Genomic DNA, 72,089 nt, shown 5'->3' with positions numbered 1-72,089 from the left:
ATCATTTTCTGCATCTTGAAAAAAATAGTTCATCAAAAGCATCTTTACAAATTGGTTACCAATATCTTCCATGTCCTGTTTTTTGGTTGAATTTTGAAGGTAACCTTGTGCCATCCATAACTGAATCAACTCATTCTTTGAAATTTTTGAATCTTTGGGATATAAAGAGCAATAAGCAAAACATTGTCTCATTTCTGGCGACAAGTTGTGGTAACTGAGTTTTAGAATTGGCATAATACTATCTTGCTCTTCACATAATTTCCAGAAGTGACCACTTAAAACATCTTCCCATTCACTTACTTCAGTTTGTCCTCGTAACAGGCCTCCCAGCGTTTTAACCGCTAGTGGAATCCCTTTACATTTTTTTGCTATTTCTTTCCCCATTGATTCTAGATTTTGATTCACTCCTTTGGAATCATCCTCAAATGCAATGTTCTTCAACAAACTCCAAGATTGTTCATCAGTCAAACTTTTCAAAGAATAGGAAGTGCTAGCGGTCATTGCATTTGCTACATTTTCACTTCGAGTTGTCACTAAAATCTTGCTATCTTGAGCGCCACACATCAAGTACTTTCTCAATTCAGCCCATCTGTCATATCTCTTATTCCAAATGTCATCCAGGACCAACAAATATTTCTTACCACTTAAATTTCTATGAAGCTCTTTTTGCAGCTTCTCTAATGGCTGGTCTTTTCTTTGGCCATCAGTAATTGATTCTAATATTTTCTTCAGAATAGTTTTCACATCAAAGTTATCAGAGACACACACCCAGATCTGCATTTCAAAAAAATTCTTCACTTCCAAGTCATTATACACCAATTGTGCAAGAGCTGTCTTTCCTAAACCACCAATGCCAACACAGAAACCTTTTGCTTTTCATGTGGTTGTCTCAGTAAACTAATAATCTCCTTTTTACTATCATTTCTTCCAATGATATCTGATTCTAACACAAAAGAACATGTTTCCCTCCATTCACTGTTAGTTTGCTTAACCACCTCTGATCTTGGGCTCAACTTCAAATCCTTCATTTCTTTTAATAAACCATTAAAACTTTCTCGTATTTCTTTAATTTTGTCAGGCATTTCATTGTATAAAGGAATTTGATTTGAAGATGAAATGGAAAGAAGTACCTTGTTTACTTCTTTTCCTTCTACTGTACCCAACTTGTCTCTCCTAAATTCGATAGCAAGGTCATCTAAGAAGTCATCTGCATTATGAAGTACTTTTTTGAACCTTCTGATCCAAACTCTCACACCACCGTTTTGATCTTGTTTATCGTCGGCATCAAGGAGCTTATCATTGAAGGATTCAACAGTGTTCTTAAGCTCTTCTAACTCTTCCATCACACCATACTCTTGTCCAAATTCAAGAAAATCTGGGGAAGCTAACTTGTGAATAAGATTTGATGCAATAGCAAATGGAACTGACTCAAACGTACCCATAGTGAAAGAGAATGATGAAGAAGGGTTGACACTGATATTCAAAGAGAGGACTGCAATGTGTAAAAAGAGGGAGGAAAGGAGCACAAATGCACAAAATGAATATGAATGATGTAGCAATCTCATCCACTCGTACCACATGTCCTTAGCTGGGCATGCTCACAAACTAGACATAACTATTTCCAACTGTCACCAACATTTCAAAACTTTAATATAACCATGTCATATTTTTTCTTTTATTTTTTGGACCACACAATATCTATCTTTACACGTTCAATTCATTTGAATTAGATAAGATATCAATTTTTTATTTGACTTTTAGAACATTTATGTCAATCATAGTTACTAAAACACACCCAACTCGACTATAAATATTCAATATAAACACATAATTATAATCACTTATTTCGACCTATCGATTACTGGTGGAATCACTAGAAATTGAATAAAAAAAATTCAATATAAACACAAAATTATAATCTCGAATATAAATTTATATAATTTCTTAGTTTTATATATAAAATAATCTAAATTAAACATATAGTAGACTCAAAATATTAGTATGTCACCTAATTTTTATATATAACAACGACTTTTTAAAGTACTGATCTAGTTTTAAGCATTTTAATTTTTTTAAATTTATTAATGGATGAAATTTAGAATTTTTTTTTAAAATATTGTGAATATCGTTTATTAATCAAAGTTGAATATTTATTTTAATAACTTATAATAACCTTAAATACAAAATTTTCATTATAATTAAATTATAATTTTAATTGATAAATAGTATTAATAAATCTCAAAGAATAATAAATAAGTTTTGTTCATTAATAATACTCTTTTTTGTTAAACAAAACTTAATAGTGATTTATTAAGTGTTATTAATACTATTATTAATTAAAATTTTATTATAAATAATCTATTGTAATATAATTAATTATAAATACTAATATTATAAAATTTGATTAAATATAAAGAATTTACTAAAATAATTTATTTTTATTTTCGTGTTCCTATTTACCAGGGCCAATGGCATGATATTTATATACTTAGTATAATGAGATATAGGTGGTGTAATAGCAAGCAATAATTGACTGGGTTGAAAAAAATATGTCCTCAGAAATAACAGTGACAGCATAAACAAGAACACAGAGCCATGACAGAAAACATAAGAGAGGTTCAACAACTCCTAGTTCTAGATCTTTCATTCATCTTTACCTTAGACTCGCCAAATTTTTATATAGAGTTAAACGTGAAATTAGTTTTTGTATTTTATATTTTAGTTTCTTTTAATTTCATTTTTATATTTCTAAAATTTTAGGTTTCAACTAAACTCGTGTGTAAATTTAGCAATGCCACCACCAAGTTTAGGTTTCAAACCTCGCACATGGTTTGGGAACGTGCTAGATTTGAATCCAGGAACAGTTTTCGCTTTTCAGCATCGCTAATTGAAACGGTGTCAAGCTTCGAGACTACATTGATGATCGAGTTAAAGTTGGGATTCGAAATCGTAGAAACTCAAACCTGCATTTGGGTTATGTCATTCCGTCAAAGCTTGTCACTGGAGGAACCAATAACTTTTAAAAATTTAATTTATTTCAAATAATTTATTATTTTAAAATTAGAATAATTAAATCTTTTATTTTATTCTAATTTTTAAATATTGTTATTGAATAAAATGAAAATATAAAGAGAATTATATTGTGATTTTGACGATTTCATGTCGTAAGAAAATTAAAAATAATTTGACAGATAGCGTTTGTATAAGGGTTTGTGAAATATAAAAAAAAAAGATTGAGAGGATAAAAAAACATAGAAGTTTAGAAATTATAAACTAAGAAAGCATCATTTCCAAAATCCGCTACTGACTACTAAAATAAATTTATTTACTAAACAAGTTTAATATAATCAATCAAACTTTAAAACTACTTAAATAAGCAAGACTAGCTTATTTAGAAGATTGTGTAATATTTAGAAGTTTAATTTATTATTTTACTATTTGGAGGAATTTTATATGCAAATCGTTTTCCATTTATGAGAATTATATTTCGATTGGAATCAAGATTTCTACAAATATTACAGATGCACTTAATATACTAAAAAATATTTCTAGAAGTATGTTAAACATTATTTCATTAGTATACCTAAAACTTTTCCACCTTATTGTTAATCTTAAAGTCTCATATTATACTATGGTAATATTTTATTGAGAAATTTCAAGAAAAAAAATCTTAAAAAATTCATACTAAATGTAACAATCTAACATTTCTAATTTAAAATTTTTATAAGAGATAAAAATAATGATCCTCATCTAATACTCCTTAGAATTAAGATAAAAAAAGTCCTAACAAATTTACTTTTGTTATTAAATAGAAAACGAACCATGCAATGCATTGGAAATATTATATATATATATATTAACATTTCTTCTTTCTTTATTTTTTGGACCACACAACATCTTGATTTTTAGAACATTTACGTCAATCATAGTTTCTAAACCAGACCTAACTCAACTAGAATATTAAGTTAGGATCACTTATTCAACCTATCAATGAAATTAAAAAAAAAAATCAATATAAACACATAATTATAATCTGTGATGCAAATATATATAGTTTTCCTAGTTTTATATATAAAATCATATAAATTTAAATTACAGTAGACTCACAATATTAGTATGTCACCAAATTTTTATATATAACGAATATTTATTATAATAATTAAATATTATAATGAATGTTTTATTAACAAGCAATATTGCTAATATTGCTTCTTAATCAAAATTGAATATTTTTTAATAATTTATAATAACCTTAAATACAAAAATTCATCATCATACAATTATAATTTTAATTGATAAATAGTACTAATAACTCTCAAAGAAAAATACATAAATTTTGTTCGTCAACAATAATACTTTTTTTTTATTAAACAAAACTTAATAGTAATTTGTTAAGTATTATTGATACTATTTATTAATTAAAATTTTATTATAAATGATTTATTATAACATTAAATATAAATATTTTATTAAAATATTTTTTTTTTCTTTTCCTATTACTATTTACCGGGACAATGGCCACATATTGATATACTCTTGTGTAACGACATACAGGTGCAGTAATAGAAAGCAATATTTATTTATTTCTAACAAGGACAATATTCTATATGAATATATATATGTAGATGAGTTTAGTGGAATGAGTCTTGTCCTTCTTTTAATTGTTCGGTTCAATTTTCATGTTTTGACAGAGTTTTATTTATATATGAATAAGTATCTTCTTAAAGTAAGTTTAAAATTTTTTACATTTGATTTAAATTATTTATTTAATTTATATTTAATTGGCTAATAAAATAATAAATTATAACACATTTAATATAAGTTAAATAAAAAATTTAAATGGAGTATAAGAATTTTTAAATTTATATTAGTTAAAATATTGTTAAACATATTTAATATTTTTACTGAGTTTTTAAACTTATATTAGTTAAAATATTGTTAAACACATATTTAATAATTTTTACTGAAATACTCTTTGTTATCAAATTTTTAAAAACTTGAACCACCTTAATATATTTTTCATTAATAATAAAAGTTTCTGTACCTTTCAAATTAGCGAGTGTTTTGTACCTTTCGAGCACAGTTCGACACGCATCTAACCTCTCTCATAGAATAAAATACATGATTAAAGATATGAATTATTTTGGTTATATTTTTATTATTCGATGTCAAGAAGAGTTTTTGATTATTTTTTTAAAATTTATTAAAAATGTATTTTAGTAACAAAAAAGTCAAGTAAGTATTTAATAGTGTTTTAATGAAAAATTTAAAATAAATTAAATTTTGATGTTTTTAAATTTTTAGGGAAGGTTATATAATTCACTCTAATATTTAAGAAAAGTTATATAGAAAAAATTATGATACTTTGGCAGAATACTTATTTTGTATTAATTTACTTTATTAAAATAAATTGATAAAATTAGTGTGTATAATACTTGTATATATTTATAGAGAGAGATTAATAAATTATACAATTCTAATACTTTGATTTTAAAATTAAAATTAAAAATTAATTAAATCAATAATTTTATAAATTTATTGGTTTATATTAAAAAATTATAATTGGTAATTACTAAAATTTTAAGGAAAATGTTAATCTTGAATTCAATCCTAAGAGCAGGAATTAAGTAACTAAAAATAAAAAATATTTATTAAAAAATATACTTAACATTTTAAAATATAAAAGTGTAATAAATGTTTATTTTAATAAAATTATTAATTTTAGATGCTTAAACAATTAAGTCTTAAGGAAGGTTAACAAAATTCAATTTTTAAATATTCAATGATAAAAAATTGTTATTTCATATTAAAAAAAATAGAGTATCATACATATCATAATATCTTAAAGATGGTGTTTTAGTATTCTGAATTCTGATCATGTATTTATTTGAAAATTTTATTTATATCAATTGAAAAGTTTAAATTAAATATGGAGAATTTAAATTCTGAATGACGAGTTTTAATTTCACTCTTCTAAGAAATTGAGTTCTATTCATTTGTGTTTTGGCTAAATTGTTTCTAATCTCTAAATAGCATATTTTGTCTTTTTTATTGTTATTTTAATATAACTTGATCAATTGTGTCAACAAGCATTGTGCTCATGTAGGAATTGCTTTAATCTAATTAATTTGTGTTAGGCTTAGTTTAGTATTAAGTTTCTAAGAAGCAATGTGTTTCAAGGATTCAAGTTCAAGTGACCACAGATGTCAATGTCAAAACAAAAAGGGAAGCTTATGTAGACAATAGTGATAAAGGAGAAGACTTAGTTTTAGCTACTCTCGTTGTCAATGAAGATCATATTAGTCCTCTTGTCATGCATGCTGTTATTTATATTTATGGTTAAATATAATTAAGTTATATGTATTAAATAAATATTTTAATTATTAATTTGAAAAAGTACTTCAAACAAAAGAAGAAATATTTATTAAATATAGCTGCGTAATATAATGATGACCAAGTAGTCTATCGACTTGGTTATTCTTGAAAAAGATATCTTTTAGGAATTATATTTTGAATAAGTTATTTTGATTTTTATATTAAAAATATGTTATTCAAATCACCTCTAAAATATATAGGTGATCACTATAATGTCTTTTTAATTTATAAGGTTTTGATGCCTTAATTATTGAAAACTAAACATACAGTAGAAACTCTTTAAATTAATAATGTCAGGACCGGATAAATTTATTAATTTAGAGAGTTATTAATTTATCGATAAATTAATAATTATTAATTTAAAGAGTTTTTAAGTAATTATACTGTACATACCAAACAAAAAGGCAAATTAATCTATGTCTCTTAGAATTACATTGCAGCGAACCTTGGGACTCAACGTACAGTAAATTAGTAACTACACTACATATGCATTGGAAATCAATAATGACTTTTGAAGTACAGTAAATGTAAACAAGAGGAACAAATGTGTTCAATGTATTCTTAAGCAAGTTTGGCATATATAAATTACATGAATGTGTTAGAGTATTCAAACCATATCTCACAAGATGACTTCTCATCTAAAAGGTGTTGCAAAATCAACTATGTCAGATCAAATACGTAAGGAATTGTGTGAGTATAAGAGAGATAATCCTGCAAGCACACAAAAAGACTTGCAGAGATGGCTTGAGGAAAAATTTCAGTTGAAAGTTAGTCAAGGAACAATATCAAACACACTTAAGCGGTCAGATGACTATCTCTCTGCTAAAATAGAAAAGGGAAGAGCAGAGATCAAAAGACACAAACCAGCAAAATATCCTGACATGGAGAAGGTTGTTTATGAGTGGTTTCTCCAGCATCAAGAACGTGTGAATATCACAGGAGAATTAATTTTGCAGAAGGCAAGAGATACAATGAAACTCGTGTACCCTCATGATGATTCAGATTTTAACTTCTCTATAGGATTGCTTGGGAAATTCAAGCACTGACATAGCATAAAGTCATTTCGTCGTTTTGGCGAGAGTGGGTCTGTTGACATACAAGACATGGAGCATAAATTGGTATCGATTCGGGAGAAAATTGATTAGTTCTCTATGAAAGATGTTTTCAATATGGATGAAACTGGGTTATTTTATAGGCTACAAGCTGATCATTCACTGGCAACAAAACAACTTGAAGGAAGAAAATAAGATAAAGAAAGGCTGACAGTAGTTATTTGTTGCAATGAAGATGGCTCTGAAAAAATCCCTCTATGGATTATTGGGAAATATGCAAAGCCTCGTTGCTTCAAGATTGTCAACATGAATAGCTTGAATTGTCAGTATCGAGCTAACAAAAAAGCATGGATGACTAGTGTGCTTTTTGATGAATATGTTCGTTCATTTGACCAAATGATGCATGATAGAAGAGTTCTACTTGTGGTGGATAATTGTCCAGCACATCCAAGAAATATTGAAGGGCTAAGAAAAGTTGAGTTGTTCTTCTTGCCACCCAACATGACATCAAAGATTCAACCTTGCGATGTTGGGATAATAAGAGCTTTCAAGATGCATTACCGTAGAAGGTTTTACCGCAAAATATTGGAAGGTTATGAGGTGGGACAATCTGATCCAGGGAAGATAAATGTCCTTGATGCTATCAATTTGGCAATCCCAGCTTGGACGATAGATGTTCGAAAAGAAACAATAGCGAATTGCTTCTGACACTGTAAAATTCGTTCAGATAGTGACGTTGCAAGAAATTTGGATGAATCCACTTTTGATGAAGAAACTCAAGACCTCGAGACTATGATCAATCAATGTGGCTATCGTAATAAGATGGATATCGATAATCTAATGAACTACCTAGGTGAAAATGAAGCATGTTCGGAGGTTCAGAGTTTAGAAGATATTGTGGGTACTATCATTGAGAACAATGCAGAAGATGACGACGAAGATGATACAGTGTCTTTGGAGCCTGTTACGCGAAAGGAAGCACTTATGGCATCGAACACTCTTCAACTCTTTATGATACAATACAAAAATACAATACCTGAGCTATTGGATGCAATAAGAAAAGTTAGAGATGAGCTCCAAATAGACTTGAACTTTAAAGGAAAACAGACAACTATTGAATCATATTTCAGTAGTGTAATATATGTTTTTTTAGTTTCTATGAATTATTAATTTATGATTTTCTTGGGACCGAAAATTATAAAGGAATCTCCCGAAAAATTATTATCTTATTATTTTATCGAGTTTTTCAATTTTTTATATTGGCCCAAGTCAGGACTGGATAAATTTATTATTTTAGAGAGTTTATTAATTTATCGAGTATTAATTTAAAGAGTTTCTACTGTACATTAAATATTTTTATACTTTAATTATGGGCCAATTTTATATTCTTTTTCTTTTTAAATAAATACTTTAATTTTTGTAGTTTTAATAGAAACCCTTAAAAGCCATTTACATAAAATCAACTCTTGCTATTTTTTTACAAATATAAATTGCAATATAAAATATTTATGAATAATATTTTTATCAGGCCAACATATTTTTAAATGAATTATTCCTATTAAGTTATGCTGAATATACTTGGACTATATGAAATTTCATATGCTGGAATGTAGAGGGGGTAAGCTGTACAGTTATTGGATAGAAGTTGTGAGTTGCAATGTCGTTTGATTATTCGTTGAGTAAGACTAGTAGTGATGGTTTTGATTAGATACTAAGCATTTTATATAAGCATTACTCCTTTTAGATGGTATTGTTGAAAGTGATTAGTAGTGTGGGTTAGAGATCGACTGTTAAGTGTGTTGTGCATGTGGTAACCTAAGAATTATAGTCGAGGACTTGTATTGCCTCATTCTAGAGAGAATTAAGAGTTCTGGATGCAGAGTGTCTCACTCAAGCAAGGTAATTCTTGCTCAAGCAAGACTGAGTTGCGCTGAATTAGGCATTCTGGAGCGTTCTCTCTCAAGCGAGATAAGATAAGACCTTTTCAACTGTCCCCTCGCCCAAGTGAGAGGTGACCTCGCTCAGGCGAGGAGTCACAGGTGTAACACCCTAAAATTTTAATTTCAAAAAATATATTCTTATTCCTAGTAATTTGGAATAAAATACCAATCATTGTATATAATGAACTTTATTATAGTAAATTGATAAAGTTTTCTTTTAAGATAGATTTGTGTATATGAGAATTTCAAACTTTGCAATACTAATAGAACAACAATAATAATTTAAGAAAAAAAATAAATAAATATCACAACTAAAATTTAGTATTCTTAAGAAGAAACCTTAATGTGCATTACATATATAAGATATAAGAAATTACAAACTATTTGTCAAAACATATGGGACTTAAAATAATATTTACGTAACTAAAATAATTACATCATATATGCAAATTTATGTTTCAGAGCAATCTCAAATATAACACAACACTGAAGACCGATCCTATTCATCAACTTCATACTAGCTCTCTATCTCGGTCAAATCCTCCGAATCCAGATCATCATCTGATCCAAGGTAACGATTGCCTGAATCAGCTGTGACCTCTATGCCATTCACTTGCCCGAAGGTCCATCTGGACGATCTTCCGAGATGATTGTGGTCATGGTATGTGAATAGGTATGTGAGGGCTGCTGGAGTTCTAACAATACCGCTATAGATATAGATACATTGGGTCTGGTCTATTCTATTTCTAGGATAATCAAAAGAGATACTACAGAAGAAATCCATTTCTAACATAAAAAAAAAGTCCTAGGTTCATTTTCAACAAGAACAGCAAACTTAAAATAACAGAGTCTTTGATATTCATTAAATATATAACTAAGCCTATTATGTACTGAGCTATCTAATAATCTAATTCTTCCCTGAGGCTCTGTCATTGTAACGCCCTAAATTTTGTAATATTGATTATTATTATTATTATTATTATTATTATAATATGTGTGTGTGTGTGTGTGTGAATGGAGGTTAGAATGTGCACTTGAGTGCGTGATGAGTATTGAATGGTGATATATATGTGTGTGTATATGATAAATGTGGATGCTGATTATGCATTGAGATTGATTATACTGGACTGTTTGAAATAGGTTAAGTGTATGGTACAGGGTGTTCTCGCTGCAGCGAGAGATGTCTCGCTGTACAAAAAGGCCCTGAGAGGAAGGCGTGAAACTGTTTCCTTCTTGCTGTAGCGAGAGAGCGATAGTGAGGGGTGCATTTCTGGATGCATTCTCGCTGTAGCGAGATTCTGCAAAAATCAGGATGCAGTTTCCTCTGAGATTTTTGCTGTAGCGACAAGGGGCATCACTGCAGCGAGAAGGTTTCACTGTAGCGAGAGTGTCGTGACCAGAAGGGCTATTTGAAGGGTTAGGATTTAGGAAATTTATTTCTCATTCCTCTCTTCAAAATCTCTTCGATTCTCTCAAACCAAAACCTTATTTCACCTATTAAATTTCCTCCAAAGCTGTTTGGGAGCTAGATTGAAGGTTGAAATCGTGTTGGAAATGCTTGGAGGTAAGTTGTAATGGTTAGAGTTTCATTTTCTCATCCTCATTCTCTGTTTTCTCGGTTTCCCGTGGTTCTCATGAGATTCTTGCGTGTATTTAGGATGAAATTCATGTGGGGAGCGCCTTCCTTGTTGATTTGGTGTGTGGGTCTTCGATTTGAGGTAAGGGGGGACTTTACCCTATCGTGTCTCTAAATCCGCTATTTTGCTATGTATTGTAATGTGGATGGTTTTGAATGCGAGTGTTTAATGGAATTGATTGATTGTAATGAGATTGTGGTGGAAAGATTGATTAGAGTATAGTGTAATGGATTATGTTGAAAATGTTGTGTATGAAATTATTGTGCGTTAAATGTAACGCGAATAAATGTGGGCATATGTGCTGTGTGATGTGAATGAATGTGGGCATGTGTGCTGTGTATGAACATGAATACTGTATGTGGCTGAAAATGTGTGTGAAATGGTATGTTAAATACGGTTATGAATATGCTACGAATAGTTCAGCGATACACTAGAGGTGTGGAAGATGGGGCGGTAGAAATACCTTGGGAAAAAGAGTGTGGTGGTGACACCAACAGTAAGTGTGGGTGCATCACAGGTTACACACTCTCCCCCTGACTAGACCTCTGACTAACACCTTTGTCGAATGACTCGTGACAGCACACGTTGTGTCCGTGAGGTAGGGGTAACTAGCGACCATCTATGATGTGAAACTGTGATCACAGTGCCACAGTGAGTGTGGCTATGTGCAGTGAGCGCACATGTGTGTGAAATGTTGCTGGTGCAGTGAGCGCACCAGTTGTGAATTGAAATGAAACACTTGAAAGTGTTGCGTGTGATTGACTATAATTACGTAGAATATCTGAGAATACATGTGGAGTGTGCAAGGTGAGTCTCTATGTTTGTGTGTGTTGGATAATGTAGAGTACTCACCCTTACATTTATATTTCAATCAGCACCGGGCTCAGTGAAGGGATGGATGGAACTGCTATATGACTTAAATTTTATTTTGAAATTACGATGTAATTGAATTGGTTCTGTAGCAGTTATTGATATAAACTTGTAATCCCTTATTATTTTGAAATACTTTGATGAAATTCTATATTAGGAAATTATATTTAAATGAAAATTTTATTATTCCCATTTTGTGAAATTTATTATTTTGAATTTAAATTAAGGTGTTACAATTTTGGTATCACAGCAGTTCATCCAAATCGGACTAGGGTATCGGGCTGAAGCGTCCAAGTTGAGTGTTGATGTGTTTTGATTACCTAAAATTTAAATGTTGTTATTAACCCGACGAGTTTAGTGTGGTTTGTTACATTGTTTGCTAGCTTAGATTAGAATGGCTGGTAGAGGTAGAGGAGCTGGAGCCACTAACAACCTCATGGAGCGTATGACTCAAATTCTAGAAACCTTGGTGCACAACCAAGGCGGAGAGCCAGCTGAATACCGAGGCTTGTCTGCCTTCACTAGGCACAATCCTCCAAAGTTTGAGGGAGGGTTTGACCCTGAGGGAGCTCAGAGGTGGTTGGCTAATGTGGAGAAGATCTTTCACACAATGGGGTGCTAGAGGAGCACAAGGCGAACTACGCCACCTACATGCTATGTGGGGAGGCAGAAGATTGGTGGAGGTTTGCCCGTCAGACGTTGCCACAGGAAGGTGGCTACATTCAGTGGGAAACCTTTAAGGCAATCTTCCTAGGGAATTACTTTCCTCGGGATCTGAAGAAGAAGAAGGCCAGAGAGTTTCTCGAGCTGAAGCAAGGAAGCATGACAGTAGGGGAGTATGCAGCAAAGTTCCAAGAGCTGATGAAGTACTGGTCTCACTATCAGCATGAAGATGGGGAGGAGGACTTGTATGCTCAATTTGAGCATGGATTAAGGCTAGACATCTGAGCTGCAGTCAGCGTGTTCTAGCTAATAGACTTGCCCCATTTGGCAAGCAAGAGCAAAATATTTGAAGTCAATTCAAAGGGAAAAACAGTGGACACTAGGGGGACCGGTCTAGTGAGGCAAGATAGAAGACATCCTAGATTCTCTAAGGGGCCATATTCAGGCTTGAGTAATTCACGGTCTAAAGGGACTTCATCTCAAGAGAAGAGTAGTTGGAGTGACTCAAGATCAAGCTCTTTTAGAGGGTCGATCAAATGCTTCAGGTGTGGAGGGCCACACATGGTAAGGGACTGCCGCAGCCAAGTACGAATTGTAGTAACTCTGGAAAGTCGGGACACACTGCCAATGTGTGTTGGGCTGCTAAGAGGATTGGAAGTGTGAGTGCGGCTCAGAGACCTGAGTTGAGAGGAAGCACAGGGCTGAAGTCGAGTATCCCTGGGAAAGTCTTTGCCATAAGTAGAGCAGAGGCTTCACAGTCTGAGGAGCTGATCAGAGATAAACATGTTATTAAGGGAAAATTACTGGATGTATTGTTTGACTTGGGTGCTACACACTCTTTTATTTCTGTGGACTGTGTGAAGAGTATGGGTTTAGGCAAGTGAAGAAATGATTGAAGCTGGGGTCGAGTAATATTGCATCAAAGTCCTTTTTCTTTATATTTTGAGACCTCATGTAGAGGGAGCTACGTAGTATAATTTTGGGTATTTTGAATATTATGAACTAAATGTAATATTATGTTGTTCTGTTGGATATTTGTTGTAAGAAACTTTGTTTTATTTTAATTGAGAAGGGAATTTCATACTTATATTATCTATTATTTATTTATCTTAAATAAGTATGTGATGTACAAACAATGTTCTCGGTTCCTTACAAAAAGGGGTCGTGAGAACTGTCGTGCAACGTTGTGGTGACTACCTCTACGGGTAAGTCGGTTGTGACATCATGGGTGTGTTTATAATGCTTTATAATGATGCATGGTAGGGAATTTGAGGTGGACTTAATATGTTTGCCTCTATCCCAATTGGATGTGATTTTGGGGATGGATTGGCTAGCTGCCAACCATGTGCTATTGGACTGTAGAGAGAAGACTTTGATCTTCTGTGCAACAATGACGGAAATCCTGAGACTAATGAGCCAAAGTGCGTGGGAGAACACAGTGAACGCCAAGGCCTTTATGGTGATCTATTCAATGGAGGCCGAAAGCGTGGTGGAGCTAGAGTACATCACGATGGTGAGGGATTTTTTGAGCTACCACTTGAGAGGGAGATAGAGTTTGCTATTGACCTCATTCAGGGGGTGAGCCCGATTTCTTTGGCACCTTATAGGATGTCACCGGTGGAGTTGGCGAAGGTCAAAAAGCAAGTGGAGGACTTATTACAAAAGAAGTTTGTAACACCGAGTGTGTCACCGAGGGAAGCACAAGTGCTCTTGGTGAAGAAGAAGGATGAGAGCATGAGGATGTGTGTGGATTACTGGCAGCTGAACAAGGTAACGATAAAGAACAAGTATCCACTCCCGAAGATTGACGATTTGATGGACCAGTTGAGAAGAGCTGCAGTGTTTTCTAAGTTTGACCTGAGGTTGGGGTACCATCAGATCAGGGTGAAGGATGAGGATGTACCTAAGACAACATTGAGGATGCGGTATGGTCACTATGAGTATTTGGTGATGCTGTTTGGAGTGACCAATGCGCCTGCAGTGTTCATAGACTACATGAATAGGATCTTCCACGAGTTTTTGGATAAGTTTGTGGTGGTGTTCATTAACGACATCCTGATTTATTCAAAGACTCAGGAAGAGTACGCCAAGCACTTGAGGATTGTTTTGCAAATTTTGAGGGAGAGGCAGTTGTATGCAAAATTTTCCAAGTGTGAGTTTTGGCTGTCAGAGATCCAGTTTCTAGGGCATGTAATGTGGATCCTGCAAAAGTGGAAGCAATAGTGGATCCTGCAAAAGTGGTGGATCCTGCAAAAGTGGAAGCAATAGCTGGTTGGCCGAGGCCAAAAATATGATTGAGGTTCACAATTTTCTGGGATTAGCGGGCTATTATAGCTTTGCCCTTAACGAAGCTGACCCACAAGGGATGGGAGTTTAAATGGACCAAAGGGTGTGAAGCTACTTTCTTAGAGCTGAAAATAAAGTTGACTTCAGTGCCTATGTTAGTTTTGTCCGACCTGGAGCAGAAGTTTGATGTGTATTTCGATGCGTCTGAGCATGGACTCAGGTGTGTTTTGATGTAAGATGGACGAGTGGTTGCTTATGTCTTAAGCCAATTTGCGCCTGCATGAAGTCAACTATCCGACGCATGACTTGGAATTAGCCGCGGTGGGTTTTGCTCTTAAGGTATAGAGGCATTACCTATATGGAGCAAGGTGTAAAGTGTTCAGTGATCACAAAAGCTTGAAATACCTACTTGATCAGAGGGAAGTGAACATGCGGCAGAGCAGATGGATGGAATTCCTTAAGGATTATTATTTCACATTGTCTTACCATCTTGGTAAGGCAAATGTGGTGGCCGATGCATTGAGCAGGAAGTCATTGCACATGGCAGCAATGATGGTAAAAGAGATGGAGCTGATTAAGGAATTTCGGCACATGAACTTGGCCATGGAGGTGAGAACGGAGAGTTTGTATCTCAGAGCAACGACAATTCATAACGACTTCTTAGTGTACGTCTTAGATGCTCAACAGAGAGATGCCTTCCTGCAAGACATGATGAGGCAGAAGGGTGAGGGAAAGGATTTGGAGTTTCACTGTGATGAGAACGGGGTGATTAAGTTTCAGAACCAAGTATGCGTTCTTCAAGTGGATGAGTTGAAGCAAATGATACTTGAGAAAGCACATAAGAGTAGGATGAGCTTCCACCCCGGTGTGACCAAAATGTATCAGAATCTCTGAAAGAGCTTTTGGTGGCATTAGATGAAGAGGGATGTGGCTGAATATATGGCTAGATGCCTAACCTACCAGAAGGCAAAGGTAGAGCACCAGCGTGGAGAAATAGGAAAATGATTTTCTCCAAGCCCTAACCCCTCAAATACCCTTCTGGTCGCGACACTCTCGCTGCAGCAACACTCCCTCTCGCTACAACAAAAATCTTAGAGGAAACTGCACTCTAGTTTCTGTAGAATTTTGCTACAGCGAGACCTTCTGGCTACAGCGAGACTGCACCCAGAAATGCACCCCAAACTGTCGTTCTGTCGCTATAGCGAGGGACCTCTCGCTACAACGAGAAGGTGATAGTTTCACCTTTCATGCCCAGTGCCTTCTCGCTACAGTGAGAATGTCCTACAGCAACATCCACAATTAGCCTGCAATCACACACACACACACACACACACACACACACACACACATATATATATATATATATATATATATATATATACATATAATCTATTCCAGTCCAGTCACAATTCACATTCACATTTTTATACATGTCCACATCATCCTTATGTCAATCAACACACCCTATATGGCTATCCACACATATAAATACGTATATTAATAATCACACAATATTGCAAAATTCAGGGCGTTACAGCGAGGAGCCTCTCGCTACAGTGAGAACGCAACAGAATCACCCCTTTCTCCTAGAACCTTCTTGCTACAGCGAGAACACCACAGATCCATGCTCTACGCCTAAGGCCTTCTCGCTACAACGAGAATCCACTCACTGCAGTGAGAACGCCCCTGCATCACACACTTAGCCTATTTTTCAATCATTCTAGCACATCCCATCTCAATGCATAATTAGCATCCACATTTATCACATGTATACACATATATCCACATCAGCATGTACATCAAATACACATTCAAATAGCAACCCATACATTTATATTAATAGTCAAACAATATTACACATTTATATTGATCACCTTGCCTGGGCGAGGTGAAAGTTGGGCTGATTCTATCCTATCTCGCTCTCAAGCGATAGCCCTACAACATCATATTTCTGGGCACTCAATCTTACCTGAGCGAGATTTGCCTCGCTTGAGTGAGATCTCCTGCACCAAAATCCTTCTAAAATCCTCTATACTCACTTCTAAAAGTATTCTAATACTATTTAATATTAAACAAAACATAATTTACTGAATAATGAAAAAGAGGGTGTTACACTACTCTTACCTTTTTAGGAATTTCAACTTTGAAATTCACTGATTCAAGAAGAGATGAGGGTATGCTTCCTTCATTTTGTCCTCAGACTCCCAAGTGGCATCTCCTTCATCACTTGCATTCCAGATTACCTTTACCAATGAAATATCTTTACCCCTTACTTGCTTGACTCGATGATCCACAATCTCTACAAGGAAAATATCATATGACAAATTCTCTTGAACTTGGATAGGATCAAGTTCAATCACATGAGAAGGATTCGAAATGTATTTCCTTAGTTGCGACACATGAAAACAGGAAAAATGGGTAGCTCTTTGGACCCAATCTTGCTCAAGCAAGATGCAGCTAGCTCAAGCGAGATGTCCCTCACTCAAGCACGAATAGCAGAAATCTCAGAGGTTCTATTGTCTAGTCTGCTCGTCCAGGCAAGAGCAGGGCCCGCTTAGGCAAGAGTTAGCTCACTTAAACGAGAGCACGAGGGCTTGAAAGGGTATTTAAGGAACCCTAGAGCAGGGAAACACTCATTTCTCACCAGACAACCTTTCTCTCTCATTTTCTCTCTGTTCTCTCACCTATTGCCCTTAGCGAAAGCCTTCTCGAAGCCGAATTCCTTCTCGATCAAAGTGAGAACATGTACCTCATCAAGATCCAGGTGAGTTTCCAGAGTCCAGTTCTCTGTCTTTACAATTGTTCTTTGTTTTCTCTTTCTCAAGAGTTTCATACTATGTCGTAAGGAATAGATCTAAATCGTTCGAGTCATATTCCGTATCTGAACGTTGGATCTATGTCCTTGGACTCATGAGAAGTATGATCTTAGAAACTCATTCCAGGTAAGGGGAGTTTATCCTAGAAAATCCTTATTACCTATTTGGGTATTATGATATCGTTCATAATCTTGCTTTAGTTAAGAATGATTGATGTATGAACAAACCTTAGGGTCGAACCTAGAGCATGTTTGACTGGGTGGGATCTTAGTTGTTCTGTGAATGGTAGAAAATGATTCCATGCTTGAGATGAATGTTTGAAATGTTGTGGTAGAACATAACATGCTGAGAAGATGTGATAAATGTGCCAAAAATGTGTAATATGTACTAAAATGCTTAATTAATATTGCGAGATGCTTGATTTTGCTGTGAAAATATATATATGGTGGTGTTGTTAAGGTTGAGAATAGATTTAGTTGTGCTAGATCACATATATTTTCATCATTCTAGAGCTGGGTAACATGTTCATGTGTTAGACATGTAACGGTAGGACGCTGAGCTATACTTTGTCTGAATCCAGATACTGGGATAGGTCTCTCCCAGACCAGAAACAGTTCCACTGGATTACTTAGGCTATGAAAATAGTTGGAACTGAATCGTTGCATTTGCATTAGATGGGCTAGGAATGAGCCGAACATATTGCATCAATTGTTTGAGACTGTTGTGCTGATTGCTATGAACTATATGAGTTGTACAAATAATTTTAATATTTTCATACTCTATAGTTATGATTCTTATTTACATAAGCTCACCCTTGCACTTGTTTTTGTTGTCCTATGTGTGTGATGCGATGATCGTACAGTGGTACGTGAACAGGAGTGATAGGTGGAGTGTTCACTTTCCATGCTGGAGAGTCTGGCTAAGGAGTGGTCTGGACCGAAGATTTTGAGATCTATAGCTTAGTTTCTATTAGTCTAGGTTTTAGTGTGAACTTAGGCTATTTGGCTACAAAATTTATGTTATGATGTAATTATTATTTATAACTTGTATTTTGAGCTCCATGTATAGCATCTGTTGTAAACATATATATAATTTTTAAAATTTTTTCAATCATATGAAAATGCCATTGGGCTTAGTTATTCTGTTGCGGTTAAATTTTTGAAAAATATATTTTTTGCTCTCTCTCTCTCTCTATATATATATATATATAATATTATTTGGCAAATAAATTTATATTAGGAGCACTGACATATGATGTCATTGATCCTTTATAAAAAGGGGTTGTGACAATTTTTCATCAGTAAAATAATTTTATTTGAAAGATAGTTTAATTTCAAAATCAAAGAAAAACCTAGACTTTAGAAACATGGTCAAATATTTTATTCTCCTATTTAAAATAATTTAATAATTTTTAATCATATTATTATATCATCTATATTTAGAAAAATATAAAATCAAAATAAAATAACTTTTTATAGTATAAAATTTTGAAAGTAATAAATTAATATTATTTTTTTAATAAAATAATATTATTATATAGCTATAAAACAAACGATAAAATTACAAAATATTAGTAACATGTTACTGTTATAATTAAAAACCTCAAAAGCAAAATAAAAATTTAAACTTATAAGTTATAATAAAGGCTTAAATACAGTTTTAAACTCATCAGCGAAATATGTAAATTAATACTAATAGATTTCATTATTGCAGACAAATTTATAAACAAGTTAAACACGTCTTCTATGGATTTTTTAAAGAGTACGAATTAATTTCATTATTATAGACAAGTTAATCTCGTTCGTAATTTCTTTATTTGTAAATCAATACAAACAAATTTTTAAATTCGTTTGTAAATTATAGATAAATTTTTCTACTTTATTGTTTTTGGGATGTCTAACTCAACCTCATACTTAATGACCATTCAGCCGGACGAACAGGAGGATCTTTATTTTCAATAGTTATTTTCTTTAATTTGTTGGCAAGACACCTATAAGGATGTTTCATATTTAAAAATCTCCTATGACAATCAAATCACAATATTTTTTCTGTTACACTTCAAAATAAATGACTTTGTATCTTACATACAAATTAGACATGCTGATTTTCCTCGAATCATCTATGTAGACAACCTTCCATAAGCATACATGGGTACATAACTGTTAAAAAATAGAGAACAAACGTTTGCGCTGTGATTCAAACCATTGTCTTGAAAACAAAAGTTTGGCAAAACCTTTAGTGTAATTTGATGGTCAATTTTGCTCTTCAAGACACTCTACATGCTTGATTTTGTGCACTCAAAGTCAAATATGACGGAGTCTCACAACTAGTGCTTAGAAGGACAACATAAAAAAGAATGGTGCATCCAAAGTAAATATGAAACTACATTATATATATATTAGAAAATTAAAAATCAAATTCAATTAATACAATCATAAAAGAAGATTAATGACCACTAGAGTAGATCCTTTAATGATGAAGAATGTAATAAACAGCAATAGATTGTTAATGAAATTTGTTTCTAATAGCTTTAAGCACTACTAGAAAAGCGCTTAATATAGATGAATTTTACAGACGGGAAAAAATCCGTCTGTAATACAGACGGATTTTCCCCCGTCTGTACAATTCGTCTGTATTTTGCCCGCCTTTTGGCGCCAAACGTTATAGACAGTAATTACAGACGGATTTTTCCGTCTGTAATTTGAAAATAGGACGAAATATTATAGCGGGAAATTACAGACGAATTTTCCCGTCTGTAAATATGGCGGTTTTAGCCGACCTTTCAGGTGGCACATTACAGACGGATTTTTCCGTCTGTAAATGGGATTGACGCATTTACAGACGGAAAAATCCGCCTGTAATGTGCCTCCTGAAACGCACCGTTTCATTAAACCTATAACAGACGGATTTTCCCGTCTGTAATGACTGAAACCCATTAAAACCGCGTCTCCTGTTCCCCTCCCCCATCAGAACCCTCTCTCTCTCTCTCGCTCCCCCCTCTCTCTCTCTCTAAGAGCTCAGTGTTTTGGCCATTGCGAGTTATTGGAGCAACCATTTGAAAGTTTTTTTACATCATTGTATTCCTGGTACGATACTCTAACTTTTAATCGGTTTAGTTTTTTAATTTTTTATGTTTTTTAGAGACTTAAAATTTCTAAGATAGAGTTGTAGGATTGGAGATTGTATGACTGGGGGGAAGGGCGTAGAGGTCCTTCTCCGAACCTGATTATTGTGTGCTGTGGGATTGTTTGTGTTTGTGGAGTTTGTAGAATATGCATGTTGTGGAATTACAAGGGGATGTGCTCTAGAACGGTTTAGGATTGTGATGTGTTTGTGTTTGATGTATCGAATAATTTATTGTTATATAATTTATTAGTTGATTTTACGTGAAATTTTCATTTTTGTAAAAAAATAGTAAACAAATGTAAGGAAATTAACATGTATTAGGGGAGATTCTGCCAAAATTTATATTAAAATTTTCTGTAATGTATTTTAGAAGGTTGATACCACATTGTATATTTGTATTAGATTTATATAGTTCTTGAGGAAGATGTTTCTCAGAAATCGTCAGTGGATGTATGATAGGTTGCACCTAAGTCGGGGGGGAATAAAACCTGAATTCTTTGAGGGTGTAGAGGAATTTATACGCGTCTGTTGTAATTCGCAGCAATTCATCACCAATCAGGTCGTTAGGTGTCCATGTTCTAAGTGCAAGTGTAGAAAGTTTTTGGATATTGATTCAATTAGATATGATTTGTATAAGTTTGGATTTAAACATGATTATTGGATATGGACTGAGCATGGGGAAGAAGTTAATTTAGAAAATCAAGTAGGTAATTCAAATATATTACAATCAGGTGGTCATGTAGGTAATGTAAGTTGGGAAGAAAGCAATAGTCGTTATCAAGAAATGGTTTATGATGCTGTTGGTCCTCAATTTGGAATTTTTCATGATTTTGAAGCTGAACAAGAACCTAATGGAGAGGCTGCAAAGTTTTATAATGTTTTAGAAGCAGCAAACAAGCCTTTATGGGATGGGTGTGTGCATTCAGAGTTATCTTTAGCAATAAGAATGTTAAGCATAAAGTCAGAAGGCAATCAAAGTCAGAGTTCATTTGATCAATGGGCTACATTAATTAGTGAGCTTAGTCCCGAACCTGACTCCATCCCAAAGGACTTTTACCAAGCCAAAAAATTAGTTTCCAAACTTGGATTAAAAGAAGTGAAAATTGATTGTTGTTTGAAAGGCTGCATGCTGTATTACAAAGATGATGCTGTTTTGACCAATTGCAAATTCTGTGGAGAGCCTAGGTTTAAACCAAGAAGAGGTGGTAGAAGTGGTAAACATAACCATTACAATATAATTGAGATTAACCATACCAAAAGATATAGAGGCTTTGACCCCTTCATCATTGCACAAAATGCGAGACAAGTATATTTCTTATCTTACCCTGGAAAATGTAATAAAAGTTGGAGGATTGTAATTAAAACTAAACCAAGGGGTCGAATTGAAAGTGATGAAGTAGATGATGAAGATGCATATCAAATTGATGACTCAATTCCTTCACGTGTAGTAATAGACACTGTTGTCTCTCCAATTTTATCTTCTCCTTTGAATGACATTGAAATAATTGACCCTCCTACCCAAGTTATGAGATATAATGAAATGGATGACATCATAGAAGACGAGGATGAAGGAATTATGGATGAACTTTCATCAAATGATGATGAAGGTAGTCTTGAACTATCAGAGTAAATGAGGTAAAGTAAGTAGGTTTGTCAATTTACTATGTTGCCATGATTATTTAATTTGAGTTATCACCAATATTATTCATATTTTAAACAAATTATAGTATTTGTGTCTAAACATATATATGGTTTGATTCAGATATGGCAGGTAAAGGTAAAGGTAAGAAGGGTATTACTCAGCAAACTGATCGTGGCAACACTTCTTCACCTACCGCTCCGACTTCGACGTCCACACCAGCAACAGTGCAGACCTCCCAGGTTAGGGGACAGGAGCAATTTATCATGGTGCCGAATCCTGGGTATATTGCTCCTCCCCCTCCAGTACAGCGAGTTTCACACTCTGCACCCCCTACTACACAGGCCACACAGTCACCTGCTACACAGGGCACTGGAGATGGATCCACTGCTGTCCCATCTGTAAGCGGGCAGCAGTCATCACAGACCCAGGCATCATCGAGATCGTTAGAAACTTTGAGATGGGATGGGTCCACTTGGTAAGTAATTCAATCAAATATGCCTAACATTGCGTATTTTATGTGAATGTTAGTAGTTATGTTTTATTTTATTGTGTTATCAGTTGGATACCACCACAGAAAGGTCTTCATCAGGTCACAGATACGATTAAGAAGATGTTTGATGCGCCTTATAGAAGTTTTGCAAAGGTGCCAAATGATACAAAGATAGAATGGTTCAAAGATTGGAAGGTAATAATAGTGTATTAATTTTAACTAAGTGTAATTACATATGACTGTTTGTACCTCTTCTAATGAAATTGTGTTTCTGTAGAGCAACTTCTCCATTCCCCCCCAGGACGAAAAGATGATTTTCAAGGCCTGGAAGAGTCGCACTGCAAAGCGACTAAGACAGATGTACACTGAGGCTCGCCAGGACCCTTCTACTGCTGATTGGATAGCACCCAACTTTCTTCATGCCTTGCAGGAGTATTGGGGTACAGATGAGTTTAAAAATCTCTCTGTAAAGAACAAGACAAACAGGGCATCTAATAAAGGGGGGTCACTGCATACTGGTGGGTCTACGACTTTGGCTGGCAGTAAGGCAAACTTGGTATGTGATTTTAAAATTCAGTTTACTCTATCTATAATTTCATATTTGAGATTGTGATTTATTTCTAATTGCAGGAGAAGTCGTTGAAGAGGCCACCTACTACTGGAGAGTTGTTTAAAGAGACACACATTCGCAGGCAGGACAAAAACCTGTGGGTTGATACACGATCTCAGGCCACATATGTAAGTCATAGTTATTGATAATATATGTTATTATTAGCGACTTATTAAATAGTTCTCCAAACTAATATCTAATTATCTGAACTGAACTGTAGGATGACTATATTCAAAGGCTTGAGGAAGTATCTTCTCAGAATCCAGAGTCAGTAGATGAGGATGCTATGTGGTCACAGACAGTGGGTGGCCTTTATAAAGGTCGCATTTATGGCATGGGGGGCCGCTTTGCAGACTCCATGTCCCCTGCATCTGTCACTGGAGATGCCCCTTCTCTTGCACCTGAGGATGTGGAGGACATGGTCCGCACTCAGGTCCATGCCCTCAATGAAGAACTCCAGAAGCAGAATGAGGAGATGTGGAAGAGCAAAGAAAGTGCATGGAAGAAGAAGTGGGCAAAGAAAATGGAGAAGAAGATAGAGAAGAAGGTGGCGTCGAGAATGCAAAGGGAGGTCCAGCAGCAGATGACGCAGCAGCATATGCAAATGCAGCAGATGCATGCTTATTTTGAGCTAGTTGATATGTTGTGCTATGGTGCTGATAAGTAGGAGATGTAAAATGAGTTTTGAGTAGGCTGAAAGTCTGAGCAATTATGATAATATGGTTCCGAAGTGGTGTAATATCATCCAAGAGGGAAATTTTAGAGTTTGGATGTAGGGGAATCTCGCTCAGGCGAGATTAGGCTCGCCCAAGCAAGAGGTCACAGGTGAATGGCAGAGCTCTCTGGATCCAATCTCGCCCAGGCGAGATGTATCTCGCTCAAGCAACAATATTCTCGCTCAAGCGGGATTATCAGAAAAATGAGGAGTTTACTGTCTGGTGTGCTCGCTCAAGCGAGGAGCAGCTTGCTTGAGCGAGATCGTGCACGCTAGAGGGGTATTTAAGAGAACCTAGAGACTAAAAACTTCATTTTTCACATCAAACAACTTTCCCCTCTCATTTCTCTCTGTTCTCTCGGTCGTGAACCTTAGAGAAAGCCTTCTCGAAGCTGAGATCCTTCCCGATCAAAGTGAGATCTGCTAGTTCATCGACGTTTAGGTGAGTTCTTGGAGCTCAGTTCTCCTTTTTATCTCATCTTCTCTTCCTTTTCCTCGAAAGACTTAGATTTGGCTGTTTTGAGCAAATCTGAACTGATTAGGCTGAGTTCCAACGGTCGATCTCTCTGTGGGAGCTGCAAGGAGCGTTATCTCAGAACTCACCCTAGGTAAGGGGAGCTTACCTAACTTGATCTAGTCCGTTTTGTATAAGCTGAGATATTGGTATGATTGATCTCATGTTAGCTGAGAATAATGGGTTGTAGAAGTGATTCTGAGGTTAAAATTTAGAGTTTGGGTAGTTGGGCCTGTTCTCCTGCTATTTGATAATTTTCTAGAAAATTGTGCCAGAACTAGATAAGCTGGAGTGTAGTGATTTATGAGCTGAGAGCATGTGCTGGAATATTTAGACAATATTTTAAGTTGTTTAGCTTTATTAAATGGTCAGATTTTTGAATAAACCCAGAGTAGGATAGCTGAGTAGATTCCTCAATTATTATCTAAGCTGATGTGATTCATGGAGTAGAAGATTTTGAATTGGATAATGAATAGCTGACGTATGAATAAGCTTTAGGAAACATCCAAAGGATGTAAGATCGAGAGTACTTTTTTGCGGTATATTGGTTGTTTAGAAAGCTGAGGTAGAATATAATTGCTGTGTAGGCCGAGGATGCTGAATATGCAGAGATAGTAAATGAGGTTTTGAGTGGCTTTGTTTCAATATGCGATAAGTGCTTGATGTTTAATTTATACTATGAAATGCTTGGATTCGCTGTGAAAAATATAAGTTTGAGTTATGCTGTAAATGCCGGATGAAAATGAATATTCTGCTGTATTGCTGAAGCTGGAATTAAATTAATCTTTGTTGTATGAGATTGATTTTCTTATACTGCACCACATTCATTTTCATCATCCTCATAAAGCTGCATCATTAGCTGAGCTGTACTTGTCTGGATCCAGATACCGGGATAGGTCGCTCCTAGACCGGAACAGTTCCTCTGGCCTAATTAGGCTGTGAAACTAGATAGAAACTGAATCGCTACATTTGCATTAGCTGGGCTGGGAAAAAAAAAGGCTGAACATGCTGCATTACTTAATTGGAATTGCTGTGTTGGTTGCTGAAAACCTTAATTGTTAGGCATGTGATTTTTGGTATTTTGGTACTTTGTAACTATGATGTTTATTTAAGTAAGCTCACCCTTTACGTTATTTGTGTCTTGCTGTGTTTATGCTGCAATGATCGTACTGTGGTACGGGAGCAGGGATTACAGGTGGAGTGTCAAATTTTCCTGCTGAGAGGTCTAGCTGAAGAATAGTCTGGGTTGAGAAGCTTGGGATATGTACCTTAGTTGTATTAATTTAAGCTTTAGTGTGAACCTGAGTGCTTAGTTAGGAACCTGAGATCTTGATGTAATTATTATACAAGGGATTTGTATTGTGAACATCATGAGCAGTTGTTGTTGTAAGTAAATACTATATCTATGATATGCAAATTATTTTTGAGACTTTATTGAATACGAGTTGATTTGATTGCTAAAGTCAAATTTCTTGCCAAGAAATATCCTAATTTCAATATATTCGCAATATTTTGGTAATAATAATTATAATCTGAGCAATCAAGTGTAATGTCATTGATCTTTTACAAAAAGGGGTCGTGACACTATGTACCGAGTTTTGCAAATGAATAAGGGAAATGTGTGTGCCATATAATGTGAGTAAAGGTAGACAATATGTGTCGTATGTGGATAGGAATATTGTGAACAAATGTAGGCCCGAGGGCCGTGTAATATAAATGAATATAGGCTATGTGCCGTGTAATATGAGTGAATGTGGGCTTTGTGTCGTGTACTGTGAAACGAATGTGGGCCTAGTGCCGTGTATTATGCATGACTGTAGGCCTTCTGTCGTATACTGAAATGTATGTGAATGGGGCGTGTTAGCGCATTATAATGTGCTGTGAATGGTTCAGCAATAAATTAGGGATGTGAAAGATGAGGACAGTAGAAATAACTTGGGGAGGAGAGAGTGGTGGTGACACCGACTGTGGAATGGGTGCACAACGAGCCACACACTCTCTTCCTGACTAGACCTCTGACCACTACCTTTGCTGAGTGACCCGTGACTACCCACGTGGTATTCGTGAGGCGAGGGTAACCGGCGACCATCCATAGTGAAAATCTGTGATCATAGTGGCAAAGTGAGCATGGCTGGCATGCACATGCACGAGATTAGTAGTTGTTATTTATGAATGTGAAATGTTGTTGGTGCCGTGAGTGTATCGGTGCTGAATTGAAATGAACCGTGTGATAATGCTGTCTGTGATATATATATATATATATATATATATATATATATATATATTTGTGTAAATGTGTTAAAAATGAATTGGAGGTGAGACTCTATGATTAATCGTGTGTTTTGGTAGTGTAGAGTACTTACCTTTACATTCATTTTTCAGGTAATCAAGACGATCAGCACCAGACTCAGTGAAGGGTTGGATGGAACTGCTATAGGGCTTAGAATGTCGTTTTAAAACTGTTATATATGAAATGGTCCTGTAGCAGTCAATTGATATAAACTTGTAACCCTTCTCCTATTTTGAATTGTTTTTATGAACTCATGCGACGAACCTATTTGAATGAAAAATTCTATTATTCTCAAATTTTGTGAAATTTACTAATTGGAAAATTAAATTAAGGTGTTCCATACATGCTCTCAGTAACCGCTACTACCTATGATAGATCCATGATCAATCCTTTGTGTCTCTGGGTTTCAACGGATGGTCACCACTGGTAACTTCTCCTTTGATAGGCACTTCAAACCCTAGTTTCATGGACTTAAAATAATTTTCTTTGTCGACTTTTATTTCAACAAGTTTTGAAAAAAATTTGTGAGCTCATCTAGTCTTGTGGACTTAGAATAAAACTTCTTTTAAACAAAGAATGAGGCTCTTCTATAACCCTCCAAAACTTCTCAAAATGTAGCCTTATTTCCAACAAAGAATAAGGCTTTTCTGCTAGTCTTCATGGAGTTGTGTCAAAGAGTCATTCCTTCGACGAGTATTTTGGACATATTTTTTCACAGCTCCCTACTCATCAGGATATAGGGACCTAGGATTCTCTTTGATTTTAGTCGAAAGATGTGTCCCTACTATTGATCCTCAAGGTGTATTTCTCTTTGGAAGGACGTAGTCTATTTCCTACCACGAAATTCTGATAAGGGCCTTTGTAACATAAAAAAAAATTTCTTTTTCCAAAAAATATCTCAAGTGTGTCTTTGTAACACTATGTGAGTTATGTATCTATTAAAAGGTATTATCACAAAATGTCACACAGATAGAAATGCAATGCATATGATTAATCATATGGCTTGGTTTTCCTAACAAATGGGTATTCCCTATATTTTCCTATTTAAAGCTTAAGGTCTATCTTCCTCAACATATATAAAATTAGTTTTTAAGTAATTATTTATTAAAGAAATTTGAATCTTTTCTCACGTTTAATTAATCAATTACATTTCAAAACAATGTTATCTTACATCTTTTGAAGCGGTCACTTGCAAAGTGAAATAATATAATCGCTTATTAAAGATAACTTTAGAGAGCGATTAATATATAACTGCTTTTTTAAAAGTGACTTTAGAGAGTTGGAGAGTGTCGTGTGCCAGCCAACCACTATCTTAAATCAAAGTAATTAAGAAATCCTAACAACTTATATCTTATAAACGCATATAATGATAAAGTGTTGCTCAACTCGTAGCAGTGTCATGAATTTCTTCTTTTTTGTCTTCTCTATGCTAACAAACTTGGTCCCTTCCACAATTATAGGTACCTTTCTCACATTTTTTTTTCTATTCTTTAATATTTTATTTATATTTCTCTATTAACAAAGAAACTTTCCATTATTTTGATTTTTTTCTATTTATTAGTGTTTTGTTCATTTACATGTGAACTGTTTGGTTAACACAACATACAAACTCAAGTTTCAATTAGAAAAAAAATCAATTTTAATTTGTGATAAAAAAACTCATGAAGGAAGAAATTTCAAATATATAAATTCGAGTTTAAACGTAACAATGAATTAATTTTAGTTTGTAATAGAAAACTTAAAAGAGAAGAAATTTCAAATTTTAGATTTGCAATTCATTCTTTGAAGAAATATCACAAGAGCGTTTATAAAAATTACTCTCTAAGTGACATTGTGAAAATGTTTATGAATAGCTCTTCAATTGCATCCACTTTGGATAGCAATGCTTATTAGAGCAATGTAGTATGCTTTTAAAATAATATAGAATCACTCTTTAATATCTATTTTGTTGCAGGGAAAGCACTATTACTAAAATAATATGAATTCACCAAAATAGATATTACATGTGTATTCGTCATTCCATTTCAAAAGCATCACTATTGAGGTTTGTAAATATATCTAAAGAAATATTATAATTTAAAGTGTTTATTTAATAGAACTGCATTTGAAATGAATATGAATATTCTTTTCTTTTCTCACACATATATTGGTCAAATACTTTTTTCCCACTATTAAGCACTTACTATCAAGTTGCTCAACTATTTTGTCAATTTGTTGTATAATTAGTCTTCTCATAAATTTTTACAAAATATCATCTCTACCTAGTTGAATATATCTGCGAATAAAATTTACCTTATGTTAGATTCGTGTAATTATACGTGTTATTATTATTAATCCTTTTGATTAGAGCATTGTAAAAGTCGTATTAAGTTGTGATATGGAATGTAAACAACAGTGTGATTTATGTGTGTGTTGAGCTGTGTATAGTTTGAAATGTTGCATTTGAGGTTAGCCTATGTTAGAAAGCATTTTAATGTGAATTTGGAAGGTTGTAAGTGCAGAGCAATCTCGCCCAGGCGAGCATGCACAGGTTGAACGTCATGCTCTTTGGACACCAGCTCGCTCAAACGAGATGGAGCTCGCTCAAACGAGATGGAGCTCGCTCAAGTGAGCTTATCAGAAAAGAAGGTTCGAGATTTATCTGCATATCTCGCTCAGGCGAGATATCCGTCGCTCAAGCAAGATGCGTGAGGGCTGAGGGTATTTAAGGGATTTCCAACATGAAAAACTCATTCTAAACTTATTTCACGTCTCTCCCATCCATTTTCTCTGAACTCTCTCCTTCTATTACCTAGATTAAAGCCTCAGAAACTCTGGTTACTTCAGAGTTCGGACTTTGATTCTAAACGATTTTAAGTAAGTTTCTACGGTTCCAATATAATTTTTTCCGATTATTTTCTTGTTTATGGGTTATGAGAGATCTTTCTGTTGTAGACGTTGAACCTTTGTGAGAGGATTCATCTTCAAGATAAGGGGAGGTTTCTCTGATTAAGTTTTAGATATTTCTATAATATTGAATTGTATGAATACCGTTAGGGAGCTGTGTATTGGTCAAAACTGTGTTGAGCATTAAGTAAAAAGTTAGAGTAGAACGTTGTGGTTGTGATTGAAGTGTTTTATAAGTATGATATGGGAAGTGTAATTTTATGCTATTTTGCCATGAGTTTGTATTTGAGGTTGAAATGATATGAATGAGATGTTTTATAATTGTTTATGTGGTAGAGTTGAATCTGTATGAACATGTGCCGAGCTGGTAGGCCAATGTGCTGAGTTGGTAGGCCCAAGGGCTGAGTTATAAACAAAGACGCCAAATTATACTAATGTTGATGTTGTTGTGATTGTGAATATTAATGTAGAAAAGGCCGCAAATTGTTGCTGATGTTGAGATTATGGAACATATTGCTAAAAGAGATTAATGTTATTATTGATTATTTTTACCTGTTTCCTTGTTTAATTTTGTTTGTATTATGTAAGCTCACCCTTGTATTTGTTGTTGTTGCCTGTGTGTTGTGTGTCTGGCGATAATCATACGATGGTACGAGAGTAGATGTGATAAGTTCTGTAGCTACCTCCTAGACTGGTCAGTCCGGCCGAGGAAAACTTGAAGTTTGATAGCTATAAAGATTGTTCTTTTGTTAAGATAGGCTAAGTTGTTTTGGAAGTCCTAGATTAGTAGTTGAAATCTTCAATAGTATAAATATTGTTGTAAATATGAATTATGTACTCTGAGCTCTTGCAGAGCAGTTTTGTAAATGAATGATATATTTGGAAAATTATATACATGAATGGTTGTTTTGGAATATCTCTATTTTATGTATATTATTTGTAAAGTGAAGGAGATTGATTAAGTAACAAAGAGTGGGCAGAATGTTAATGATTCCTTATAAAAAGGGGGTTATGACACCATATCATTATTTGAAACATAATCTACATGACAAAACTTGTGATCACAAACATAATTTTAAAATAAGATCAAACACAAATCTTTAGAGTTTATTGATAAAATGTATTTTAATGTTCAATACTTGAATTGAGGATAACAACTCAAACAAGAACACCACCCTCTCATAAATAAAAATATTAAAATTTACTTTAATAAAAAATATAAAAAAATAAATTATTCTTTAATCATCATGCAACAAACGATGGAAATATTCGATATGCTTAAATCACACAAATTTATTTAAATTTCTTTGATACTAATGAGATTCATTACAAATACACTCCATGATATGAAAAATTCTGCTAACTCAAATAATATTATAAAGCTAAACTAATAATAACATTTATACATGTTATAATTGTTCTCATTTCGATAATAAATTAAAAGTGATTTCTTGGTTCTAGACATGGTGGAATGGCAGTTGCATGGTTTGTTGGTTTATGCTATGAGTGATGGTGCTCTGGTAGCAAAATAGTGATGTTGGCATGACAATACTTAATGGTAAAGGAAAATGGGAAAAAATACGTTCTGCTGTGTCTCGAAAGTGTTTAGGTGCACTGATGGTTGACTTGCAACAATGATGAACGGATCTTTTTTATTGCAAAAATAAAGATTTCTAAAACTATTTTAGATCCAATTGTTATAATTAAAAAATTTCTATAAATGTTAAACATTATTTTATGAGTACATTTAAAACTTTTTATCTTTTTAGAAATCTTATAATTTTACTCTTTATTGGTGATTAGTGATAATATTTTATTAAAAAAAATATAGTTAAAAGGTATTTCTAAGAATGCTAATTTTAAGGGAACATTTTAAAAAGTTCATACTAAAAAGGACAATCTAACTTTCCCAACTTAAGTTTCTAAACAATTTAAAATAATTCTTATACAAAACCCTCTTAAAATTAACATAATAATTTTACTTTTGCTGTTAACTAGAAATCCAACCCATGCAATGCCCGAGAATTGTTAGTAATATAGGTTTTATATAAATATATTATAATTGTAAGAATAATTAATAACTTATGTTTTGTATTTAAATTATAAATATTAATATTTAATGTACAAAATATTACTTATAACCAAGAATTTTTTATTTTAATTATCATATTTTCTTGTTAAAAAATTATGCTATAACTTGATATAAATATCAAATTAACTTTTACTTTGTGAACAACAACACCACCACTAGCATCAACAATAATAGTAGTAGTAGGGAGAAGAGTGAGAAAATGTTTTGGGGATCATTCCTAGATCTTTATTATGCCATATTGTTTAGTTAAATGCTATAAGCATTAGAAAATATAATGGTATTATGTTATCTTGGAATTAATTGCATAATATATTATTTCCCTCAGTCTCATATGTTAAGAAATTTGATGTAGAAGATGATAAACAATAATTTGAAATACTAGTTTCAAGCACGAAATCAATCGTTATTTTTATAGAGATATTCGTCCCACACGAAGTTGCTATAGGTTGATGACGATATTCCTCAGGATACAATGAAACCTTTAAATTTCTTCTCTAGCAATAACAAAAAATTTATCTTTTAAACTTGAAATTTAAGAACACTCAAACTCATATGTTATACAAAGTAAAAGTTATTTTTCTGTTAAATAATGAATATTATTTATAGTTGATGATTTAGACCCAAGTTAACAATTACATCTTTTCACTTGAGAGTCATGTCTTTAAAACTAAGAGATACCATACTAAATTTGAAAGTCATATCTTTTCACTTGTAAGTCATGTATTTAAAACCAAGAATGTCATACATAAACTAACACACTTGTTCATGGTTAATAACCGTTTCATCTTTCTTAATTATTTAAATTATCTACTTTTAAACTCGTAAATATAATTCATCATACAAACAGTTAGCCATGTTCGTCCACTTGCTTTAGAATTATACGTGGCCATTCACTTGGCAGAGCCATGAGTTCGACTCATTCATCTGGATTTCAAAACATTGCTTCATGTGCGTTTCAACAATTTACATATACTATGTTCCTTCTATTCTACGCAGGTAGCTTCATTAGCCACTCTTCCATTTTGAGTGTAATTGCCACTTCATCTTCATCTTCACCGAAGGAAAATGAAAATGTCTCTATTAAATGTCCTGATTGCCTTCTCTTTCAATTAATGTATTATTTTATTAAAAATAGTATAGTATACTGTCATATAGGTCAAATAGTTCTTATGTTATCCTTTTCTGATTCATACAAGTTGTTTTTCTTTCTTCAGTTTGTTTTTTTGGGATATGATTATGTACCTGCAATCTTCCATGGAAGTGATTTTCAACATATGACAATCCCTTTCAATTTGATCATTATCGTTCTATGAAATTAAATCTTGGAAATGGTTTATATGGCAGTGAGTACTACCTGCATTTTCTGGTTCTAGGATAAGTAATTTGACTCTATATAACTCAGTTTGAGCAATCTACAATAGCATTTTTCAACTGTCTTTTCTTGGCGGCCAAATGCAGCTGTTAAATGTCGAGGCATTAATATTACAGGAGCAAAATTAATCAAACATATCTTTCATTTAGGCTACATGAAATTTCTGAAGGGTTGTGACTGATTGGTTCATATATGGGATGGGAAGAAGTGGATAGTTGGAATTTCAAGATACCTATTATCAATTAATGCGTTTTAACACTCTGAAAGGGTGAAGGCATTAAAGATTAAAGACAAGTTTTTTTTTTATCAAAGCAAGTTTCCTAACACCATCCCCCTGAAGTCCATTGTTACATGAATGCTTTTGATTCATGTAATGCTTTTGATTTCCTACCATATTTTGTTGATGGTTTGATGTTTAGTATAATTAATCCATTTTGGTATGACAATTGTCTCTGTCCTTTTTGTAGTTGCCAAAGGGTTGAAATGCTTTTAAAATATTTTGGCTTAATTACAATTTTAGTCTTCCTAGCTAGTTTGACACTTGTTTAATTTTGGTTCTCTAACATTTTATTGTGCAATTTTGGTCCTTTTAATTTGGCACTTGTTTAATTTTATCGCCCAGCATGCAATTGCGCAATTTTTGTCCCTTTAGTTTATCATTTATTTGACTTTTGTCCCCCCAACTTCCAATTGTGCAATTTTGGTCTCCGTATGTTTTTTATTTTTAGTTTGCATTTATTAACCTATCATTCAAATTTTAAGAGAGTGGTGAGCTGTTAATTAATTATATTGAAGTGTTTTTGTTCATGTTGCCGCTGTTAACTACGATGATGTGTCTATGTCAGTTACGTTGATTCATTTATGTGTCTATATCCGAAAAATGAAAACAAATTCATTTGGGAGAATAAAATCAATTCAAAGAAACAGAGATAATTTGAACAAGAAAATCAGAGGGCAAAATATTGATCAACATTACTGAGACAATATTTTCAACCAGATCAGTAAAAACAAAGAGAGACACGTTAGCATAAATAACATCCACTTCATCACTTTGTTGAAATTTAAATGACGAGTTAATGGATGTAATTTTTTTGAAAACTAGGATAGTATCAAAACCGCACAATTAAAAATTAGAGAATTAAAATTGCACCAGTGTTAAACTAGTGGAACTAAAATTGTACAAGTACAAATTGTTAAGTACATTATATTTTTTAATCAAGTGTGATTACCATTTTGGTCAGAAAGAGTTGGTATGATTTTAAAACTTTATATTATTAGTGATCTTAATGCCTAATCACTTGAGGTGGATGCTGGATATAGATTCTTATATTAATCAGGTGGCTACATACAAGATACATGGTGTTAGAATACCAAAAGGTGCCCCATCAATCTCTCATCTCTTTTTTTTTTGCGCTGTGACAGCCTCCTTCTTAGGAGAGCCAACATATAAGAGGCAGAGTACATCTTGTCAACTATTAATAGATATTAACATGCTTCAGGACAAAGAGTCAATATAGAGAAACAAAGTTAACTTTCACCCAAAATGTGCTACAGTTGATAAAAGATAGAATCCGAAACAGGATGGGAGTGTAGGCTGTGGAAGTCCATGACAAGTATCTTGGTCTACCAACTATGATTGGAAAGTCTAAGAAGATTGTTTCCTCAAAAGTGCAGGATCAAGTGTCAAAAAGTTTGAATGGATGGAAGGAGAAAACCCTATCTAAGGCTGAAAATTGAATGAATCTCTACAGGCTGACATTTTCATCCTATTGTGAAAAAAAAAAAAAGTATCTCATTAAGTTGGTCAGCAGCAGAAGTTTTTTATTTTGGCCAAATTCTGCTCATTGAGACTTCACAGTTCGTTCATCATTTGCATGGCTCCAACAAAATATTTTGTTGGAATCTGCTTCTTCAACAACCATTCCGTTTAATTACAAAAGGTTGTGGAAATTAAAAGCCTCAAGGAGCCATGTTGTATATAATACACTGCTATACTGTGAAAATTTAAGCAAACGAGGCATATCAATCAAGGAAATGAATACGTATTTTGTGAAGAACCGGTTGTAGAGACTTAGAACCAAATTTTAAAGGAATATCCATATAATCTCTTAATTCAATTGTTTGAACTTAAAAGATATGAAATTAAGTAAGAACCAGAATTTAACTATAATATTAATTTTAAATAAAAGCAAATAACACAATACATATCTTGGTTGAACTTACAAGAGAGAAACGTAGGGCGTATGAGTTTTCTTATTTAATCTTTTATGTTATTTTTCTGTTTAACTCTAAATTCGATTTCTTTGTCATTACCAATCATTCATAGAAATATTATTAATACCCAATGGTCATGCAATATTAATATTTTTTTTCTCTAAATTAACATTCTTACTGGTTATGCAAAACATCAATTTAAGAAAGCATAAAGCACCTATGAACTTGTTAACTTAATAACGATTAGAAGAGAAAGATTGGTTTGGTTCATCTAATCCTTTGTCTCGTTTTATCCTATAGATCTATTAACTAACCAAGGTACGGTCGGCTGACGATATAATTAATTAAGATTAAGAAGGAAACACAATAGGATAAAATCTAATTTAGATTCAAACATTAAAACCCTATAAATTCATGAACAATAGTTCTCATAGCCCTAGATATGGACTTAGTTATTCATGTTAAAGGAAAGAACTAAAATAATCATAAACAAAGTCATAATCAAAAGAAATAGTAAATTAGAGTGTGAGATGAGTTTCTGATCTTCAAGTACGATTGCTCGTAGCTCTAGGTTCCACCAAGAGTATGACATAGATTCTGTGCCCAAGAGAGACAAGATAAGAGGTGTATTAGAAAGCCAAAGACAAGATGTAAAAATGGTCCCCTATGGGATGCCTAAGAACACTCTTTTATAGGGTTTAAAAACTCTAAAAACTCTTCATAATTGAGCTTCCTACAGATGAGTATAGTTGTGCAAGGCCTTAAGTGTAACGTCCCGAATTTTGGTAATATTAATCATTATTATATATGTATGTATATATATATATATATGTATATATATATATATGTATATATATATATATATATATATATATATATATCCATATGTGTGTTGATTTATTTGATAATGATGTTTATGTGTATTAAGTACATGAATGTGTGTATTTATGTGTATGCATGACTGGATAGGGCTAAAATGGGCTAAGTGCTTAAGTGTAGGGCGTGATACGGGGCTGTTCTCGCTGCAGCGAGAGGGCCTGGGAGGAAGGACCAGAACTATCGCCTTCTCGCTATAGCAAGAGACGTCTCGCTGTAGTGACAGAGCGACAGTTTGGGGTGTATTTCTGGGTGCAGTCTCGCTGTAGCGAGATTCTGCAGAAACTAGAGTGCAGTTTCGTCTGATATTTTCTCTGCAGCGTGAGGGCGTGTCACTGCAGCGAGAGAATTTCTCGCTGCAGCGAGAGTGTCGTGACCAGAAAAGGATTTATAAGGGGTTAGGGCTTGAGGAGAGTTATTTCTCTCTCTCCATTCGAAATCCCTTCAATTCTCTCACTTCCAAACCCTATTCCACCGATTAAATTACCTTCAAAGCCATTCGGGAGCTTGATTGAAGGTTGAATCTGAGTGGGGAACGCTTGGAGGTGAGTTTTAACGGTTAGAGTTTCGATTTTTCTCCCCCTTTCTCTGTTTTCGTGGTTTCCCTGGGTTCTCATGGAGTTTTTCCATGTGTTTAGGACAAAATCCGTGAGGGGGAGCACTTTTTGGTGGATTTAGCGTGAGACGTCAATCCGAGGTAAGGGGGACTCTACCTATCTCAATGTGTTGTAATTCTTGTGTGTTTTTGTTGATTAATGCAATGTAGCTGAAACAGAGAGTAGGAATTGTGTGTTTGATAGAAATTGATATGCAATTTATGTGTGATAGAATAATTAGACCCTGTAAGGGTGATTGTGTGTGATGGAATGCCATTGATTGGTGAATTGATGATTTTGTGAATAAATGAAAGCTATGTGCCGTATGCTGTGGATAAAATGTGGGCTATGTGCCGTGTAATGTGAAATGAATGTGGGCCTAGTGCCATGTATTTGAATGTAATGTGGGTTGTGTGTCGTGTGTAAGAATGATTATTGCATGCATGAATGGAATGTGTGTGAATAGGCGTGTTAGCGCTGTTGTAATGTGCTGTGAATGGTTCAGTGATACACTAGGGGTGTGGAAGATGAGGACGGTAGAAATACCTTGGGGAGGAGAGAGTGGTGGTGACACCGACTGCGGAACGGGTGCACCACTGGCCACACACTCTCTTCCTGACCAGACCTATGACCACTACCTTTGCTGAGTGACCCGTGACTGCCCACATGGTATCTGTAAAGCAGGGGTAACCGGCGACCATTCATGGTGTAAATCTATGATCACAGTGTCACAATGAGCGTGGCAGGCGTGCATATGCATGGGTTTATGAATTGTGCTTATGGATGTAAAATGCTGCTTGCGATTGTGTTTGTTTAATGTATTGAAAATGTGCTGGATGTGAGACTATGTTTGATTGTGTTTTGGTAGCGTAGAGTACTCACCCTTACATTCATTTTTCAAGTAATCAAGACGATCAGCACCGGACTCAGTGAAGGGACGAATGCACTGCTATAGGACTTAGATTTTATTTTGAAAATGTTGTAATTGAATTAGTCCTATAGCAGTTATTTGATATTAACTTGTAACCTTTCACTTATTTGGAAATCTTTTATGAAAATTTGGTTATCCGATTTGCGAAATTATTATTTAATCGAAATTAAAATTAAGGTGTTACATTAAGCATGATCGTGCATGGGCTCGAAGCACCCCGTGCTTGTTGAAAGGAGTGGGTGTGTTGACTGCTGCGACTTTAATCTTCCATTAATTTGGGCCCAAAACACACTCAAAATCTATTTGCGGTCTTTTTATGCCAAACTGCATAATTAATATATAGATTAGTGTAAATCTCAAATAAAATAAAGAATAAATATGAATATATGGACTGTAAAATAGGGTCTAATTACAGACTTATCATTGTCTCACAAATTTTTTTTTTGTAATTAAGCAATTATTTCAAGTGCATATTTATGATTGGTTTTAAGAGCTTGGCCATCAACATGGGTAGCTTTCTGTTCATAGCGTGCTAGGTTGCAAATAAATAGTACAATTTGAATTGTTCAAATATTTAGTAATGTTCAATTGCATGGTTTTTCATTTGTTTCATAGGAACTGCATATGGAAACCACCCACATCAGTGAAGAACTATGGCTTGGAATCTGACATCTAAGTTGGAAGACAGATTTGATTGTTCTCATTGATAACCCATCACCTATCCCATAGCATACATTGATGTAGTAATTCAAATGGTACTCAACAAAAGCCAGTCCTGTCACTTTTCTTGGATGAAGCTAAATCTCTCGGAATTCCTTGTGTTTTTGCAATATCAAAGATATTGTAGTTAGTGCACACCATCAAAAGGCAGCAATTAATGCTGAATTGAAAGCATATAAAGCATCTCCTAGCTCAACTGAAGTAGTAAATTATTTGGATGCAAACAATACAAATTCTAATAAAAGGGTGGTGGATGTTGAAAAGCCTGTATTTGCCCATCAGTCTTTCCTGAAAAAAGACCTCTTAACAAATCCACTGGTTACTTCGCAGTCATAACGAGTCATCCTTTCTGATGGAAAAATCTTAATTTCAGGGTATCACATCTCATTTTTGCTGGAATAATTCTACCAGTATATCAATTTGTTGTGTGTGTAAACTGTTATTGTGATTTGAAAAATATTCCTAACATACTCTCTAGCAAACTCCTTTAAATATATAGTGTAATTTGATACGATTTAGTATAATTTTTAAATTTTTTACAAAAAATAGAGTAAATCATATATAACGTATACAACTTATCTTTAACTTTTTTATAAGGCGTGCTTAGAGTTAACGACTCTCAATATATATTTTTTAAAATAAAGAAAAGGGTCGTCAACCATAGTTGTATGATATATACTATTTCTATTATAATTAAATTTTTAATTTATTTTAACATTTATATATTAATTATTAAAATAATTAAATAATCTTTTATTTTTATTTTGTGAGGAAAAAATTCGATCTAACTAGCGGTCTCGGTAATTGAACTACTAACTACTGTATAGTTAACGGGTAGGTATTACTGAGAGCCTTTATGCTGAATTCTTGTTTGTGCGTTCCTTTAGCTTCTAATTTCTTCCTCTCATTGTCAGTGTATTAAACTTTTTACCTGTAAACCGGATTTATTTCCCATTCTTTCAATAAAATTTTACTATGATTAGTTGTTTAAACTCAGTCCTTAGTCCTTAGGACTGAAATTAATATTTTTTTTTTTTTACTTTTTAAAAATAAAATTTTTAGTCTCTTAAAATTTTGTAATGTTTTATTTGGTATCTCATTTTTTTAAAAGAAGTCCAATTTTCTTATATTACTGATTAATTAGAATACACATGTGATCCTTACGGTTAACCTTTATTTACAAAATTAATTCTTATAATTAAAATTTACATTTTAATTCTTATATGAGTACTTTTTTAATATTTTAATCCCTTTCATTTAATGTCATAAATAGATGGCAAGGACTAATCCAAAAATATTTACTCATGGAAGGACTAAATTATAGCTTTCTTTTTAGAGACTAAATTTAAAAAGTGTGTCAACTATAAAAACTAAATTTATAATTTAAAAAAGGTATAGGCAGAGGTGTTAGTCAGAAAATGAGTATGAGACCATGTGATGCATTCTCTCAAAGATAGATTGTGTATACTTAGATAAATATCATTCACTATCCTACATTTCTCCTTAGATTACTAAAGTCGGCCTCATATTTCATGTCTCTAGTATATCTCTATAACAATTCACACTAATTTCTTTATTACTTTTTTACCCATAATATCCCTTCTTTCATCTTTATTCTCATCATAATACAATTTAACTATTGTCATTCATATATAATCACTTCATCAATCAATTTGCTAGAGTTTGGACACCTCCAGACTTAACCCAAATCATATATTACAACTGTTGTATTTCATATCATATAATGAATATTCAAGTATACATCAACTCAATCACTTAAGGTCAAAGAAACATACATCACCAACCTTTCTCAACATTAAAAATCATTCAAACATATATTTACAACAAAGAAAACAGACTACCATGCTCTCAAGATTACAAAATATCTGCTATGTTCTAATGATGGAATAGAGCTCTCCTTACCTCAATAAAATTATTTGGTAAAGGGTTTTGTGAAAGATCTTGCTTAAAGACTGAGTTTTTCCTAAATATTACAAGAAATCCTTTTTAGAGGTGAGGAACAATAAAATAACTAAGAGAATGAAGAACCAAGCTTTAAGAACTTACCAAATAATAAGAGGAATGAATTTCCAAGCTTGGATTCGGATAAAGAGTGGGGTTTACCAAGGGTTTTTCTATGAGAAAAGAAGACAGAAGTCAGAGAAAAGTGAGGGAGTTCGTAATTTAGATTATAATTCAAGTTTCTTAACTTGAAAACTCTTAAATACCCCTCAACTCACAACATTCTCACTACAGCGAGCTGTCTCTCGCTACAGCAAAAAAACCAGATATTTTTTTTCCTTGTTGCTTGTCATTTTCGCTGGAGCGAGGACGAGAATTTTTTGCTCCAACCAGAGTGTTATTGAAGTCAACCTTATTCACTTCTCATTACAGCGAGAAGGCTTCAAAGAGCCTAATTTTTGGATGACATTTCTAGTTACAGCGAGACACATCTCGTTACAGTGAAAAATCCTACAACCCATACTCCTAAAACTTCCTTAATTTTAAACAACATACGTCAATAATTATCCTACAATATCAAATTAATAAATAACAAAAATGAGGGTGTTACATCCATCATATAATCATAATTATTAGCTACCCTAATTATCAAAATTCCTAGGGTTCATGTAATTTGGAAAAAAAATTAACAAAGAATCATGAAATTCACAACCAACATTCTGATACCAACTATTAGATATCAATCTATTATGTAATTTCTATCTTTAATATAACTATTATGGAATTACTATTTTCATTGATCTTGAATTCCGTAGTTCTTACAACAATATATAGTTATCACACAATCAAAGGTTTAGAGAGCACTAACCTAAATCTATTGTTTTTTGGTGTTATTACTTTCCTTTGATGTTGTTGAATCCTTAATATTTTTTTCAACTCTTTTTTCTTCTTTTAGCTCATCTCGATGGTTGAGAGAAAGATTCCAAAACCAACACAATCCAAGCTTGCATTATGCAAGCTACATATCAATTTTAAGGAAGAACTAAGTTTATAATTAGTTTATAATTTGTAAAAAAAATTCTCTTTAATTTAATCTTATTAATATAATAGAATATTTATTATTAATAATAAAATATTTAATTTTTTTTTAAAATTATATAATATTTTAATTTAAAATTTATATTTTTTAATAATCAAAGAAGAAGAAAAATTTATTAACATTAAATATATGAAGGATAATTTCAATTTATCTTTGAAACAAATGAATACTAACTCAAAAAATAGTTAAAAGTATTTTATTAGAAAAAGAAAGGATCCAGTATTTAAAAAATTATTTAAATTATATAAATTTTAATTTAGAAGTTATTTTTAATAATCAAAAAAGAAAAAAAATTATTAACATTAAATATATGAAGGATAATTTCAATTTATCTTTGAAACAAATGAACACTAACTCAAAAAATAGTTAAAAGTATTTTATTAAAAAAGGAAAGGATTCAGATTAAGTGCAGTTCACGCAAAAACTGCACCGTGTATTTAAATAAAATTTTATATTTTTACTTAAGCAAAAATATGTGCATTTAAGCGAAATTACAAAATAGGTAAGGGAAAGGCGCAGTTATCCAAATCCGAAAGGAAATAGCTCAATAATTCTTGATTTACCCGACATTTACACTAAAACCACAGAAAAGGGAATCAGTACCTTTATGATCAGTAATCGTCATCATCATTAAGGTTAATGTGTGGGATGTGTGCGATTTGAGCAGCACTTCTCTCTCTTCTGCATTCTTCAATTAAGAGGGAACAATTCATGACCTCAAAGAACTTTAAATTGGTAAGACGCCTCATTCCTTCGGGCAAAGATGCCAAATTTCGGCAGCATGAGATTTTGATATGTTGAAGCAATGAGAGGTTGCAAATCCAACCTGGCAAAGCCTTTAGGTTAGCACAATTATATATGCTGATTTGTCGCAGAGTGGGGAGGCAGTTGGTGTCGTCCTTAAACGCAGTTTCAAATTCGTCAAGCGTTTCACTTTTACACCATCCAATTTGAAGAAACTCGAGAGAAGTCAGATTTTGCATCCAACCCTTTGGTAATTTCATAGAAATCGTCAGATTTTCGAGCATAGAAAGAGGAGCAGCCGAGGAAGATGAATCAGCTAAACATGTTGACGCTGTGTTTAATGTGGCTATTAATGGCTCTGGACTGCATTCATACACTTCTAAAACCTTGACTTTTGGAAAAGTAGGCATGCAAGTTAACCGTGGACTATAAGAGGCACTTAGTTGAGAAAGATGAGGAAACGAGAGAGATAAGCAGAGATCACGGGAATCATTGATATCATCTCCCGGCCTCCGCCATCCCACAAGCTTAGGACAATGTGCTAAGATGAGGCTCTCCAAAGAGGGGAAGAAGGTTCCTGCTAAACAATCTTCATAAAGATATATGTATTCCAATTCATCAAGACCTACTATCCCAAGTGACTTCAGGGACGGGAGACGTTCCAACGGAGGGAGACAGCTACAATTATCAAACCCACGGAGAGAAATGTCAACAATGTTTGTGAGAAGCGAAAGCCAATTAGGGAAAAGCATGCCTGGATAATTCATCACTGTCAATCGCTTAAGATTATGGTGGGGCTGAAGGTTTTCCAATAATTCTAAGCTGTCACTGTTACGGATACCGAGCTCTCTTTGACGCGATTTCCAATCTAGAGTCAAGGATTGAAGGAATTTTTTGTCTTTTAAATTTACATCCTGTGATTCCAGAGCCACGTCTCTCACACGATTGAGATGCTTAATTTTTAATGTGCCTCTTAGGTTCAAGTCCTTCAATTCATTTAGTGTGCCATATTTTGTTTCTTTGCTGTCTCTCGCGACGACAAAGATGGGTAAGAATTGCAACGAGGTTAATTTTCCCCATCCAACTGCCATCTTACTCAAGGAGCGGTAGTCAACCTCAACCCATCTCAGATTGACTAATTTGTTGACCACTTCGAAAAGTGATCCTTCATCGCAATTCCACCATTTTAATGTTTGCAGGAAAATAAGATTGCTCTTAGATTTGGGAAAACTTGTTTGTTCTCCCAAAGCAAGGTATCTTAAATGCTTCAAATTTTCAGTGGAATCTGAGAGATTGAAGGCGCAATCTTGGTGCATCTGCAAGACACGTAAGTATTTGAAGTTCGTAATAACCGACAAATATTCTTCCTCTTGAAAGACATTTGGCAAAATCAAAGTTCTCAGCCTGCTTGGGTCTAATGATTTCAACAAATGAATGGCCTCATCAGATTCCAGTGATACGTGCACAGGACTGCCTTCAACTTTTTCCGCCTTACTATCCAAGTAACAGCAATCATTGCCAGCGACAAGTATTGCAAGATCATGCATTAAATCGTGCATTTTAAAACCAATGATCTCACCATATTCATCACTCAGTGCATCTTGAAAAATTGAGTTCACCAAAAAAATCTTTACAAATTGGTTACCAATATCTTCCATGTGCTGCTCTTTAGTTGAACATATAAGATAACCCTGTGCCATCCATAACTGAATCAACTCTTTCTTTAAAATTCTTGAATCTTTCGGATATAAAGAGCAATAAGCAAAACATTGTCTCATTTCCGGGGACAAGTTTTGGTAACTGAGTTTTAGAATTGGCATGATACTAATTTGCTCTTCACATAATCTCCAGAAGTCACCCCGTAAAACCTTCTCCCATTCACTTTGTTCATTTTGTCCTCGTAACAGGCCTCCCAGCGCTTTAACTGCCAATGGAACCCCTTTACATTCTTTGGCTATTTCTTCTCCAATTGATTCTAGATTTTGATTCACTCCTCTAGAATCATCCTCAAATGCAATGTTCTTCAACAAACTCCAAGATGCTTCATCAGTCAAACCTTTCAAAGGATAGGAAGTGCTAGCAGTCATTGCCTTTGCTACATTTTCACTTCGAGTTGTCACTAAAATCATGCTATCTTGCCCGCCACACATCAAGTACTTTCTCAATTCAGCCCATTTGTCATAACTCTCGTTCCAAATGTCGTCCAGGACCAACAAATATTTTTTACCACTAATTTTTCCATGAAGTTTTCTTTGCAAGTTGCCTAATGATAACTTTTCTTCAACTTGGTCACCAATAAATGATTCTAGTATTTTCTTCAAAATAGTTTTGACATCAAAGTTATCAGAGACACACACCCACATTTGCATTTCAAAAAAATTCTGCACTTTCAAGTCATTATATACCAATTGTGCAAGAGCTGTCTTCCCCAACCCACCAAGGCCAACAATGGCAATCACAGAAACTTTTTGGTTTTCATGAGGTTGTTTCAACAGACTAATAATCTCCTTTTTACTATCATCTCTTCCAATGACATCAGATTCTAACACAAAGGAGCATGTTTCCCTCCATCCACTGTCAATTTGCTTAACCACCATGGATCTTGGGCATAAATTCAATTTATACATGCCTTCTACTAAAACATCAAAACTTTCTCGTGTTTTTTTAATTTCTTCAGCCATTTGAATGGGAAAATCAATTCGATTTGAAGATGAGAACGAACAAAGCACCTTGTTTACTTGTTTTCCGTGTCCTGCATCCAATTTGTGTCGCATGAATTCGATAGCAAGGTCATCCAACAAGTCATCTGCGTGATGAAGTACTTCTTTGAAGTGCATTATCCAATTTCGCACGCGAACTTGATCTTGTTTGTGGTCAGCATCAAGGAGCACATCGTTGATAGATTCAATTGTTTTCTTAAGCTCTTCCAACTCTTCCTTCACATCATACTTTTCTCCAAATTCAATAAAATCTGGGGAGGCCAACCTGTGAATGAGATGTGAAATGAATGTTGAGAAATTTTATATTTCTCATAATATTAGTTGTACTACATATTATTTATAATATTTACATGAGATATTTACATTTATATGAAATTAATATAAATAATCTAATTTCACTAAACCCTTTAAACTACTAATAAAGGTAATATCGATTTAATAAATGAAAATCAGGTTTAAACTTATTAGAGGATAATGGGAACCTACTAAGTCTAAAATAGAAGGTGTGGTTATGATATCTAACACCAAGTCAAAACAGTTTATTCTCTCTCCATTGAAAGAGAAAATATCATACCTTAACAAAGGAATACGGTGATTTGGTTGAGGAAGTCCATTGCACCAAAGGATCTTGTTCATCATTGTACTAGAGGTTTATATTTTGCCGCGCGTTTATCTTGTAAAGTTATATAAATCCAGGTATTCGTAAAACTCATTTCTTCTCTTAGTAATCTAGTATAATGTGGTATTTAGTTTGTATGAAACTCTATTAGGATTAATAGAAATTTTCAACAAGTGGTATAAAAGCCGATTGTATGGAACCCCATCTTGATGATTGCAATTTTGACATATAATAGACCCCTTTGTTGGTATTTGTCTTCTAATTTTGATTATATTAGTTGATGCAATATGTTACCAAAGTAATCACTGTTGTAGAAATTAATTTGATTGAAATTACATAAATATTAGTATGAGATTATTTATGTGCATTGTACTCAGCCCAAAGTAAGATACAATTTGGCTCAATAATAATATTTTTATGATGATAAATATGTAACAATTATAAGGGTATTTTTCATGTGAGTAATAGTCTGGTTCAAATAAAGGTTATTGTTTGATAAAATTTATTGTCAATATTTAATTATTGCGTTGAGAGTACCACTTACTAGTTGATTTCTATGTACAAAATATAAGAGTCAATGCTTGTGTTCGGTATCCTGTAACGGGTCTACTATATCAATTGTTTTCTTGAATATATTTATTTGTACTGTGAACATGTAATTGATTTATATTGTTCTCTTACATGATCTATTGCTAGTGTTATAAATGTTTCTGCTCAATCAAATGATCTCCCAACATTGAATGAGATGAATTTTAAGATTTAAAATAAAATTATAGAAATAATTTTGAGTTGAATTGGATTTAAATCTTACACTTCAGACACTTCTTTAGAATTTTTCATTTCATTGTTATTTTCAAAATCTTATTTTAGGGAGGATAATTGGAATTACTAAGGAATGGAGAGGGTTATATTACCTTTCGTCAATGAAAATTAAAGTTCAAAACAAGTTTGAAAGAGGAGTCAATTTTTGTAACCATTCTTAATCTAAGTATAACTCTTCTCAAATTTAGCTTCATCAAAGACATCTAGGTCAATTTACCTTTTAAATTTTATAAAAGTATGTTTCCTTCTTTATTTTTTAAAGAATTAGTTTTTCAATGTAACAATTGTCAATCTACTGGACCTGCTTCTATTACTAATTTTTAAGGTGCTAAATGATTTGTATCCTTTATTGGTGATTGTAAACTTGTAAAATGAACCCTTTTAATAAAGAATAAAATCGGAAGTGACCCACGCTGCAGCAAAAATCTCAAACGAAACTGCACCCTGGTTTCTGCAGAATCTCGCTATAGCAAGACTACATCCAAAAATGCATCCCAAACTATCGCTACAGCGAGACATCTCTCGCTACAGTGAGAATGCGATAGTTTTGGTCCTTCCTCCCAGGGCCCTCTCGCTACAGCAAGAATCCTCTCGCTGCAGCGAGGACAGCCCAGAATTACACCCTATACTTAGGCACTTAGCCCATTTCAACCCTATCCAATCATGCATACACATATACATATACACACATCCACAACATACATATATGTACATATATTCATACTCATTACACACAAAACACCATTGTTACGCAATTCAATGCTAATTTACAACATTTATTTACACTTATACACACATATATATGCATTTAGATTTATATAAATAATAATAATTAATATTACAAAATTTGGGGCATTACAACTCTCCCCTCCTTTTAGGAATTTCGTCCCCGAAATTCAACTAACCCCGCACATGAATTACCCAAACAACTCTGGGTATAACTCTCTCATTCTACTTTCTGTTTCTCATGTGGCATCTCCTTCATCACTCGAGCTCCAAATTACCTTCACCAATGATATCTCTTTACCCCTCAGCTGTTTAACACCATGATCCGCAATCCTCATTGGGTACACATCATACGACAAGTCTTCTCTTACTTGAACTGGGTCAAGATCAATCATATGGGAAGGATCTGACACATATTGCCTAAGTTGTGACACATGGAACACTGGATGTAGATTCGAGAGATTCGGAGGCAATGCTATCCGATACGTCGCGAGACTAATTCTACTCAGCACTTCGAATGGCCCAATAAACTTAGGGGACAACTTCCGAGACTTCAGAGCTCTCCCCACTCCGGTTACAGGTGAGACCTTCAGAAACACATGGTCACCCACCTGGAACTCCAATGGCTTCCTCCTTTTATCATAATAACTTTTTTGTCAATCCTGGGCAGCCTTCATTTTATCTCTGATGATTCTGATTTGCTCATTCTGCCTTTGGATCATATCCGGCGCACACAAAGTCGCCTCTCTGGTTTCGTATCAACACAACGGAGTTCTGCACTTCCGCTCATACAAGGCCTCAAATGGTGTCATTCCAATGCTAGCATGGTAACTGTTGTTGTACGTGAATTCCACTAGCGGCAAGCACTCTTCCTAAGTTTCCTGCTGCTCGAGCACACAAGCCCTCAACAAGTCCTCTAGGGACTGGATAGCCCGTTCAATTTGACTGTCAGTCTGTGGGTGATAAGCCGAGCTTTATCTTAACTTAGTCTCCAACGCCCATTGCAAGCTCTCCCATAACCTCGAGGTAAACCTCAGATCCCTATCTGACACCACACTAGTCGGCACTCCATGCAGCCTGACTATCTCCCGCATAGGCGACCACTCACCCGTCTTGCATTAAAATACAACCAAGTCCTTGCCCAGATGCATCACAATACACATCAAATTTCTGCTCCGAGTTGGGCAGCGCTAACACCGGCACCGAAGTCAGCCTTATCTTCAGCTAAAAGAAACTAGCTTCACACCCCTTGGTCCACTTGAACTCCTTTCCCTTGCGGGTCAACTTCGTTAAGGGCAACGCTATCTTAGAAAATCCCTCAATGAATTTCCTATAATAGCTTGCCAATTCGAGGAAACTGCGCACCTCTGTCACATTCCTTGGCCTCGGCCACTCAGCCATTGCTTCCACTTTTGCAGGGTCTACCATGATTCCTTCCTTCGACACTACATGTCCCAGAAATTGGATCTCTGACAACCAAAACTCACACTTGAAGAATTTTGCATACAGCTGTCTCTCCCTCAAAATTTGCAAGACAATCCTTAAGTGCTCGGCATGCTCTTCCTGAGTCTTTGAATAGATGAGGATGTCGTCAATGAACACTACCACAAACTTATCCAAAAACTCGTGGAAGATCATGTTCATGTAGTTCATGAACACTGCAGGTGTATTGGTCACTCCAAACGGCATAACCAAGTACTCGTAGTGACCATACTGCGTTCTGAACGCTGTTTTAGATATATTTGTATCCTTTACTCTGATCTGATGATACCCCAACCTCAGGTCAATCATTGAGAACACTGCTGCTCCCCTTAATTGGTCCATCAAATTGTCAATCCTTGGAAGTAGATACTTGTTCTTGACCGTTACCTTGTTCAATTGTCGATAATCTACACACATCCTCATGCTTCCATCTTTCTTTTTCGCCAAGAGCACTGGTGCTTCCCACGGTGACATACTCGGTCTCACAAACCGTTTCTGCAATAGGTCTTCCACTTGCTTCTTGACCTCTGCCAGTTCCACCGGTGACATCCTATAAGGCGCCACAGAAATCAGACTTGCTCCCAGAATGAGGTCAATAGCAAAATCTATCTCCCTCTCAGGCGGTAGCTCAGAAATATCCTCGGGGACCAAGAAATCCCTTACCACTGGAATATACTCTGGCTCCACCATGCTTTTGGCCTCCATTGAAAACATTACCATAAAGGCCTTGCCGTTCACTGTGTTCTCCCATGCACCTTGGCTCATAAGTCTTGGAACGTCTGTCATTGTCTCACCGAAGATCAAGGTCTTATCCTACAGTCTAGTAGCACATGGTTGGCAGCAAGCCAACCCATTTCCAGAATTACATCCCGTTGACAAAGAGGTAAACAAATCAAATCCACCTCAAACTTCCTACCATGTACCATTATGGAACACCCCAAACATACCCATGACGTCACAACCTGTTTACCCGTAGGGGTAGTCACCACAACATTACACGGCAGTTCAATCACATACAAATTCAGACTCTTCACACAGTCTACAGATATAAAGGAGTGCGTAACACCCGAATCAAACAGCACATCAAGTAATCTGCCTTTAATTATACATTTACCTCTTATCAGCTCCTCAGATTGTGAAGCCTCTGCCCCACTCATAGCAAAGACTCTACCAGGAATGCTCGGCTTCTGCCCCGTACTTCCTCTTAATTCCGGCCTCTGAGTTGTACTTGCACTACCGCTTCTCTTAGTGGTCCAACACTCATTAGCAACGTGTCCCGACTTTCTACAGTTGTTACAAGTTATCCTCGGCTGTGGGCAGTCCTTCACCATGTGTGGCCCTCCACACCTGAAGCACTTGAGCGGCCCTCTGAAAGAGCTTGATCCTGAAGCACTCCCACTGCTTTTTTTTTGAGATGAACTCCCTCGAGACTGCGAGCTATTTGATCCCGAGTACAGTCCCCTTGAGAACCTAGGGGTCTTCTATCTTGCCTCACTGGACCGGCTCCCCTAGTGTCCACCGTCTTCCCTCTTGAGTTTGCTTCAAAGATTCTACTCTTGCTCACCAGGGAAGGCAAATCTGTCAGCTGAAACACACTAACCGCAGCTCGGATGTTCGGCCTCAATCCATGCTCAAACTAAGCACACAGATCCTCCTCTCCATCACCATACTGATAATGAGGCCAGTACTTCATTAACTCTTGGAACTTAGCTGTATACTCCCCCACGGTCATGTTTCCTTGCTTTAGCTCAAGGAACTCCTTATCTTTCTGCTTCCTTAGATCTCGGGGAAAGTAGTTCCCTAGGAAGATGATCTTGAATGCTTCCCATTGGATGTAGCCATCTTCCTGTGGCAGGGTCTGATCGGCAAACCTCGACCAGTCCTCAGCCTCCCCACACAGCAAATAGGTGGCATAGGCAACCTTGTTCTCCTCTCGGCACCCCCATTGTATTAAAGATCTTCTCCACATTGGCTACCCATCGTTGAGCTCCTTCGGCGTTGAATCCACCCTCAAACTCTGGAGGATCATGCTTAGCAAAGGCAGATAACCCTCGATACTCAGCCGGCTCTCCGCCTTGATTATGCACCATTGCTTCCAGAATCTGAGCCATGCGTTCCATGAGGTCATTGGTACCTCTAGCTCCTCTACCTCTACCTCTACGAGACATATTCAATCTAGCTACAACAAGTCAGCAATCACATTCCAACACATTAGATCAATTTATACATTATAATTCAGGCAAACAAAACAATCAACACTTATCTTGGACGCTTCAGCCTGATACCCCAGTCCGGTTTGGATGAACTGCTCTGATACTAAAATTGTAACACCTTAAATTTAATTTCAATTTAATAAGAATTTCGCAAATTCGAATAACCGATTTTCATAAAATACTTCAAAATAAGGGAAGGGTTACAAATTAATATCAAATGACTGCTACAAGACTAGTTTAGTTACAACAATTTCAAAATAAAAGCTAAGTCCTATAGCAGTCTATCCATCCCTTCACTGAGTCTGGTGCTGATCGTCTTGATTACCTAAAAAATGAATGTAAGGGTGAGTACTCTACACTACCCAAAAACACACAATCAACGTAGAGTCTCACCTCCAGAACATTTCCAATACATTAAACAAACACAATCACAAGCAGCATTATCACACAGCTCATGTCAATTTTAACACCGATGCACTCACGGCATTGGCAGTATTTCACATCCATAAGTACAATACATAAACCCATACATATGCATGCCAACCAACTGTGATAACAGATTTACAGCATGAATGGTTGCCGGTTACCCCCGCCTCACGGATACCACGTGGGCAGTCACAGGTCGCTCAGCAAAGGTAATGGTCAGAGGTCTAGTCAGGAAGAGAGTGTGTGACCTGTGGTGCACCCGTTCCGTAGTCGATGTCACCACCACTCTCTCCTCCCCAAGGTATTTCTACCATCCTCATCTTCCACACCCGCAGTGTATCGCTGAACCATTCACAGCACATTATAACGACGCTACACGCCCCATTCACATACATTTCATTCACACACGCAATATTTATGCTTGCACACGGCACATAGCCTGTATTTTATCCACAATATACGGCACATAGCCTTCATTTATTCAAAATATTATTAATTCACCAATCAACGACATTTTATCACACACAATCACCCCTACGGGGCCCAACTATTCCAACACACATCACATTGCACACCAATATTTCCATCAAACACACAATTCCTACTCTCTATCTTAGCCACATTGCATTATTCGTTGAAACACACAAGAATTTTAATACATTGAGATAAGGTAGAGTCCTCCCTTACCTTGGATTGACGTCTCACACGCTAAATCCACCAAGAAGTGTTCCCTTTCATGGATTTTTTCCTAAACACATGGAGAAACTCCATGAGAACCCAAGGAAACTCAGAAACAAAGAAAAGGAGATGAGAAACGGAACCCTAACCATTAAAACTCACCTCCAAGTGTTCCCCACACGGATTCAACCTTCAATCAAGCTCCCAAACGGCTTTGGAGGCAATTAATCGGTGGAATAAGGCTTTGGGAATGAGGGAATCCAAGGAATTTCGAAGGGAGAGGGAGAAATAATCCTCCCCGAACCCTAACTCCCTTTAAATCTTTTTTTGGTCGCAATACTCTCGCTACAGCAAGACGTCTCTCGCTACAGCGAGAAGACGACAATTTTGGTCCTTCCTCCCAGAGCCCTCTCACTGCAGCGAGGACAACCCAGAATTACACCCTGTACTTAGGCACTTAACCCATTTCAGCCCTATCCAGTCATGCATACACATATACATATACACACATCCACAACATACATATATGTACATATATTCATACTCATTACACACAAAACACCATTGTTACGCAATTCAATGCTAATTTACTACATTTATTTACACTTATACACACATATATACGCATTTAAATTTATACAAATAATAATAATTAATATTACCAAATTCGGGACGTTACAGTAAGAATAATTTCCCTACTTCTATTTGTGAGTTCAGAGCCCAAGTTAAACCCCAAGTCAAGACTTTTCATTTTTGAATTTCTCTAGAATGTGCTCCTCTCAATTAAAATTGCTTTTAATCTATTGATTTCTCCTATCCAACAGGCAGCAGCATTCTTGGAATAATAACATTTTAAAAACTGTTTGGAATGAGATGAACCTCCTAGGATTGCCCTATTTTTATGTAAGGTGGCCCATGGTAGGTTACTGACTAATGAAGAAAGATGTAAAAGAAATATAACTAGTTGGAATAGGTTATTTGGTATGGTAGTTTGATATATATGGAAGAAAAGGAACAGTGCCATCTTTCAAAATTCAGTAATTTCTCCTAGCTCTTTATATCATAAAATATGTCATGAATTTGATTACTTGATTTGTTGTTTCAGGAGTAAGGCTAAAGCAGCTAACCACTTGCAGAATAGCCAAGTCTAGGATAGGTGGTTTCCTCCTCCTCAGGGTCATTTGAATTTGAATATTTATGGGGTAGCGTCCCAGGCTATGGAGAGTGTAAGATGTGAAGGTTTAATTAGAGACAACAACTGAGAACTTTGTTGCTGGATTCTTTGAGTTTTGTAGACTATTAGAGGCAGAATTGTGGGGTCTCTTATTAGGGGCGGCCTAAAGCCCGAGCAGGTAAGGCAAGGGCTTTAGCCCCCAAATTTTTTTTTTTTAGTTTTAATATACTTTTAAAAAATTAAAAAAATTAAATTTAAAAATATTTTTATTTTAAATATTTTAAGTAATTATTAACTTTTTATTGATATTACAAATAACATTTAATGAGTTGTAACTCTTAACCAATCAATAATAAACGTTTTTTTACTTTATTTTTTTAAAAATAATAATTGAATAGTAAAAAAAAAAACTGAACAGTTTTTTACTTTTTATTTAATTGTTGTTTCTTTCTTCTTTTTTCTAACTACTCTCTTCTTCTTCTCTTCTTGCTTTACTTCAATTTGTATTTTTTTACTAACAACAGTCTCGAGGTGGAATGGAAGCGAATATTCATAGTGCAAGTGGAGAAGGAAGCAAAGTCTTTTATTTTTCTAATGCAGGGGCACTGGTACAAGAGTCTTTCCTCCATGACTCAGCCTTCATTATCCACCACACCTACCAAATAGTATTTCATGGTTTTCTCTGCAAAGCTGCACTTTTGGAGGTGAAGAGACTGCAAGTGCAAGTTTATTTTTTTGACAATTAAGTTTTATTGTTTTAATTTAGTTTTATTTTATATATTTATATTTCATACTTTTTTTTAATAGAATATTCTGTACTTTATATATTATAATTTTAAATTCATATAAAAATATATAAATGTCAACTAGAAAATATGAATCAGGCCATTCAAAACTTCAGAAAAAATAAGAGTCTGAGGCTTTAATTGAATCACAAAAAGAAACTCTGGATAAATTTATAAAAATGAATTAGAAGGTCTTCTTTCATTTTTTGAAAAGTATAGGAAAAATGAAATTCAAAATGCATGTACTTCTGCCAAAGAAATTACTTTTGAAATGGATATAGAGCCTAAGTTTCACTAAAAACATATTAGTCGTAGAAAGAAACAATTTCAAGAAAGTGTTAAGAATGAAATTGTAAAATCTCGTCAAGAATGATTTAGAATTGATTACTTTTTATATATTATAGATAAAGCAATTGTTGCACTTTAAAGTAGATTTGAACAATTTAAAATGTATGAAGCTATTTTTTTTCATTTTATTTAGTATTAAAAAATTAAAGTCACTAGATAGTATAATTTTGAAAGAAAAATGTCTAAACCTTGAAAAATCTTTGAAACATCATAATTTCTTGGATATTGATGGATTAGATTTATTTTCAGAATTAAATATCTTAAAAGAAAATATAAAATTGGAATATGATAAACAAATTGACGTTCTTAATTATATAAAAAGAATATATTCTTTTCTAAATATATATAGCTTAGAGAATAATGTTAACAATTTCAATATTAATTGCTTCAGCTGAAAGAAGTTTTTCAAAATTAAAATTAATAAAAACTTACTTAAGATCAGTAATATCTCAACAAAGATTAAATGAATTAGCTTATTATCTATTAAAATAAAATATTAAATAAAATTAATTACAACAATTTTATAAATAATTTTGCATCATAAAAAGTTTAAAAAATAAATTTTAAATAAAATTATAATAATTAAAAAAATTTATTTTTATTAATAAAAGTTTTATTTTTATATTTGCTTTAGGCCCTATAAACTCTTGAAGCGTCACTGTCTCTTATTTCGCTTGCAATTAGTAACCTAGAAAAATATTCAAGTTATTTGGATTGTAATAGACTCTAAGGATGCCTTGCAAGTCATCCTAAATACACAAAATTGTAACTATCATTATTTCAATTTGATTGGTGTAATTAGGAATATATTGAAATGTATCTCTTTCATTAGATTTAGGCACATTCTTTGGGAGTAAAATAAGGGTACATATATGCTTGCCAAAATTGGTCTTGATTCTGCAGTATATTTTTCTTATTTAGATAAAGTCCTCTACCTTAGCTTCTTTTCTTAGTTTGGATTCCGATGTTTGTAATCCTAGAATAGGAAGTTAATTTTTGTTTTTCTAGACATTTTAGGCCTTTTGATTAGTAAAAAAAAAGATAAAATAAAAATAAATCTAAAAATTAAGACATTTAAATGAAGATTAGACTATCAGTAAAAAATAAATAAAATTAGGACATACAAGTGCTTAACAATGCTTTACAAAACTTTAAAATAAATTAAAATATAATGCATTTTAATTTCTTTTGTGAGAAGATGTTATATAATTTTAAAATAGAAATGAGGGTAATGTAATATACATATCTTTAATCAATATTTTTAAAAAACTGAATGATGTAGACTTTTTTATATAAATAATATTATTTAAAAAATTACTTTTTAAAATAAAGTTAATTAAAAACTATTTTTTTGTCTGGACATTTTTTTGTCACCTCAATAGATTTATTGGAGTTCCACGAACAATACAATTTTTTATTATTTTTAAAGTAATATCTCACGTATCAGAACAATACTCACTCTTGTGAAGACACGTGTTAAGCGCAGAACGAGTATCACTTCTTTTAGGACGATAGTGTTATCGCCAACTTTATGACGATACTGTTATTTACACGTAGGTGTGATACTACATTAGATATTGACACACGATATTTATTTAAAATATTTAAAAATAATTTAATAAGTATTTAAAATTATGAATAAAAATTATTAAAATTATCTTTAGAATAATTAATATTAAAAGTAAAATAAATATCTTACAATTTCTAATAATGTTTAAAAATTTATAATTTTAGTGAGTCAGATAATTATAAATTTAATTTTTATTTTTATGCATGTTATTTTAACTAAACTTTTTTTTAACTAGTTATTTTACTAAAAATTAATACTATAATTTATTATTTCTCATTTAATTTTGAAATTCATAATCTTATTTTTAAAATATTTAATTTTATAACTCAATCTATTATAAATTTAATTTATATTTTTATAAAAAATGTCAATTAGACTTATCACAACTTTTTTTTTATTAATCATTAATACTATAATTAAAATTAAATTCTTACAAGTTCTAATTTTTTTTTAAAATTTAGAATCTTAAAAAATTTTAAATTTAAATCTTAAGTATTTTTGAAATTTATAATCTTAAATTTTAAATTTAAATATTTGTTAAATTAATTTTAAATAAATGTAACATGTCGATAACTTATGTAGTATCGCACCTAACACGTAGATAGCAGTATCATTGTAAAGTTGATGATAACACTATGGTCCAAAAAGTGAAGATACTTGTTCTACACTTGATACGTGTCAGGAGTGAGTATCATTTTGATACATGTGATACTATTTTAAAAATAAAAATAACATTGTCCGAGGAATTCTAATACAAACGTGACAAAAAAAAAACTTTAGACAAAAATATAGTTTTTAGTTAAGTTTATTTTAAAAAAATAGTTTTAAAATTATATTATTTATATAAAAAAAAACCAATGATGTAATTTGGTTCAGCCCGATATTTATGGGAAGAGAAATATAATTTCAAAATAGAAATACGAATATCATGATGTATGCATCTGCTCTGGGAGAAGATTATTTACATGACATTATCTATTCTAATAAAATATTTTTCAAATAATATATTAATAGATAAAAGAGAACATATTATTATTAGAATTTTAGGTATTAGATTTTTTAATTAAGACCTGATTTATGGGAGACAAAATAGTTATTCTAAAATTTTAGATATGACCTGATATCAAGTCGATTACTTTATTCTAATAAATTTATTAATTGGAAAGTGATATTTCGTTAAAAGAATAATATGATATTATTTGCTTTGATTTCAGTTAAAATATAATTCAGTAGAAAAGTAGAAATTCCAAAATGATATCAGCACACAAACATTAAATACTAATTTGTTTTTTTTTTTAAAAAAGTTAGAAACTTAACTTGAGAAAAAATAAAAAGTGAATGGTTAAAACTCAAAAAACAAAATAAACGACAATTGAAAACTATGCAAAAAGAAGAAGAAGGTATTTATAAAAAAGATAAAAGAAAGCATAAAAATAAAATTATTAAATTAAAATAAAGAGAAATATCAATTTTTTTGTAAAATTGTAAGACTTTTTTTTTTTTTTTATCTCTTAGGTCGCTTATATTGCATTAACAGTTAAAAGATATAAAATACTATAAAACAATGCCATAAAATAAACTTACATGTCAAACATTGGACAAATTTAAAAGCACACATAAAACTGTGTTGAAAACAATTAGAAGTTAAGAGAAATCTAAAACAAACAGAGATTAGAAAAATAAAATAAAATACAAGCTAAACAATTTATATGAAAGAATAAAAAACACACATGATTATCAGTGTGTTTGGTACTAAGTTTATGAGTTTAACAACACAGTGAATTTTAAGACGTTCAGTGAAAGCCTTGGAACAGCAATTGAAAGCAAAGCTAAATTGAGTTAAAGTTGAAGAAAGGCTGCGAAAACAAACCAGTGAATGAGATTTGAAGTAAAAGCAAATGGAATTTTTTCAGCCATCCTTAGAATGATCAGAGAAGACTACAAAAGGCTACTTGATGTTTCAAAATTTAGAGATTGGAAATGGAAGCAAAAACACTATTCGCATATGTATTCAGCAAAAGGCACAAATATAATTAGTTGAGTCAGTCAACCCATAATTATTAATTCAATGCTTTGATCTAATCTTCAATAATATATTCGTTTAATGGTTGTATCCTTACACCGTTATGTGTCTAATATGTATCAATAACATAGTATTTTTAAATAATTTGATAATCTATTTTTTATATATATTTTCATTTACTATACTTATCTTTCATAAATACTTTTTTAAATCATATTATTATTGGTGATATCCTTTACATTAAATTATCTTTAGAACATTTAAATTCTGCATGAACTTATTTAAAAATATAAAATAAATTATAATGACTAACAAATTAATTTATCTTTATATATTTAACTAATTTGTTTTGAAAATTTTGTCAAATTATATTTTTACTATTATGATTAATTTGTGGTAGTAATTAAGAAATGTTATCAATATTTTTAGAAAAATGATTAATGTAATTTGATTCTATCCAATATTTATTTTGACTAATTTATTAAAATATTAGAGTCATGATTGATAAAGAAATAATAAACAAAAATTCTGAACAATATATTACACTACCCTTTCTTATATTTTAAAATTATGCAAATTTCTTCTACTAGAAAAGTAAAATGCATCTCAGTTTTTTCCCTTTTAAATATTTTGTTTAAGCATTGTTAAGTACTTATTTGAAATTATGTAAACAAAATAACCTTTTTAATAAATTTTACATTTTTTTTGTTAAATTTTAAAATTGGTTAATGAACTCAATAATTTTTCATGAAAAAGTAAACACTTGTTCTAAAAGTTTGTCTCGGTAGCAAATAATGAAACAAGACTAAAAAATTTTCACACAATACAAAATTTTAATGAAACAACTTTAACATATTTAAAAAAAAGTAAAATTCAAAAATATTTTAAAAAATTAAGACATTTAAATGAAAATTAGACTATAGGTAAAAAAAATAAAATAAAATAAAATTACAACATACAAGTGTTTAAATGTTTTACAAAAACCTTAAAATGTATTAGAAATATAAAAAAAAAATGTAATATAACAAGGCTTAACCTTTTTTAAAAAAAATCTTTTAAGTGGCTTGTATTCCATTAACAGTTAAAAGATAAAAACACTATAAAACAATATAACAAAATAAACTTCACATGCCAAATACAAGAGAAATTTAAAAACACACGTAAAACACTGTTAAAAACAATTAGAAGTTAAGAGAAATCTAAAATAAACAGAGATTAGAACAATAAAATAAAATACAAACTAAACTGGAAACTAAACAATTTACATGAAAGAATTGAAAAAACACATGATTAACAGTGTATTTGGTACTAAGTTTATGAGTTAGCAAACGCATTTAAACTTAACACAACTCAGAGTAACCTATGAGTTTTTAGACATACGTACGAAGCCTTCGAACAACAATCGAAATATACGCTAAATTTTGTTAAAATTCAAGAAAAAAATGGGAAGCTAACCTGTGAATGAGGTTTGAAGCAACAGCAAATGGAACTAACTCAAACTTAGCCATCAGTGAAAGAGAATGATGAAGAAGGGTTGATATTGATATGGAAAGAGAGGAATGCAATGTGTAAAAACAGTGAGGAATAGAGCACAGATCTATATTACGAAATGAATACCATAGGTAGGCCACCCCGTGGTTCACGCGTTTGGTAAAGGAAAGCAAGTTTGGTTTTTAAAAACAGAAAATCTTTTTTAGAAAGAGAAACAAACGTATCCTAAAACTTTATCATATTCTTTTTTAATGCATATAACCATGTCAGTATTTTAAATTAAAATTATATAATTATTTTTGTAAAAATTAAAATGCATCACAATTCAATTCATTTTAAGCTTTTCGTAAATATTTATTGAATTTTGGGATTGGGAACGGAAGCAAAAACCCTATTCGCGTGTACCCAGCAAAAGGCGCAAATATAATTAGTTGAGTCAGTCAACCCATAATTATTAATTCAATGGTTTCATCTAATCTTCAATAATTTATTCGTTTAATGGTTGGATCTTATCTTTAATCTAATAATACAGATACATAGTAAAGCCGTATGGGCTACCACATTTGTAAAATAAAAATATTTGTTATTAATTTTTTAAAAATGAAATACATATCTTATGAATTAATTTTTAAAAGTTAACTAATTATAAAAATATACTAAAAAATAAGTTGTATTTGTTTTATTTCGAGGAAGAAGCATTCGCACATAATAAAGTCATCGTCAAGATTGGCAGCGGCCTCGATGATTTACAGAAAAAGTGTTTATAAAAATGTATGAGACATGTGAGTACAACTCTTCAGGTAATGTAAGGACAAAGAAAAGTTATCATAACATATCAAATAAGTTTTTAAATTTTTTTAATAAACTTTGTGATCAAATCCATGTCATAAACTCTCATATAATAATTTGTTAAGATAAGCATTCAATTAAATTGTTTATTTAAATAATTTTTAATTAATAAATTTAAGAATATAATTTATTTTAATATTTCTTTATTCAAGTATTACTAGAAAGGAAAAATAAATTATTTTTATGTAAATAATTTGATAAACAAATATTTACAAAGTTGAATAATCCACACTTACAATTCTAATATAAATTTTGATAACACATTTTTGTATTTTACTAAAAAATTTGTAGTTTTTTTTATAAAATAATTTTAATAAAAAATTGTTTAAATGAGATTAGTAAAATTAGAACACATAAGATAATTATAAAAATTTTAAACTTACTTATGAAAGACATAACTTTTAGAATAAAAAACGTTGTATTTAAACTTTGAATTATATGGAAAGTAATAGGTTAGATTTTTCTCTTTAGTTCATTCTCTCATATCATAATTTTCAATTGGACAGGTTATGCAATAACTCATGTTATTATATGATTCATCAAAGGGGATCGACTTATCTAAATATATAAAATAATAACATTATAGCTAAGACTAACACTTTAATCTACATTAATCAATTACATATACTTAAATCCAAATTGATAGAATTAATCATCAGGTTTACTTATGCATTCTATGAATTAGCATATTTTTATTAAAAAGATAAAGTGATAATTAAATGTAGTTCACAAATAATTATTAGATAATTTTAATATATAATTTATTCAAAAATTTAAAGTTTTAAGCTACAAACTAAAATCTTGGAGCGAACTTGTAAACTTCAAAGCTAAAAGGTTATAAACTTTCAGTCTATGAATATGTGTTGCAATTTAGAGTGCACAAATTATAAGTAGATTAGAAATATTTAATTGGATACAACAAGTTTGTGGATTGTTTTATTACTAACTTTTTAGAACGAGTGAAGGTGTTAAAAATGCATCAAGTTGTTTTTAAAATGCTAAATCTATTAAAAAGTAAAACACAAACTGATTTGACAAAAGATGGAAAAAGAATCATATTTCTTACGTGGTGCAGTTTAATTTTTGTTTCCTGTGGCTAAAATTGAACCAAATCAAGGCAATCCAAACTGATAATATATTTATATTGATAGAAATTTAAGAAAGATAAAATGTGTGTTTTAGAATATTTCATAACCTTAACCTTTGTTTCAGAGTTAGATTTTATTTATGATGATTATTTTTATCCAGGAGTTTTTAGATAAAAAGAGCAGTTTATAAACCCTCCTGTAACACCTCAAATTTTTCTCATTTCATAAATGATTTTGTAGTGTGTTAACCTTATTTAATTAAAAGTAAGTAATACAAAAAGACTTGAGAACTAGAATTTTTTTTTAGTAAAATTTACTGAAACAAGTTCGATCGGTAAATAATCGAGTAATATAAAAAAGGAATAAAAATTTTATTTAACATTTTAGAATATCTAAAATATTTTTATGAATTATAAGAAATTTAGGAAGATCCAAAAATGGAAAATAAATAAAATTCTAAAATTTAACTAAAATGACCAAAATACCCCTAGAAACACCTAGAATGGAGGCCCATTTTGGACAATCAAATGAAGGAGATAAATTATGAAATTTTTATGATAGATGGCCCATGTGTAAAGGTTATAGACGTGCAAGTTTATACCCAAAAAAGCAAGTATAGAAATTACCCAAAAATCACCCAAAAAGAGGACCAAAAACCAAGTGTATATGAAAGAAAGTGGGTTAGGAATGGTAGTAAGGAGTCATGTGACCCTTTAGAGCCATGTGAGACTAATCATGATTAAGGGATAAGGTCATTTATGGTTTAGTCCCAGCTGGATGAGCATATTCCATAAGAACCAATGAAATTAATCCAAAAGAACAAGATAAGTATTCTAGAAGATAAGGTTAATGATGAATAATTTGTGGACTAATCCTCATCCAATGGATTTAATTGGACCATGACCATAGCCATTGGATTTGAAATAAATAGGTTTCAAAAAGTAATTAGAATGGTTGAAATGGAACTAGGAAAGTTAAAATCTAACTAGAATTACAAAACTATTATGAAAGGGGCAATTTTGGACATTTACAAATGTGCACATGAGTAGGCTTGTAGAAAAAGCCAAAAAGGAACTAAAATTGAAAATCAAGACTTGTGTGAGAGAGGGTGGAACTGTGAGATGCATGGGAGTGGGCCAACATGAAGAGATTTTCTATATAAAGCCATGCATGAAGGAGAAAAAGACCATTCATTCTAATTCTCATACAACCAAGAGCTCTTTACTTCTTCTTCATCTCTATTCTCTCTATACACATCCAAGCTTATCTCAAACACTTTACTTGAACCCTACAAGTTAGATCACCCAGTACCCCACCATAAGGATCTTGAATCAAGTCTTTAACCTCACCAAAAACACCAAGATACCCCACAAAATCAACCAAGCCCCCAACTTTCTTTTTGTATAATATTTGGCACTTGAGGAAGTAGGAGGCCAAGGAAGGAGATACTCACTTCCAAGAGGTGAAATAAAGCAAAAGGGAAGAGGAGAAGGATCACCCAAAGATCAAGGCAAGATCAACCCAAAAACACCAAGTAAGGGGAGATGGTACTTTTCATAATCAAGGGGAATACCTTGTCTAAATAGTTTTGAGTCAAGGGGAGCCTTAACCCTTTTGGTTGTGATTGAAATTGTGTGTGTTGATGAATCCATGATTAAAATTTTGATTAAGAAAATCACTAAGAACCACAAAGTGTTTAATGATGACTTTGCTTGTTATGTGGTTGGTTGCATGAAAATCTTGCATGTTTCATTTTGTGACTTATTTTTATGATGGTATCTAAGTTGTATTCATGATCTTCTTTTGGATTGAAATTATTTTGGAGTCAAAATAAATTTCTAAAGCATTTTTGAAAAAACAATTATGAAAGAAACTTCTAAAAGGAAATGGATTAAAAATGGAAAGTGACCATGATGAAGACCCTTGGACTTTTGGACATATTTGGACCTATGGACTACATGAACAAATGATGAAAACAAGCTTTAAAATAATAAATTTGAAAGATTGAACCTAAAAAATAGGAAGATACCATGGACTTGGACCAAAAATACCTTAGATATGCAAGATCCTTGTCCACAAGTGTGGTAGGACCAAGAGAATGATTTGGACCATATTTGGACATGAATTAATAACCTTGAACACATGGAAGACATAATGGACAATTTGATGCTTACCAAATTGGAGACAAGGACCTTTTCTCAATTAATATAAAATATAAAGATTAAAGTGTAAATAATGTAAAATATAAGAAAATATTTAAAAGTGTTTTTTTAGTATTTTATTCATGAAGATAGTAAAATTTATATTATTTTCCCGCTGGGTTTATTTTAATTGGGTTTATATTTAATTAGTTATGATTTTTATAAATTTCTGTTGCATGAAAATGGTATTCTGGAGCAGTATATCTTGATTTATTTTCGTCTCACTGTGTGTTTGGAGAGTTATTTTATTGATATTTTTCTACGAAAATAGACTTCTTAATGAAAGTATACTCACTGGTTTCACTTGATTTGGAATTGAAGTAAAATAGTTATGAATTTTTGAATATTCAGTTAGGTGTAAATGTTTTCTGAGAACTGCGTACTTTAAATCATTTTCTTCTTATAATTCAAGTGTAATTGTATTTTATTTATATTGTTTTATTAAATTATAATTTATAAGGAAAATATGCTCACTGAGTTTGATCAATTTGGAATTAAAATGAATTACTTATGATTTTCTCAAGGTGCTGTTGTATGAGGGTAACCTTTTGTGCATGCTACTGAGAAATCTCTTTTCTTTTTAAAATGTATAAGTGGAATTATTTTATTGTTATTTTTTTGTAAAAATAGATACTATAATAGAAATATCCTCACTGGTTTGATGAATTTTTGACTTAAAATAAAATAATTATGACTTTTCTAATTAGCTGATTCTGAGAAGTGTGTTACTGTGAGTGATAGAGAATATTTAGGACTTATTCTGGAATATGGAAGCTATAAATTTTTAATTATATTTTTAGATGAAACTGGATAACCAAAGTGAAAGAATGCCATTTTTTTCATGAATTTTGGTGGTGAATCGAATATCTTATGATTTTTCCAATAGGTTGTTGTTAAATTGTGCTACTCTGTGACATGTACCGAGAAATTAAAGGACGAATTTATGTCTGGGAATAGTTTTATTTTGGAAGTATTTTTACATGAATGTAGACAGGTTAATGAGAATAATCTCACTGGTCTCATGTGTTTTGGATGAGAATTGAATTTATTATGAATTTTACAATATGCTGACTGTTTAGTGAAATGATTTGAGAGCAGCAGAGGTAAGCTGAGACTTGATTAATTCTTTGGAAGCTTTTGTATTTTTACTGTAATTTTATATTACAGTAGACATTTAAAGGAAGAAAACCTTGGTGATTTCATGATGTTTGGACTTGTATCAAATTAATTATGAATTTTACAAGCTAGTTCATGAAATCTGAAAAATTTTGATTGTTAGCCATGTCGATGTAATTGATTGTTCTCTTGAAATAGAAATGTTATAATATGTCTGTTAGACAATCAATGGCTATGGTATTATTTGTGTTTATGATTGTGAAAAAGGTTGAATAAGCCACGGTACAGGCGAGGAGCAAATAGTGTTGGTATTACCATAGGGAATAGGATAGTGCCCAAAACTTACAAGGGATCAAGTCTAGCTAACTTGTGTCGTAGGCAGTGGGAACTTTGCTAGCCTATCCTGACAGACACTAGAGCATACTAAGATTGGTTTGAGTGTGGGCTGCTGGTAGTGATCATAAAGTGAGAATTGTGCACTTATGTTCTGTCTCCGATAAAAGGGAAAGATGTTCCTATGACACTAGCTGGATTGCAGACACAAAACTCTCAATCTCAACCTGAAATTAAAATGTTGGATAATTAATTAATTACTCCATGGAAGACTCGAAAATAAAAGATACTAAATGATTATTGCTTAATGCTTTGAATGTTATTTTGTTCATTTAAACAAACATATTGTTTAATGTTTGGTATTGTTGATGTCTAATTGATGTTTTGTTCGTTTAAACATGAGTATTGTCTATTAGATTGTTTATGAATATTCGTACTCACCCCTATCTTTTTCTATGATGTGTCCAAAATGTATATGGATGTAGAATGAATGAAGGTGCACTAATTAATCCTACGCGTACCATGACCTTTAGTATGGGGACTGGAGAGTGGAGTTTCAATGACTCCAATCAGACCATCATATTTCAAGGCTTTATTATCTTAACTATATCTACTGTTAATAATCCCTATGTTAGTCCTACTATTATACAGGGAGAAGCTAGAGTGGATGTCCCTTTTCCTCTCTGCCATATAGCTGCATACCTTGGCATTGATCTCGACCCTCCTCCAGGGGGATTGGATGAATAAGGAAGGAGTCAAGAGGAGAGGAGGATTTTAGTTTATCTATGTATTATGTGTAGTATACTATCCTACTCTGTTATCCTTCCTTGTAATGTTTCGTAGTTAAATAATTTTGAGAATAATCTAGACGGTATGTAATATTATATTATATACTCTAAATATTGTGTTTGAGGACATAAATATAATATGCACGTTGATGTGTATACATTTGAAATTGAGTAGTTATTAAACGCTTTATTTTATTCCTTATTCACCACAAGAAATGGGATAACATTAAGAAATACTTATTGAAAATAGGGACGTCTCACCTCCAATCTCAAGCTTATATTTTTTAGTTTCTTTAATTTAATTTTTTTTATTAACTCTTCTGTCTTCTCCTTTATCCTTCAAATTTTTTTCTTCTAGCTTTCTCTAAGTTCTCAAACAAAATCTAAAATCATATTTTCAATGGACTTTTGTTATAATTTGATACTGGGTTTGTCTCCAAAATTTACAGCTTTGTAACTGGGACCTCTGCACTCAAGTCTAAGAGCAATGATTTAAGAAAATCATAGGAAAAGAAAATAAGAAGGAATAAACTTTAACTCTAGGACAATAGGGATTGGTAAAGTACCTGATGGGCACCCACAAAATTTACCCACAATGAGTAGGGTATTTACTTGCTATATGGGTACAATATGGGTGTAGGTAAAAACTCGTAAATTTATATTATTATATTACTTATGTGAAGTTATATAAGATTAATATAAAAATATATTTAATAACAAAGTAAACCAAATTTTTTTTTATTTGTATTTTTAATAGAAAAATTTATTTACTATTTTATATCATTTAATTAGGTTAATACAATTTAATTATTACATACTTGATATGAGATTGACTTTTTTTTTAAATATTATTTATATATGACATACATAAAATATTTTTTACACAAATATTTTTGTTAATAAAATTATATTGATATTTAAATAATAAAGTAAATGATAAATAATAAACATATTGTAAATATTTTATAAATTTTACAATCACCTACTATTACCGTATACTTATTATTTATTGATGATATTTAAATTTTATTTTTATATTTTACTTTAAAATAATATTTTTCTATGCAACATATATATTACAAGCAAACTATAATCTATTGAATCTAAATAATATTATTCTTACTATTTATTTACGTTCAAACAAGTTTTTGAAAAGATATAAAATATAAAAAATTATTATTAATTTTTATTTGTTAATTTTTCTTCAGATAAAAAATACAATTTTTTTTACATACACATATATTTCTTTAGTATAAAATTTTATTGTGACCATTTATCTTTTATTCAAATTCTTTCTTTTAAAATTTATATACATTATAAATATTTAATTTATTAAAATAATTTTTAAAAATTTGTATTTTTGACAAAATATTTTCGTATATTATATGAGTTAAAAATACTAGTATTAATATATATTAATTATATTATATTATTTCAATTAAATTTATTATTTTTCTTACAATTTCAAATTCAAAAGTTAAAAAAAAAATTATGTATTCACTTTTCGTTATTAGTACTTAAACTCTTTGTCCTAACTCTATTCTCATTCAAATGTCTATCTAGTTAAAACCTAACAACTATGAAACTTTATTTATTAGAATTAGTTGTCAATATTGTCACAAGAGGTCACCAAGTGATCTAACACGAAGGGCCACCCATGTTTGTCTAATTAGCACTTGTGATCTTGTCTGACAACTACAGATTGAATTTGTGTCTTATTATGCTACTTATGTGAAATTATATAAATAAATTTTTCTTTATAAATATTTTTTTCTCAAATAAGTGCAGGTAATAGGTACAATATGGGTATATAGGTACCCAAAGAGTACGAATACAAGGATTAATGTTTATACCCACGCGGGTATGGAGCTGGATATGGGTATTTTTTTAAAACACGGGTATGTGGATGAGTATTATAGTACCTTACCATACCCTACCCATTGCCATTTTTATAGGACAGATCGAAGAAGGTTGTACGCGAGTACCAAAGTATGACAGTTGAGAATAATTGAACATTAATACAATGTCAACCATATGACGTACTTGAGAATCATTTAACTTATTCCTCAATATTTATTTTCATAGGATAAAGATGCCTTAAAAATTCCACAATAATAAAGTGCACAAAAAAGAAAGACTCAAGAAAAAATAAAGTTATTTTTTTAATCAAAATAATGCACCGTAAAATGTTAACTTGTAAATTTATTAATAAAATAGTTAAGTTATATATAACATATACTACCCACCTTTCATTTTTTATGAGTTGTATTTAAAAAATACGGCTCTCTATATAAATATTTTTAAAAAATAATATAATAAAATCGTACAAAAGATATACAATTTTTATATTTATTTATTTTAAAACATAATTGTATATCATATAAATGACTTGTATTAATTTTTTTATATAATACAAAAGTCATCTATGACATTCGACTTTTTTAAAAATTAAATAAATAAATAAAAATTTGATATCATATATATGACTTTAGTTTTTTTTTTCAATAACAGTTTCTTATAATTATATTTTTAAATATTTTAATTTAATTATTATAATAATTTAATTAAATTTTATAAATTAATTATTAAAATGATTAAATAATATTTTATATTTATTCAATGAAAATTTTATTTAATAAAAAAATAATTTAAACTACACTGAAATAAAATTATTCTTTAATTAAGATCAAAATAAAAATTACATAAATAAATATTATATAATAATAATAATTTTATTTTGATGGTGTTGTTGCAGTTAACAGTTGCTTCATTATAACCTTTATTCTACACTATCAATATTTTATTTAATTTTTCTAAAATGTTTAATTCTTTTATGCTTATAAAAATTAAAGCTCAATTAATTTTAATTATTATTCTAATAAAATAAAAAATTATTTATTTTTCAGATGTTATGAATTAAAAAAAGTCACAATGGAATAAAAATAAAATATGATTTAATTATTTAATAATTAAATTCTAAATATTAAATAAATAGAAGCCATATGATATACTATATATATAAAGAGTCATATATCTTTGGACTTTATTTTATTTTAAAATATTTAAAAGGAAGTTGTATATATTATATATAATATACACTATTTTTGTAATAAATTAAAAGTTACACTATAGATAAAAGGTACAAACATAGATAGAAAAGCAAATATTCAAAGATCACAAATGCTAAATGTATCTTAATATAATAATTTTCTAAACTAAAATTCTTAGAAATAATAAGCGAAACTAAACACACAAGTTATTTGTCAGTGATAACCCTATCTTGTGTGAGATTTGATCGATCGACAACGTCAGAGCAACAACAAAATAGATCTGCACAATGGGTGGCGCTTCATGTGGGATCACTTGGTAACATCTTGTGACAGCATTGACAACTAACTTTAATGAATAACGTTTTATAGTTGTTAGGTTTTAATAAGATAGACAATGTGAAAGAGAATAGAATTAGGGTAGAGAAGTTAAAGTACTAACAAGAAAAAATGGATACATAAAATATTTTTTTTAACTTTTGAATTTGAAATTGTAAAAAAAATAATAGATTTAATTAAAATAATATAATATAATTAACATATATTAATACTAGTATTTTTAACTCATATACTATAAGAAAATATTTTGTCAAAAATATAAATTTTTAAAAAATTATTTTAATGAATTAAATATTTATAATGTATATAAATTTTAAAAGAAAGAATTTGAATAAAAGATAAATAGTCACAATAAAATTTTATAATAAAGAAATATATGTGTATATAAAAAAATTATACTTTTTATCTGAAGAAAAAATTAACAAATAAAAATTAACAATAATTTTTTATATTTTATATCTTTTCAAAAACTTCTTTGAACGTAAATAAATAGTAAGAATAATATTATTTAGATTCAATAGATTATAGTTGTGTTTATAATACATATGTTGCATAGAAAAATATTATTTTAAATTAAAATATAAAAAATAAAATTTAAATATTATCAATAAATAATAAATTTACGGTAATAGTGTGATTGTAAAATTTATAAAATATTTACAATATGTTTATTATTTGTCATTCATTTTATGATTTAAATATCAATATGATTGTATTAACAAAAATATTTGTGTAAAAAATATTTTGTGTGTCATATATAAATAATATTTAAAAAAAAAAAGATCAATCTCATGTCAACTATATAATAATTAAATGTATTAGCCTAATTAAATGATATAAAATAGTAAATAAATTTTTTGGTTTACTTTATTATTAAATATATTTTATATTAATCTTATATAACTTCACATGTAATATAATAATACAAAAATTCAATGCATAATTATAGAACAAAGTTCAAGCATATATATATATATATATATATATATATATATATATATGTGGGTATAGGGCGGGGTGAGTACTTAGATACCCATACCCGCACTCATTCCTATTAAAATTTACAAATTTTTACTCACATCCATACCCGTACCCATATACGGGTAAATACCCTACCCATTGTGGGTAAATTTTGCAGGTGTCCATCAGGTACTTTACCCATTGTCATCCCTAACTTAGAAAGAGAGGAAAAAAAAAACAGTGGTGCTTCCAAAGGAAATATGAAACTAAGTTATACATGTTAGAAAATTAAAAAACCAAATACAATGAATACATCATAAAATAAGATTAATGACCACTATAGTAGATCTTTTAATGATGAAGAATATAATGAACAAGTTAATAAATTATTAATAAAATTTGTTTCTAACAGCTTTATGAACAAGTTAATAAATGATAAAGAAGTTTTTTATTAGGAAAAAAACTAATTTTGTGCTTAAGCATTAATGTCTTAAAGGACTGGATTAACATGTAGTGAAGTTATGTAACAATTTTATCCAATAAGGAAATTATCTTGAATTAAATGAATTTGGTTGAGCCTCCCAATACACATATTATACATCTACAATTGTGAAGACTATGATAAAATGTTCAATGGTAAGTCATTTGACTTATATATAAATTATGGTGTTTTCTAATAAATTCCATTGGTTATTAATCTAAATTATTGTTAAATTACAAGAATCAATCGAAAGAGCTCAAACTTCTGAAATTTTATTGAATATTTCATTTTCTGATGTAGTGCAATTGTTTTGGAAGGAAATCAGAAGAAAATTTGTCTTTGGTCAATAAGAGAAAACTAAAAGCTTAGAGAACCTGTTTGTGGGAACATGAAGATTTTAATTATAGAGACACGATGGCGACAGATATAAAATCAGAGCTTTTTGTTAAAGGAGACACCTTTTTACCTTGTACGCTTCTAGTTTTTTCTTCTTCCTTTTCTGTATGAGATTTTGATAAGAAGATGGGATACATTCCTTTATTCTCTTTATTCTTAATGGAACAATAATTTCCTTTTTTTTTTTGTTGCTATAATTTCTTTCCTGTTAAGTGTAACACCCTCTTTTCATTATTCAGTAAATTATGTTTTGTTTAATATTAAGCAGTATTAGAATGCATTTAAAAGTGTGTATGGAGGATTTTTAAAAGGATTTTGGTATAGGAGGTCTCGCTCAGGCGAGGCAAATCTCACTCAAGCGAGGCTGAGCGCCCAGAAATATGATATTTCAGGGCAATCTCGCTCAAGCGAGATGATTCTTGCTCAAGCAAGATAAGATAAATTCAGCTCAACTGTCACCTCGTCTAGGCGAGAGTGATCTCGCTTAAGCAAGCTAAGATATCGCTTAGGTGAGATAAGACGCTCAGACGAGGACTCATAGGAAAAGCGTCTTGCTCTCTAGACGTCATCTCGCTCAAGCGAGATGAAGCTCGCTCAAGTGCGCATATCAAAAAATGTTAGGTGAGACCACTGTTTGTATATCTCGCTCAGGCGAGATATCTGTTGCTCAAGCGAGATGTCTGTCGCTCAAGTGAATTATTCCTTGCTCAAGCGAGAACACGTGGGGCTGAGGGTTATTTAAGAGATTTCCAACATGAAAATTTTATTTCATTCCAAATCTCACATTCCACTCTTGTTTTCTCTGAAATCTCTCTTCCTTTCTCCAAAGAAAAGCCTCAAAAACTCTAAAACTTCTCCAAATCAGAGCTCAAACTTCGACTCAACAGAATCATTGG

The 72,089-nt window shown here is 32.2% G+C and overlaps 5 protein-coding genes and 2 pseudogenes across 5 annotated transcripts; 1 reads left to right on the top strand and 6 right to left on the bottom strand.

Moving 5' to 3' along the window:
• The window catches only part of LOC113850704, a 4,815-nt pseudogene extending 3,373 nt beyond the window's left edge, over nucleotides 1-1,442 (bottom strand).
• Nucleotides 1,443-7,001: 5,559 nt separating this feature from the next.
• LOC113850703 lies at nucleotides 7,002-12,496 on the top strand (annotated as a pseudogene).
• A 4,477-nt stretch (nucleotides 12,497-16,973) lies between these two features.
• On the bottom strand, nucleotides 16,974-17,656 carry LOC113850702. The gene is made up of 2 exons (XM_027481264.1): nucleotides 17,508-17,656; nucleotides 16,974-17,208 (listed from the first exon to the last, which is right to left on the bottom strand). The coding sequence occupies exons 1-2, from the start codon at nucleotides 17,654-17,656 to the stop codon at nucleotides 16,974-16,976; spliced, it is 384 nt and encodes a 127-aa protein (XP_027337065.1).
• A 24,729-nt stretch (nucleotides 17,657-42,385) lies between these two features.
• LOC113850701 (putative disease resistance protein RGA3) lies at nucleotides 42,386-45,370 on the bottom strand. The gene has a single exon (XM_027481263.1). The coding sequence runs from the start codon at nucleotides 45,353-45,355 to the stop codon at nucleotides 42,386-42,388; it is 2,970 nt and encodes a 989-aa protein (XP_027337064.1). The 5' UTR covers nucleotides 45,356-45,370.
• A 2,274-nt stretch (nucleotides 45,371-47,644) lies between these two features.
• LOC113850700 lies at nucleotides 47,645-48,499 on the bottom strand. Its single transcript, XM_027481262.1, has 3 exons — nucleotides 48,438-48,499; nucleotides 48,249-48,321; nucleotides 47,645-47,992 (listed from the first exon to the last, which is right to left on the bottom strand). Exons 1-3 carry the CDS (start codon nucleotides 48,497-48,499, stop codon nucleotides 47,645-47,647), a joined length of 483 nt encoding a protein of 160 aa, XP_027337063.1.
• A 1,188-nt stretch (nucleotides 48,500-49,687) lies between these two features.
• LOC113850699 lies at nucleotides 49,688-50,218 on the bottom strand. The gene has a single exon (XM_027481260.1). The coding sequence runs from the start codon at nucleotides 50,216-50,218 to the stop codon at nucleotides 49,688-49,690; it is 531 nt and encodes a 176-aa protein (XP_027337061.1).
• Nucleotides 50,219-50,523: 305 nt separating this feature from the next.
• On the bottom strand, nucleotides 50,524-51,055 carry LOC113850698. The gene is made up of 2 exons (XM_027481259.1): nucleotides 50,864-51,055; nucleotides 50,524-50,775 (listed from the first exon to the last, which is right to left on the bottom strand). The coding sequence occupies exons 1-2, from the start codon at nucleotides 51,053-51,055 to the stop codon at nucleotides 50,524-50,526; spliced, it is 444 nt and encodes a 147-aa protein (XP_027337060.1).
• Nucleotides 51,056-72,089: the final 21,034 nt, after the last annotated feature.

This window comes from Abrus precatorius, unplaced genomic scaffold (genome assembly GCF_003935025.1).
Source record: "Abrus precatorius isolate BTA unplaced genomic scaffold, Abrus_2018 Scaffold9, whole genome shotgun sequence".
Taxonomy (NCBI): domain Eukaryota; kingdom Viridiplantae; phylum Streptophyta; class Magnoliopsida; order Fabales; family Fabaceae; genus Abrus; species Abrus precatorius.
The sequence above is the reverse complement of the archived record's forward strand: the minus strand, read 5'-3'. Positions and strand labels throughout refer to the sequence as shown.

Coding starts and splice junctions, on each gene's coding strand:
- LOC113850702 (XM_027481264.1), bottom strand. CDS start 17,656: ATGAAACTCTTGAGAAAGAGAAAACAAAGAACAATTGTAAAGACAGAG. Junction 17,209..17,507: donor GCTTTCGCTAAGGGCAATAG/GTGAGAGAACAG, acceptor GTCGCAACTAAG/GAAATACATTTCGAATCCTT.
- LOC113850701 (XM_027481263.1), bottom strand. CDS start 45,355: ATGCACTTCAAAGAAGTACTTCATCACGCAGATGACTTGTTGGATGAC.
- LOC113850700 (XM_027481262.1), bottom strand. CDS start 48,499: ATGCGGGAGATAGTCAGGCTGCATGGAGTGCCGACTAGTGTGGTGTCA. Junction 48,322..48,437: donor GTGTCAGATAGGGATCTGAG/GTTTACCTCGAG, acceptor TCCAGTCCCTAG/AGGACTTGTTGAGGGCTTGT. Junction 47,993..48,248: donor TTGCCGCTAGTGGAATTCAC/GTACAACAACAG, acceptor GTGTTTCTGAAG/GTCTCACCTGTAACCGGAGT.
- LOC113850699 (XM_027481260.1), bottom strand. CDS start 50,218: ATGGTGAAGGACTGCCCACAGCCGAGGATAACTTGTAACAACTGTAGA.
- LOC113850698 (XM_027481259.1), bottom strand. CDS start 51,055: ATGTCTCGTAGAGGTAGAGGTAGAGGAGCTAGAGGTACCAATGACCTC. Junction 50,776..50,863: donor CCGAAGGAGCTCAACGATGG/GTAGCCAATGTG, acceptor CTGTGTGGGGAG/GCTGAGGACTGGTCGAGGTT.